Source organism: Phragmites australis, chromosome 22, assembly GCF_958298935.1.
Source record: "Phragmites australis chromosome 22, lpPhrAust1.1, whole genome shotgun sequence".
Lineage (NCBI taxonomy): Eukaryota > Viridiplantae > Streptophyta > Magnoliopsida > Poales > Poaceae > Phragmites > Phragmites australis.
The window spans coordinates 14,318,084-14,390,172 of record NC_084942.1 but is presented as its reverse complement, the minus strand read 5'-3'; the positions used below and the strand labels follow the sequence as shown (position 1 = coordinate 14,390,172).

Here is a 72,089-nt window from a genome sequence, read left to right as displayed (position 1 = left end):
GATCATTCTCATCATCACCAAGAGCTGGAAGGTTGCCATCTACAAGATGCTTTCACCAATCTCTTTGTCACCTGCACACTCAAAAGCAGAACTAGCACACATGGTCGATTAATCAAAAGTCACATCATAGGATTCTATGATGGTGTTAGTGTCAAGATTATAAACCCTATAAGAACGACCATGAAGAGAAACCCCAAGAAATTTCCATCTGAAAAGCGCAACTTGAACTTGTCAAATTGCCACACTTTAAGATGAAGCACCGACAGCCAAAAACTCTCAAGTGAGAAACCTTTGGCTTCCTCCTAAAGCGCAACTCATAAGAAGTCAAATTCAAGACCGAGCATAAAAAATCCAATTGGAGATATAGCAAGCGGTTCTAATAGCCTTAGCCCAAAACTTTCTAGGAGTCATATGCTCATCGAGCATCGTCCTAGCCACCTCCACCAAAGTGCTATTCTTTTTTTCAACCATGCCATTCTGCTGAGGAACGTGTGGGGCAGAAAATTGATGCTCAATGCCATGTTCCAGGCAGAAAGCATCAAAGAGATAATTCTTGAACTCGGTGCCATTATCACTGTGAATTGCTTTCAATGCACTGAGGAGTTCCTTGAACAATCTCAAAGCTATGCTCCGAAAGTGTGAGAACACTTCATCCTTTCTCACAAGAAAGAACACCCAAGAGTAGCGAGAGTAGTCATCAATAATAACAAGTACATACCACTTCTCACCCGCCAAACAAACCCGAGAAGGACCAATAGTGTCCATATGGAGAAGTTCTCCCGATGGTTCAGTCATCACTAGATTAACTGGTGGGTGAGAAGTGACAACCATCTTGCCACGTCGACAAGGAGCACAAAAGGTTCTTCTCAAACTTGAGCTTGTGTAATCCTCGGATCAAGCCTAGAGCACTCAAATGAGAAAGCAAATCAAAACTCATGTGCCCTAGTCTCTTATGTCACATCCAAAGCCCAGAAGAGGGTTGAGCAATTAAGCATCTAGAAGAACTAAAAGACTAAAAAAAATCAGCTTCAAAGACTCTCGAGAAATCCTACAAATCAAAGCACCTGAGGAATTAAGAACTTTAGAAGTATCACGCTTGAAGCGCACTTCCAAGTCCTCATCCAACAACTGAGATACAGAAAGCAAGTTATATTCCAAATGCTCCACCAAAACCACATCCTTGAGAGTGAAACTCTCACTCACTCTTACCATACCTTTGGCCTTCACTCTACCTTTTTTGTCATCCTCGAACGTGATGTACTCGTGTCGCTTCATCGGGGTGAGGCTGGAGAACCATGATGCATCTCCGGTCATACGGTGCGTACAACCGGAGTCAATAAGCTACTTGTTCTCCAGGCCTCCGCCTGCTACCTACATGTGAGAAGAATAATAGGTCGATGGCTCAGTGCTAGGGTTAGATAGAAACTCTTAGAAATCCAGTACTGGGTCATCTGACCTGAAGCAGTAAAAGCAAGTGCATGCAAATCAACATTAGTATGGCGAGAGTGAGTACCACGATGAGGAAGACGTGGACTGCCAATGCATTGTGACTCGAAGCCTCTGACATGTGAACCAAAACCATATGAATCATGGTGTGATCCATGCTGGGTACCACCTTTAGGACGAAACTAAAGAGCACCTGAAGCCTATGAGTAAGAGTGAGGAAAAGGCTCATATACACAAAAGGATGGGTTGTACATGTCCTGAGTACTCCACTCCCACCCATGCCACTCATCTCTCCTATGGCGAAAGAAAAAACCCAACAAGGTGACCCTCTTTCTGGTAGTAGGTGCAGTAGTAGCATCTCTTAAGAACTGGACTGCCGGCCACTCTAGACTCTTTCACATGGGCTTTAATTTTTGGCTGTGGAGCTTTCTTGGATTATGTAGTGAATTTCTTCTTTATGGGTTGTGGTGTAGGTTTTTTCTTTGTGGGTTGTGGTGGCGTGGGTTTCTTCTTTGTGGGTTGTGGTGTGGATTGATCTTGGATTTCTTGGCCTCAAGAATAATAGGTGTGGTGATAATAGTCTTACCATCCCCAATGATCTCCTACTAGCATGACTTCCTGGGTGAATGTGGTGGAAATATTTTGTTTCAGGCTACCGTAGCCTGCCCGTTCCCTAACAGTGGTACCAAAGCCATCTTGCGTAGTTTTTTTATCTGGATCGGTCACATATATGTGATATGTGGTAGTAATAGATTGGATCTATTATTTTAGTGATCGGTTCATGTGATGGATCAGTCGCTGTATGGTTTGGTGTAATTGGGATCGGATGAGGTGTGAGTCAATGGAACCATACGACCAAAAAGATTAGCTCGATCTTCCACTTGGCTGCGCGTGCGACTTGCCCCTACCGGCTGGAATCACTATCGGGACTGACAGCGTGCGCTGCTTAGTGGTCGGGAGAATAGCAAATCGAGGTTGTACGCGTTGTCGTTGTTTCCAGAAAACCTCACGTGATGATCAATATGATTGATCCAATGAAAATTGAGGCATTGTGAATGATTCGGAATTGGCTTGATATGGTCAACCTGATGAGATTTTTATAGCGATTTCATAGATACGATCTATGAATTTCTGAGAGGTTTTCAGGGCGTTGTCCTAAAACCCGTGGGGGGCGGCTTCCCCCTCGGCTCCCCACCCGCAGGTTGCAGGATCGTACAAGCCACCAGTGCAGCCAACGTAGCAGCAACAACAGTAGTCTTGCCCCAACTTTCAGTAGTAGTGACCCAACAACAACCAACCCCAGCAGCAGAATCGCACTGGTCAGGGATAGGGTAACATCAGCCCATGTTTCAGTTGTGGCAACTTCGGACACCTTGTCAACAAGTGTCCCAAGAAGCAGCAGGGCCAAGCACAAGCCCATGGCAACAACAATCGGCAGTAGCAGCCTCGACAGAATGCGATGCATGGTCGAGTCAATCACATTGTGGTGGAAGAAGCTCAGGATGCTCCCGATGTAGTGCTGGGTATGTTTTCTACAAACTCTCACCCTGCTACAGTTTTGTTCAATTCTAGAGCTTCGCATTCTTTCATATCATCTCAGTTTATGAATACATATAAATTGCCAAGAGCATTAATGAAAAATCGGGTGCTAGTTAGTTCTCCTAGAGGAGAAATAGAATCAAGGCATGTATGTCCTAAAATAAGTATATGCATAAGGGGGTAGACTTTCTTGCCAATCTCATCATTCTGGATTCCAAGGGAATTGATATCATATTGGGAATAGACTGGTTGACCAAGTACAATGGAATCATTGGATATTCTACAAAGTCAATATAGTTGACACAAACAGATGGAACAAAGGTGGAATTCCAAGCCACGATAGAGTCAGCTATCAACGCTAGTCTCAACAAGGCCAATGCAGTGGAAGATAGCAGAGTGGTCTCTGAATTTTCAGACATCTTCCCCGAGGATTTGCCAGGTATGCCACCTGATCATGAAATTGAGTTTGTCATTGAGTTAGTACCTGGAATGGCTCCTATATACAAGAGGCCATATAGAATGGATGACAATCAGTTGGCTGAGTTTAAGAAGCAAATCCAAGAGCTACTAAACAAAGGGTTTATCCACCCTAGTTCTTCGCCCTAGGGAGCCCCAGTTATCTTCATACTGAAGAAGGATGGAACCCGAATGATGTGTATAGATTATCGAGCCCTGAATGAAGTAACAATCAAGAACAAGTATCCTCTACCCTGCATTGAAGATCTATTTGACCAGTTGAAATGAGCATGTGTGTTCTCCAAGATCGATCTTCAGTCTGGGTATCATCAGCTAAAGATTTGTGCTTTGGATATTTCAAAGACAGCATTTGTTACTCGGTATGGTCTATACGAGTACACAATAATGTCTTTTGGGTTGACCAATGCCCCAGCTTACTTCATGTATCTGATGAACAAGGTCTTCATGGAGTATTTGGACAAGTTTGTCATGGTATTTATTGATGACATTCTGGTTTACTCCAAGAACAAAGAAGAGCACGGGGAACATCTAAGAATGGTATTGCAGAAACTCAGAGAAAACCACTTATATACTAAGGTGAGCAAATGTGAGTTCTAGTTGAAGGAAGTTTTCTTTTTTGGTCACATTATTTCAGCAGGAGGTGTGTCTGTGGACCCATCCAAAGTAAGGGATGTTCTAAACTGGAAACCACCATGGAATGTTTCGAAGATTTGTTGTTTCTTGGGTCTAGCAGGCAGGATACTATCATCGGTTTATAGAAGGTTTCTCCAAGATAACAAAGCCAATGATGAAACTGCTAGAAAAAAAGAGCAGAGTTCAAGTGGACCACCACTCGACAAGCCAATTTCAATGAGTTGAAGAAAAGATTGTCCTCAGCTCCAGTATTGATCAAGCCTAACACTCAAAAGCTGTTCTCTGTGTATTGTGATGCATATCGTCAAGGTTTGGGTGGTGTGCTCATGCAAGAAGGTCATGTTGTAGCATATGCATCTAGGCGGTTAAGGAAGTATGGAGAGAACTACCCGACACATGACTTGGAGCTAGCCACGGTAGTTCATGCACTCAAGATCTGGAGGCATTATCTGATAGGTCAAAGATGTGAGATCTATTCGGATCATAAGACCTTGAAGTATATCTTCTCTCAACCAGATCTTAACCTTAGACAACGCATATGGTTAGAGCTCATCAAGGATTACAACTTGGGAATCAACTATCACCCAGGAAAGGTAAATGTAGTGGCTGATGCCTTGAGCAGAAAATCTCAGGTCAATGCTATAACTCTTCAAGAGATGAGTCCCGAGCTACCCAAAGAGTTCGAGAAGTTGAATCTGGGAATGGTGTGTAACACCGAGATAGTTGCAATGGAAATAGACTCAACGCTTGGACAAGATATAAGGAAAGGTCAGCTGGAGGATGAAAATATTTTGGAAATCAAGCAGCTAATCAAAGTTGACAAAGCCCCAGATTTCATTGAAGATGAGAAAGGTACAGTGTGGTAAAAGTGCAAGATATCTGTTTCGGACATAAAGACTATTCGGGATACAATTTTAAAAGAAGCTTATGATTCGACATATTCCATTCACCTAGGGAGTACCAAGATATACTAGGATCTTAAAGATCAGTATTGGTGGTACGAAATGAAACGTGCAGTAGCAGAATACGTGACTTTGTGTGATATCTATCTGTTAGTACATATAGTCTGTTAGTACATATAGACACATATAGTTTTTACAAATCCGTCTGTGATATTATCACAAACGGTTTCTTGTAAGAATTGTTTATGTCTGTATGATAAACACATATGATTTTATGAAAATATGTCTATATTTAAAGACCCGCGAACTATTTCAAATCTTACTGCTCATCTCCCCTGGCTCTTTTGGCTTCTTGCACACACAACCACTTGCGGTTTTAGCTCCCCCCCCCCCACACACACAACCCTCAATATAAAGCGACGAGGAATATTTATCTTCCTTCCTCTCTCTACTCATTGCCATCTGAGTGTTCATCTTCCACACATCGCATCAGAAAAGCGAGATCTGGGCTTCAAATCCCCTTCACGACAATCAGGTGGTGGCAGGATGAGGTTGTACCTATGGCTACTTCCACAGGGCAGATCCTTAGCGTTAACTTCGGTCGGTTGGACATTGTGTTCTTCGTAGCTGTGAATGCCCACTCCATGGACCCTGTGTTTGCTATTAATCACGTTCACCATTTTGTTCTTCCAGATGGAAATTTCTCCATTGTTGTTCGTTACAATAGAGATATTTTCGTTAACTGCAAGGCTAATTTGAATGTGCATTTCTTGCTGAACCATAGTTGATGGTTTGGCAGTAATGCGGTCTAGTTCTAGCTCATGCATGAGATAGTCAAGATGGCGCTTAATCCGAATAATTGTGAGATGCTCATTGAAGATAACACTTAGGTTGATGCTGTGCTTAAACGCAGGAGGCTGAGATGATATCTATCATTTCATCCTTCTGGAAGACGGCGTCGCTATAATGTTTATTATCTCGTCCTTTTGGAATACAACATTGCTAATGATATATAGCTAGGGATTGTGTTAGCTAGTTAGGTTTATACATTCTGAACAATGAGTGATGTGCATCTGTATGATGTTCTTAACCTTTGTAATATGTAAATGTATGTGTTGAAGTTGAACAATGTGTGATCGATGTTATGAACAATGTGTGATTGATGTTTTGAACAATATGTCAATGTGTTGTTTAATTTGTGAATCATAAAGTATATATGTCATATCCTGAGGGTAGTCAAAAAATAAAATTACTAATAGAGGAAAAAAGGTCACACAGATGCTTTTTAAAAGAACTCCATTTGTGAAAATTAACACAGACAAGTTAAAAAAAATATATGTGACTCTTACTACTCACTAATGGGTTTCAACAAAACTCATATGCGTATAACTCTATTACAGACGGAGCTAAAATCATCTGTAACAAGATTAATTTCACAGACACTTTTATTGAGACAACTTATAACCGTCAGTGATAAGATTTAAAATCCATCTATAATAATCCTTTATAATATAGTGCCATGGCCTAGCCAGACAATTTGCTTCCTCCTCTGCTCTCCTTGTTCCAATCCCTATCCAATTCTAGGCTGCCATCAAATCCATCGCCACCCTAGGCTCCCGCCGCTGCGCTAGCGATGAGGACCACCACGGCCGCTGCACCTGCGCGCCTCGCCCTGCACTAGGCCAGATACAGGAGCCAGGAACCAGTGCTTGCTGCTTGCTTCCCTTCCTCTCCGTGGCGAACTTAAAGTCTCTCTCTCTCGCTAGTACTTGGAAACCGGTGATTTGGATTGGTCTTTCTTCGATCTAAATTGGATTGGATGAACATGAACCTCCTCTATTTTGGATATAACATGGATGGGAGTTAAACCCACCACAACAACGACAGGATGATCGCACTCAAGGCAAACCAGACAACCAAACAAGACTAACCCAATACAGACTTAGCTAATATAGGCAAAGCAAACATTAAGGTCTTGCACTCATGAAGACAAGGTTGGGCTGGCTTGGTCCTAGCCTAGCCTGGCTTAAGAGACTGGCCACCTAGCCAATCACACCCATAGAGTATATGGTAGTTGATCACAAATAATTTTAGAGATAAAATTATTTTTAGAGAGACTAATCCTATCCTATTATAACAGCCGGTTCTTTTCAGATCCTTACATATACTCTGACAATGTGTACAATTTCCTTTTATATTCTTTTATTTAGCAATCATGTTTACCCTCGCTCTTGACGGAAGCATTGATGTTCATTTGTGTAATTGTGTTCAAGTCATGGCCCCATAATTTGCCTGGCTACATTCACGAGTCTTGTACGTACTATTTGTTTCTGGCGTACCAAAATTCAGAGATGCTATGCGGAATTCATTCAAAAGAACAACAGGAAAGGATCTAACAATTCAATCAATATCTCAATCTTTCACAAAAGCTCGCTTTACTACAACAGCCTTTACATGTTAAACTCTGTTGCTCACAAACAGGGCCGGTTCTGACATCTCTTGACCCTAGGGGGAAACAAAAATTAGGGGCCCCTTTAAAAATAATATTTATATTTTAATTCAAAATTCAATATCTGTTACATTTAGAAGTTCACTACAAAGATAATTTTTTTATGACAATGGTAACATATTAAGAACTAAAAATTATAGAATTTGAGTACTGAGGACAACACTTTTTATTTTAGAGAATCGCAGCAGCCAAAGCCTAAAATGAGCTCATCATCCATTCATTCATTACCTACAAAAACAAAGAAACCATTTTTGTGTTCAAGTGCACGATGATCATTTAAAACAATTTCTTCTAGCATTTTTACATGCAAAGTCATTAATGATGGTATCAACATCAATCTCACCTAGTAAATTCTCAATACATATGTAGTCAAACTTTTTAACCTTTCTTGTGATATTGTTGGCCTCAAATAATTTTTTTAATAATTTCAGCTTTGAAAAGATTTTTTCAGCTGATGCTACAGTCATATACATAGTAAATAAGATTCGATGAGTAATAGAAACATTAGAATAACAATCTAATTTTTTAACAAACTCAAATATTTACATACCCTTCTTGTGACAAATGAAGCGCACAAGCAAGGGCATCATGCCCTTCTACTAGGGGGCATGTATTGGGCTATAATATCTCTTTTGTGCTCTTAGACCTATATATATACAGGACTATATACTACATACAAACCTAGGTCAGGACCCCTAAATTTCGGAGGTCCTAGGCGGTCGTCCCTGCTGCCCTTACTCAGTGCCGGCCCTCCTCGCAAAGGATAATGGAGTCTTTACATGCATGCAACGATCAAAGGACGTTCACAAGACCTTGAGTCTCTTGGGCAATGGCGGTGGGATGATCAGCACCCTCTTCTTCTTGGGCAACGCCGATGATACTATTGCGGCCTCCTCATTCTGCGGCAGCGTCAGCGTTAGCGCGTCGACCTTGGAGAACCACGGGAGCTTGAGCGCGGCGGCCGCCGTGAACCGCTTGTCAGGGTTGCACGCGAGGAGGCCGTTCAGGACCTCGAATCCCTCCTTGGACAGCCTCTTCTCTGGGAACAGCTCGCGCAGCCTGTTGCGCCGCTGCGCCTGCAGGGTCTGCATCTTGGCGGCGAGCGGCATGGACGTGAACCATGGCCACGCCTTGCTATTTGGCATCCCAAGTACGTCGAAGATCGCGTAGAGCTGCCCCACTTCGTCGTTGTTGCCCTCGAACAGCGGCCTCCCTTTGATGAGCTCCGCCATGACGCAGCCCAGCGACCAAGTGTCCACGAGCGCGTCGTAGTCGGTCTTCCCCAGCAGAACCTCGGGGGCCATGTAGGACAGCGTGCCGGCCTGCGTGTACGGCGGCGGCAAGGACATGGATATGGCGAGGCCAAGGTCGCAGATCTTGACGATCTGGTGGTCGTCTCCGACGAGGATGTTTGCGGGCTTGATGTCGCGGTGGACGATGTGGCGCTCGTGCAACTTCTGGCCTCCCGTCAGCAGCTGCCTCACGACAGCGCGCACCGTGGCCTCCGGCAGCGGCGGGCTCCCACGGCTCCGTCGCTCGCGCAGGTAGTCGTGGAGGCTGGGCCCGACGTACTCCATGACGAGGCAGAGGTCCGAAGTGGCGCGGTCGCGCGCGAGGCCGTGGTAGCCGACGAGGAAAGGCAGGCCTTTGCACGCGTCGAGGAAGCGCGCCTCCCGCAGGAGCTCCATTTTGCCGCCGTCGCTGGAGCGGAGGCGCTTGATGGCGACGGTCTCGCCGGTGACGCGGTGGTGCATCTTGACGACGACGGCGAAGCTGCCGGCGCCGAGGATGCAGGTCTCCTCGTAGTCCTCGATGCTGGCGATGGGGATGCGGCGCCTCTTGGGGATCGCTCCTGCGGTGGCGTGGTCGCCGACGGTGGCAGCGGCAGCTTGGTCCATCGCGATTGTAGAAGGGAGAGACGCCGATCGGACTGGTAGAGAGGCAGGGGAGCGGCGGAGGGAAGTAGGTGACGAGGGGAGGAATACCGGAAAGTGGCAACAACGATTATAGAGCAGTCTAACCAGAGGAAGACACATCGAGTCCAAATCGGAAATCCGTTCACAATTAGGACTTGAGGAGTTGGTGTCAGATTCAATTCGGACCTGCTCTGGATTGTTTGCTCTCTTGCCGGTGCCGGAGCCGCATCGCCGCCTTGTGTCCAATCCCGTCTACGAGCCATGGGCCAAGCCCGTGCCGGAGCCCGAGCCGCACGTGTTTGGCCGAGAGCTGCCTCCGCGTTCCCATCGTTCCAGCAAGCAATTGGGGATGACGTCCACGCGCGTTATAGGCTGTTCCAACCATGGCTGAGGCCAACTAAACCAGCAAGCATTCCGAAAGTGCATGTGAGCTTTCTAATCAAGAAAACTTTCTAATGTCGTGCAAACGTAGACTGTCGTCCCCCATGGTTCCTTTCTGTAGAAGGTTTAGGGTTTTATAGGTTTAGTACAGTCGAATCAATATTTTTTCACTCCATGATATTTGAAATTGAAATCAGGAACTTTACTCAAATTGATGCTCTTTTAATTCAAAAATTCAGTAGCTTTCAACTCGAATTCAAAAGGACTTCATACTTTTGCCACTTCACTCAAATTGATGCTCTTTGTACTTAAATGGCGGCGGTGGTGGAGAGTTGTTTGGTTGCGACAATGTCCTTATGGTCTCCTTCTAGTCACAGTGGAGGGGTCGGGAAGCAGGCCACGAGGAAAGGAATGGCTGGGTGAACGACATAGACTATCAAACTATATATGGGTATCAAATAGAGGAAGAGTCCCTAACACTACTTAAAAAACCCTAATCTATAATCGGCTATCACTAACCATTTAGCTGGAACCGGTAGTGATAAAATATCATTGTTGTCTCCTAGCCTCCAACAGCCAATTAATCATTAATAGCTGCTAGCCCTTTTCCATTCTCCTCATTCCATCGGCCATTATCATTCCTAGCTAGCTACACCATCATCGTCAAGGTCTCTCCTACTCTACTGCTGCCATCTCTAGCCTCTCCACGGTCACAACCGCCGACATCCCCTGATGAACCTAGCTTGGCCTTCTTCTCTGGTGACACTAGCTCCTTCTCTTCCAATGACAAGTACTCCTCTTCGCACGACGAAGACTGGAGGTACTTCATAGAGGGCACTCTACCATCGCGCTGTCCAGAGGTGAGGTTGGAATACAAGGTTGGCATGGAGGATGACAATTCCTCCGAGGGGGAGAAGGGCTAGGAGGAGGAGGAAGCATCCAGCTTCAAGGACTCCTCCACCGAGGAGGAGGAAGAGAAGTCGCAGTTGTCGTCAAACAACAACGAGGAGGAGGAGCCACCAGTGAAGAAGTCTAAACTAGTATAGGAGTAGGCTAGCATAGGCTAGCTTGGTAATCTTTTGCAATCCAAATATTAGTTTTTGTGTAATATGGACTTCTTTTATAATCAAGAGACCTTATATATTTCTTAGTGTACGTAAATTTTTTAGTGTAATTAGGAACTTATTTTGTAGTTACCTTCTTAGTCTAAATTTTGCAACTTCCAAATTTAGTGTTTTATTGTGCACTGCTTGCTCACTACCAGCTTATAGCATCAACCGAAAGTGTGATAAAGTGTATATCTTATCCGGTTTTAGCCACGAGCATGCATTGATGTACCACTATCGATTCGTATTATGAACCGGTAGCGATACCTTATCACTGACAATGCTAGCAAGATTGGGACTAATAGACGGTCGCCGATTGGCATTTCTATGGTAGTGGGGGCATCCATGACAGCGTAGATCTCTTCCCATCATGCTTTTATCTCGGTTCTAGACTTGATTGCTGGTCCATTCATGCATTGCATTTTTTTTCCAATCGGAGTATAATCACTACTTCACTAGGAGCGGTACAGTATTTTTGCTACGACCATAGGTACTGCATATGTCAAGTAGTATGCTAGTTGCATGACTAGTGCTATATTAACCATTTTATTAGGAATCACATTAAAAAAAAGGAGTATTTCGTACTAGTAAATGTCTATTGCATTGAAGGAATTATTTTTTTCTTATCAAAATTTGGTCTTTCAAAAGGGAATGGTAAAAACATAGGAATCACATTCCATGATACTATTGGATATGGATTAGTACATACACAACACAAAGTTCCAGTCTTCCAGAGATGAGGGAGAGAGGGAAAGCTGCTCTCGGTTTGTTGTGCTTGTACCTTTGGCCGGTCCGGCGACGACAGAGCAACACATCATCATTAGGGTTGACGAGAGGTGAAGCAGCGTTGTTGGTCTTGGGGCTCCAATTGCTTGGTGTCAATATTGTTGTTGCGGCCTATGGCAGCGAGTGGTGAATAGACGTGATTGGGTGCACTTGTGGCTCAAAAGTTGAGTCAAGTCGAGTGGGGAAGACAAGTGCAAGCATGTGGCGTGTTGCCTCCATGGGGAAGGAGGTGTGTGACGGTAGGGAGGTGAAACCTTCGTTGCTCCCTTTCTCTCCTCCGTGCGGGATGGTGAGGAGGTGCATGACTTGGGAACGATAGGCGTCAGGTGGTAGTGAGATGAACGAGAGGTGTCGGATGTGCTCCCTTTGGTGCACTATAGCAGAACACCCTATCAGTGACGGTTCAAAATCGCCAACAGTGATGGGTTTTGAACCACCATTGATTACTCGACACTGATAGTCTGTGACTATTAGTGCCAGGTCTAGAACCGGCACTAAAAATTAGCATCAGTGCCAGTTCATGGATACAACCGGCACTGAAGCGTATTCTAGGGCCAAAAAAAGTGGCGCCCGATGCAGCGTCCTCACCCACAATTTCACATCGTTCACTGTTATACTTTCACACAAGATCAAACATTCACATAATCATAAACGAAATTGCAAGAAGAAACAAGGGACCCTTATTGCAAAACAAAACACACATCACAAACAAGATCATGCCCATGATCATATTTCCCCATGATTCCATGATTTTACACCACAACACGAACATAATTCAATTCACTGTTGTTCTTTCACACAAGATTAATTTTCTCCTATCCAAACAATTGCAACACTTGCAAGCAGGACACAAAAACAAAGAGAAAGAATAATCAGAGAGCTTTGTCACTCGTCACTCGCTCTGCAGGAATCATCCTTCATTCACACACAAGAACAATCCGAGAGCTTTTTCACTGATTGTCTTGCGCTTCTCCTTCAGACCAAATGGCATTGTTTGGTGCCACAACGGCATCCCATGTTTGTGTTATCAAGTTGCCCATGGTGTGTTTGTTAAAATGCCTCAGAGATAATATCGTGTTTCTTTTGCAGTTCAATTAGTTAATTCACGTGCTGACCTTCAAATTATCTCGACAGGTCACATTGGTCATTGGATGATAAAATAGTTTTGGCATGCTTCTCTTTTATCTTCATCGGACTAAGGTGCCTTCATTCTAATCTTAATACAAGAGAAACTCCTAAAAATGCTATCGAGTTTCATGTGTCTTTGTAAGAAGGATAGTTTTCACTAAGTTACATAGTTTTGAACTTTATTATCATCCAATTTTGTTTCCTGTTAGTCCATCTTTAGTCTGTGTAGCAATTTATAGTTTTTGACTAACTCCAATGATCCATGGTCCACATGCAAAAATTATTCTATGCATTGCCTCTGGTCTATACACAAGTTTAGCCAAGCCCATTTATTGCAAAAACATGTTCTCATTTGACCCTCGTGGAGTTGAAGCAGATGTTCGTCGTGTTCAAAGGTTGTTATTTATCTATTCTAAGCTTTCTATCTTTTGTGCCCTTTGTACCATATTAATATATCTGGATTTGTCTTCTATCAGAAATTAACTCGTAAGTGCTGTTTTGCTTTCATTTGTCATGAAGCATTCTGGTTTCTGCCCACAGCAAATAGCTCTAAATACTGGAGATACTAGGGCATTTAAAAGAGTTACGAAACTCAAATAAGCAATAATATAGAGGAAGAGCCTAGGGCTTATTGTGATCATAGAGGAAGAGCCTAGGGCTTATTGTGATCCTTCGTGTTTGTTAATTTTAAACAGAAAATAAACATGCTTGATCAGATCTGACAACATGTTTGTTTCTTCTATATTAGTATAGACTCCAATGTCCAAATACTTGTGGTTTTGGGGTATGGTGGATGTGCTATTATTAGGTCAGTATAAACATTTTATGTTTTGAGATAATTCTTCATGAAGATCAAATTTGCTAACACTTTGGTTTTCAGCCATTTTTATTCCATTGCCCACTCTGAAGTAATTATGAAAATTTAATTAACAGGTTCCACGTATGCTTGTTTCTTAAGAAGTAATATATATATACAATGAATTATGTGTACGGCCACGACATCCTTTTCTTACTCTTCTGAAGTGGTAGCCTGGTAGGTTTTGTTTATCATATATCTATATCAGCGTTCTAGGTACATTTCTGGAGATGCTACTCCTAGCCTAGCCATTCTCCATCGACCATTGAGCTCTCCTCCCTCTCTCTCAACTCAAAACTGCAACTAAAATTCAGTTGTGTTCTTATTACAACTGTGCAATCTCTTATTACAACTGTGCAATCTCATAGAATTGTTATCTGGTATTTCACTTAATCAATTTTGTAACTGCAGACATTTTAGTGAGAGGAGAAAGGAATTAGAAGGGGACATCTCTGCACACCAAAACCCAGAGGTTCGTTTCTCTTACTTGATGGCATCTTTTTCTGAAATTAGGAACTACTCCCTCTGGTTGTAAATATAGGTCGTTTTAGCCTCCTCAACTATTCTCTAAATATAAGTCATTCTCGAACTTCTATGCACTTTTCTCTCTCTTGTTCTGGTCTTACCCTTGTTTAATAAATGCTACTACTCTCACAAATGAATGAGTTATCTTTTCCAATGCAGAATAAATGAAGGGCAACAAAGTCATTTGATCTATTTTTTTAATCTTTGTGCACAAGTCTAAAACGACTTACATTTACAATCGGAGGGAGTATTAGCATTAGAAGATAGCACTCAAAGGGGTTTCCCATCCAATGCTCACCAAAAGGAAATTATCCAATAGTTTGTTAAGATGATCGAGTAGAAATTCTTGAATCCTATATTTAAGGTATGTTCTGATGGAAATCACATGTCATGGAAAACTACAAAATTACATTTCGGAAGCAACTGCACCTCACACTATAAAAACAGTAGTCTTTTTTCAGATACAAAGTTGCAGTTCTTAGACAAGAAAAAGTAGCTTTCTCAATTGTTGCCTGTAGTTGTTTAGAAAGTTTGAAAGTCCCCATCTTACAATTGCAAGAGCACGGTCATGCTGATACTAGCTTTCAGGGTGTCAATGGTTGATAAATATAATAAGTTCTTCCGTTTTTCATTTGGAGCACATCTTCATATGCACGAACTCCATTCAACTAAACATGCTATAACATTGTGTGGATCTTGTACTTCGAGTTGAAGCACTTAATTTTTTATATAATTTAAAACATGCTGCAGATGATCAGACCATGGGGTCACCTGTGTTTCCTTTACTCAGAAAATGGATTGTGGTTGATTATACTACCATATGCTTTTCTGGTGGTTATTATTTGTGCCAGGTATTCAATTATGCCAACTCTGTGACCTACATGACGCTGCCACTCTTTGTTTATATTTGCATTGAACACATTTTTCTGACGAGGCCTCGGAGGCAATGACTGCATGGACATTCTTGGCTAATGACTGGAGTTGTAGCTGGCGGAGCATGGTATGTATAGCAAGGCCGTTCGTTTCATTACCAGCTATCGAAAGGCTTAATCTTTTGCAATTTTGATCTTACTGTAATCTTGCCAAATCAGTTGGATGGACAGCAGCTGAGAGGAGCTTGGACGTAGTACTTCTCCATGTATTTGTGGTACTTCCGCATTCGTTCATGCATTGGTGATTGCCTGCAGGAGAGGGTCAGATAATTAAAAAGGCACAAGTGACGAATTAATTAGATTTGCTTGTGATTTTTAGTTGATTGAACTTTTAGTTATTCCTGATAAATTAAAAGCTCTTTAGATTAGTGATCACACATTGATGGTTCTTGCAAGTTTCATTTTACTAGACCATTTATTGTCGGGAGTGAAATTGTTCTTGGAAGATTTCAGATTCCTTTCATATCGTCAGACCACGTATATTTTCCTGGCAGTATGAAGGCTCCATAGCAGAGCACATATTCTGCAAGAATTGGTCATTCCTAACTTTTTGGAGTACTATGCATATATTTTGTCAAATATATTTGACAAGTTTGCTTAATGATGAGCTTCAAGTGACCTTTGATTCAGTTGTTTTACACATAGCCTGGTTAATGGACAGCTTGTAAATCAGTTTCTTGATGTCCCTCAGAACCGATGAAACTTCAGATATTTGGTGCCCTGAATCTTCCCACAGTCCAACACTAACCTAGCTATGTCTCGACAAATATCTTGCAAACACCTTGGTTTGTAGCAAACACGAGTCTGACCCTGCATGCTTGTGCTTTTATTCCCATTGCATTCAGTGTGCAAACACTCCACTGCTCACTGATTTTAGAAATCTCAGTCCTAGCTAAGATTTCTGGTAAGGGAGATGTTAGCGTCCAGACGTTCGATCCATGGGATATCCCAATAGTCCATTGTAACATCTGAAAATAACGTTTGCAATATCTAAAGTCAACGTTTGCAATATAAAAAAAAAATACACAAAAATAGCTCGTTGTATACATCCTATTCCGAGAGAAAGATTCCTAGCGCAATATTCTGTCATGTTGCACGCAACATTTCATGCAAAACCTATGTGGTGTAGAATTGAGTTCAACATACCAAAATAACAATGGCAACAAATGTTCATAACGTCTAAAATATTAAATTTGCATGTCTGAAATATTATAGATATGAAAATATAGGAATTAACTTAAATGGATAATTTTTTCGGATCCAAATCTGTATATTAGAGATTTTGAGATGCGATATATGAAAATAACTATTACAATAAATTTTTATTACGTCTGAAATATTAAACTTAAACGTCTGAAACATTAGAGATGTGAGAACACAGATGTTAAAAATATAGGGCCCGAGTTACTGCATTATCGTTCTGGTAAACAGCAGGAAGTAGGTTCGGATCCTTTGTGGTCCACTGATCCTACCAACAGGTGCCAAGACAAAACATTGCAAACCATGCCTTATTCTCAATTAAAGTTATCTAGAGCTTAAACTTCAGACATGATTGGATCAAGTACCTGCGCAAACCAAGAAACAGGGAATAATATCTAGCAGTGAACTGAACTGAACTTTATGTCCTTGCATCTGAACTACTCAATACTCCCCACTAACCAAACATGTCTAGATCACAACAAAACTCCCTTTTGAGTAGAAAATTTGCATGAGGAAGGGATTGGATCAAGTATCATTTGTTTCATTAGGCGAAAAGTGGTGGATCACCAGGCAATACCGGCATAACAAGACTCAGAGGACGCCTCCATGGTGGTCATGGTGCTTGCGCTGCATGGGGCTATCGCGTAGCCCATGCCTTTCAGGCGACCTATTGGGGAACGGGTTGGCTACACTAGTCTAAAAAACAAAAAATTCTACCGTATTCACCCATAAAACCATATAAGTAGTAGATCATAGATCGTTACCACTTGACGCGCAGTGCAACGGATGAAAAGTTGGAGTAGACTAATATAACGTCGTGCGTGTCAAGCTCCTTGAGCAGTTTCTCGATCAGATCCACGACTAGCCTCACGTAAGTGGTCACACTCCTCGACCATCTTTGAGCAGGCGGTCATGCTCCTCGACTAGCTCCTAGTAGGTGGTCGTGCTTCTCGACCAATTCCGACCATGGGCACCATGTCCTCGACTAGCTTCGTGACCATATAGAGGAAGTAGTCAATCACATCGACCACGAACAAGAAGCTTTGACCACATCCTCGATCATAGTGAGGAAGTAGTTGAACCCATCCTACTGTCCTTGTCATCAATCAGTGCCGCATCAATTGCAGTAGTGCCTCCATGGTATTCACACGTACAGGGATTGAACGTTGTACGTCGGTGTGCTAGCACCGCGCGCTCGACTATGGTTTCATAGGGAGTTCAAGAAGAGGTGGCGGCTAGGGTTTTGATAGTGAAATCAACTCTTATGCCCATGCCCCCTACCTCCTCTTATAAAGAGTAGGTTAATGGGCTTTTAATCGCATTAAAGCTCATCATGACTCTAAACCCTAATGGACATTCAATCATATTAAATCCCATTCGCAGATCCAATCTACATACACGATGGCCTCTAGAGCATATCACTAACACGACTTGTCCAAGATTAGTTGTTGCTGCTGCCGCCAGACTCCTCCCCACGTCACGAATGAAAGGATTGAATGGCCCAAGAGGGGGGATGAATTGGACAATTAAAAAACTTATATCGAAAACTATAACAAATGCAGCCTAAGCCTGGAAGAAAGGAAATGCGGTTACACGAACAAGCTAGGAGAAGGCAACTAAACAAGCAAACAAAGACACTAAGAAAATACAGAATTTAAAGCTTGCAAGAATGTAAATGCTCAAATTAAATTATAGAATAGTGAAGAGATGGACAAGAGAACACCGAATTTTTTCCCGAAGTATCGAGGAGTTAGCACTCCCCCTTAGTCATCGTTGGAGCATCCACCAAGGATATCGGTCCCCCTTGAGTCACAAAGACTCAAGTGCTCCTCCATAATTGCCACTTCTCCATCTTCGGATTGGCGGGCATCAAACCAAGTACAAAGCTCTTCCCGGGACTCCCACAAGAACTCCAAAAGTTCACCGAGAACACCACCAATCACCAAGACCGGCTAGGTGTTACCAACCACCAAGAGTAACAAGCCAATAGCTTTATTTGACCAATATCAAACCTAGACTACAGTTAGATGCACATTTGCTACTCTCCAAGCACTAATAATGTCTTTAATCTTCAATTAGGGACTTAGAAATCAACTCAAGTGCTCTCTCTTGCTTCTTGATGACACACACAGTGTATGAGCTTCTCTGGGTCACTTCTACATCAAATAAAACCAAGTGGAGGGGTATTAATAGGTTAGAGATCCAAATTATAGTCGTTGCCTAACCACCAACTTTTTCTGTTAACATCGGATGATCCGGTGATTAACATCTCACTCGCACCGGACAATCCGGTGAGTACAGACCCGAGCCACACTGTGCCAGCTGTCATTAGCCGTTGATCCTCCGGTGTACTCATCCGGTGAACACTGAAGTCACACCGGACAATCCGGTCAGAAGAACCAGGCCAAAACATCAGTTGCAAACCTCTCTGCAAGAATTTTTGATGATCCCTCTATACATGCACCGGACCATCCAGTGAGTGAAGCCTCTTCGAAACCTCTCTACAACATTGCTCCGGTGTATTTGTCCGGTGAGCACAACGTAAATATCGGACTATCTAGTGAGTAGAGCTTCATTTTTCTGCACTTTGAATTTGCCTCTGCAAGAAATAGTCCGGTGATTCCCTCTTTCCATCACCAGATAATCTAGTGAGTTCAACTTGAATTTTCTTGGAAAATTTCACTTCGGTTGAAAAAGCTCTAGTGCTCTCACCAGTGTAACACTGAACTATCTGGTGAAACACTTCGAAAATTTTAGGACACGTGTCACCAAGAAAATGCTCTGGTGAGAAGACCTTGTTTACCACCGGACCATTTGGTGTACTCAATGTCTTCCTGAGTTGAGAAACAAAATTTATCTGGTGAGTTCACCTTTCACATGACCGGACTATCTGGTGAGGTAAACATCTCGGAGCTCCTCCAATTCAAACTTCTTTGAGCTCTAACTTCTCGACATCTCTATCATAGGCTTCTTTGAGCTATCTAGTGCTAGAATTTCACAAGTGTGTATCAAATCAAATCTAAACTCAACTAGGTCAAGCTATTACTCTTAGCTCCTCTTTATAGTACGGTCAAAAGACTAAGAAAAAAGACATATACTACTCTAAGTGTCATTTATCTTCTTTGTGACTTCTTAGAACGAGAAGATCCTTAATGTTGATGCACATCTCCTTTGATTGTACATATAATCAACTTAGGGACTAAGAATACCCAATCATCATTGTGAGCTAAAATTTTTATACACTTCAAAATAAATTTGTTAATCACAATGATATGGTTGTCCTTAATCACCGAAACACTTGCTAATTATCTAGGGGCTAGATGCTACAGTGACCAAAACCTCCTGACGCAAATCTCGAACCACATAGACGAAACGGACAGGCCCTGGCAGAGAGGGAGACCGAGGGGAGGGAGCAGCGAGGGCAGGATGAGCAACGAGGGTGTGGGAGAGAAGAGGGTGAGAGGAGGGAGCGAGGGTGCGATTGGGGATGGCTCGCCGCTTGCACGATCTGAACCAGCCTTGGGAGCGAAGGGCTTCGTGAGCGTCATTGCTGGGACAGGCCAGGTTCGTATTTTTGCATTCACCAGGACATACCGGAACAGTAGAAACAGGCAACCAAACAATATCCTTTTAAAGATTGTATGCATCCGTTAAGTCAGGATGGACCTGACAACCAATTATGCCCTTAAGTCCCTATCGCAAAGGGGACAACTATTTCTTTAGGATCTTCTACTTAGCCTAGTGCTAATGCAGTGGGTAGTAATTAATTGGGTCTTTCAACTTTATTTTTATTAAGATAAGAAAGGGGCATAACCCATTGCTCCAATCATCGTGTTCTCCTTCCGAACAATCACCCCGTCAATTAGGAAAACCCCAATCAATTAGTCTCGCATGATCAATTTCAAAAGTTCCAATGGATTAGTCCCGCACGGTAAGTTTGGAAACCCCATCAATTCCATGATCCTCCTTTCTCATCCTTCGCCCACAATTACCGCATATTCTTTCCAATGGCGTCCTCTTCCCATCTCTGCTCTTCACCACCATTCCTCTTCAGCCATCGCTCCAACTCCCTGCAATGACCACTTCTGCTCCTCCCATGGTCTAGCAACTCTAACTTGGACACACTGCGGTGACCTCCTGCGCCCCAACGTTGTGTTTGTCATGATTTAGATAGGATGATTTCTAGTGAAGAGAAAAGCACCAGGAAAATCCGGTTAGCGCTATTTTTGTACACACACAAAGGTCAAAGCAAATTGCCATCACAGAGATAAACATTTGATTGTGCAGGCTCAAGTCAAGGAGCACCCATATGGCTAGTGACGGAGCTAAAACACCCACTGTACGAGAATTCTAGATATACCTATGACACTAATCCGTATTGTTACCTATGAACTAATCTGTATTGAAATATGAGAATTTCGGATGGTCCTGTGACAAAAAAAAAAAACCCTAGCTTCGTCACTGACGATGGTATGAAGACAGTTTGTTCAGGTGGCAGTTTAACTGTGAGGCGCTCTTGCTTGGGACATCCTACGTTCAGGTCTTCATCCCATCACGGTGCCCCTCCAGCTTGCGTAATCCCCAGGTTATGTCCATGACAAAATAGCTGATTTACTTCATCCATGCGCTGTCTCGGACTGTTTCCTCTTCTTTGCCTGGGCTTCAAGGAGCGGAGCCTTTTTTTTATATATATTTCTTCTCTTAAAACTTGTTCTATTTTGAAGTACTTAAAATTAGACCTTGATAGTTGTTTTCTTACAAAATATATAATTTATAGCTATAAAGCTAATATAATGCGAAACCATTTAGAAATATGAATGTTTGCTCTATCGATTTGTTTTCGAGGAATTTGGTCTATCGATTGATTAGTTGTGTTCACTTTTTATGGGCCCATGTGAACAAAAGAAAAGACGGTAACCTAGCTGGCCCAGAGGAGAAAAGAAAATAGAAGCCCACGAAGCCCGGCCAGCCCAGCTACACTAGGCTAGTAGTATTAGTGCGCGGCCAGCCGCCAGAGGCGGGTCGGAGTTGAGTACCCGAGTTCCCCTCCACCTATCCCTCACCTCCCGATCGCCGCCGCCGCCTCCCCTAGGACCCCAGCCCGCCCTCCCTACCGAAGAAGCCATGGTGTCGGAGGCCAGCAAGAAGAAGGCCGCGCAGAAGAAGGCCGCCGCGGCCGCCAAGAGGGGAGGCAAGGCGGCGTCTGCCTCCTCCTCGTCGTCCTCGTCGGCCGCGGCCGAGAAGGCGGCGAACGGCGTGGCGGCGCTACAGCTCTCCGACCGCACCTGCACTGGGGTCCTCGCCTCCCACCCGCTTTCACGCGACATCCACGTGAGCATCCATCCCCTCCCGAACGAACCCTCATCCTCTTGTTCTCTCGTGATTCGTTTAAATCTAACCCTCTTATGAACTAACCAAGCAACGGCAAGACCTAGCGCTTTCTTCTTTCGCGCCGTCGCATGGTGGGCTGTGTTTTGTGCCTTCTGATATCATTAAGATCTTCACTCCGCCGAGATCTCTCCTGCGCGGTTGCGTTCCACGGCAAACGGATCTATCTGGAGCGGTGTTGATATGCGCAACAATTTGTCATTTAATCTTTGAGTTTGTTCGCATTAGATCGGGGTAGTAGGCGGCCCCGACCTAATTCCACTCCCTATCCCATTGATTGTTGTTTTCTGTGCATCGCGGCCCTCGCTAGAGGAATGATTGTGCAGCAATGAAATTTGATTACCATGTAGATACTAGTCACTTCGTTAGGCGGATATTCTTTGGAGGTGACTGCCATGCCATCCGTGTTCCATATAAAGTTTAAATTCGGTTTTTATGTGCATAGTTGTTATTCAAATACAGGTGGTGGCCACAAATACGAACATCCTTGAACCGATGCTTCTTTCCTGTCACTTATGTCTCAGCACTAATTTCCAATAAAGGAGGCAAAATAACCCACAGACCTCTTTTAAGCGAGATTTGTGCTTAAATTTTGAGTGCAACCTTTCCTCTTGGTCGATTCATTTATCAGCTTAACGTTGGTTAGTGATTGGTGATTTCCAAGTTCCCTAATCTATGATTTGAATGCTGCAGATAGAGTCCCTTTCGTTAACATTTCATGGGCATGACCTTATTGTGGATTCTGAGTTGGAACTGAACTACGGGAGGTATAAACATAATGCTATCATTCATTTCAATTCAGTTATGACCAAGTGTGTTGTTTGAGCATGTCAATAATGCTTTTTTTTTATATCAGGCGATACGGTTTGCTTGGTTTGAATGGCTGTGGAAAATCTACTCTTCTCACAGCAATAGGCTGCAGAGAACTTCCTATCCCTGAACACATGGACATTTACCATCTCAGCCATGAGATTGAGGCTTCAGACATGTCTGCACTACAAGCTGTTGTTAGCTGTGACGAAGAAAGAGTGAAGTTGGAAAATGAAGCTGAAATTTTGTCTGCACAGGTCAGCTCTCGGAAAGTCTCAATTGTTATCCTGCCTTGCTGCTGTTGCAAACTATAACTTGACGCAGGAGATGTCCTAACAGGCTAACATGGATCTTTTTGCTGATATTTTTAGGATGATGGTGGTGGTGAAGCTTTGGATCGTATATATGAGCGTCTAGATGCGATGGATGCATCAACTGCTGAAAAACGTGCTGCTGAGATTCTGTTTGGTTTAGGTTTTACCAAGCAAATGCAGGCAAAGAAAACTCGAGATTTTTCTGGTGGTTGGCGTATGAGGATTGCTTTGGCCAGAGCACTGTTCATGAATCCAACAATCCTTTTGCTTGATGAGCCCACAAACCATCTTGGTAAGTCTTGTAAAGTTGTAAGTAAATGGAAATTAAATTAGAAAATTAGGTTTTCAATGCATAGAAATGTGATCTTTGCCTGGTGACTTAGAACCCTGCTAATAGTCAAAATTTTATTTACACAACTTGCAGCTTCTGCATGCATCATATTCATATGTGGACTTCATATTGTATCCCATAAGACTAGTACAACTTTCTTTCCAATTTTGAGTAAATGAATTCTTCCAAAGATATTATATCTTGTGGATTTCTTTATACCTTTGTTTTCTGAAATACCTCCAAAGTTAATGCCTTAATTGGTTCCTGTCCAGCGTTACTGGTTTTTAGTCCTCCGATTTAGTTTCCTTGTGACTTGGTTGGCATTAGTAGGGTAGCATAGCAATTTGTAGAGGGATGGAACCAGTTATTTAACTCCCATGGACCTCTGGGATGACCTTTCAAGACTGTTTCTGATCTTGCTGCCCCCCTGGACTAATTCTGTACATCCACTTGCAGATCTTGAGGCGTGTGTCTGGTTGGAAGAAATGCTAAAGAAATTTGACCGTATACTTGTGGTCATATCACACTCTCAAGACTTTCTAAATGGAGTGTGCACTAACATCATCCATATGCAGAGCAAGAAGCTCAAGTTATACACTGGTAATTACGACCAGTATGTTCAAACCCGCTCTGAGCTTGAAGAGAATCAAATGAAGCAGTACAAATGGGAGCAGGAACAGATTTCTTCAATGAAGGAGTACATTGCAAGGTTTGGTCATGGTTCTGCAAAGCTCGCACGTCAGGCTCAGAGCAAAGAGAAAACTCTTGCCAAGATGGAGCGTGGTGGTCTCACTGAGAAGGTTGTTAGGGACAAAGTACTGGTGTTCCGCTTTACAGATGTTGGCAAACTTCCGCCACCTGTGCTGCAGTTTGTTGAAGTTAAGTTTGGGTATACACCAGATAATCTCATATACAAGAGTCTTGACTTTGGTGTTGATCTTGACTCTAGAATTGCACTGGTCGGTCCCAATGGGGCAGGGAAGAGCACTCTTCTGAAGCTCATGACAGGTGACCTGGCTCCACTAGACGGCATGGTCAGGCGCCACAATCACCTGCGCATTGCACAGTACCATCAACATCTTGCAGAGAAGCTGGAACTGGATATGTCGGCCCTGGCTTACATGATGAAGGAATACCCTGGAACAGAAGAAGAGAAGATGAGGGCTGCAGTCGGTAGGTTTGGCCTGACAGGGAAGGCGCAGGTGATGCCAATGAGGAATCTATCCGATGGGCAGAAGAGCCGTGTCATCTTCGCATGGCTGGCATATAGGCAGCCTCAACTGCTGCTGCTCGACGAGCCGACGAACCATCTGGATATCGAGACCATTGACTCCCTGGCGGAGGCGCTGAACGAATGGGATGGTGGTTTGGTCCTAGTGAGCCATGACTTTAGGCTGATAAACCAGGTGGCTCAAGAAATCTGGGTGTGTGAGAACCAGGCGGTAACCAGGTGGGAAGGTGATATCATGGAGTTCAAGGCACACTTGAAGAGCAAGGCTGGTCTATCTGATTAGAAGGGCTTGCTTGATTCTTTTCTCTTCGGAGATTTATAGCGAGCCCTGAGTTTTGTTTGTATCACGAAGTCCCCGGTTTTTCAGTAGCAGATTATCCTAATGATCATTATTGTATCGGATTCACTCTCCACTTGATGTTTCATCTGAACCAGAGTATTTATGATACTGGAAATATTTATCCGTATTTTTTGAAATGTTTGTTATAGTAAGTTTGGTAGAGTTGGGAAGCTAGTAAATTATTCTTATAAATGCACTCGGTTTATGGATTTGATCGTAGAGCAGTGATACAGCACGAAGACATACAAGAAACAAAGTTCGCCTCACCCTTGTCCCTCGCGCAACGTTTCTAAGGTGGTTTTAGCCATGGCTCACCTGGTAGTGGCGTCACATGTCATCTCCCAATTCTCCCTGTAACGGCCCAAATTTTGATTTTTCAAAAACTAATTGTGTGCAGCGGCATGTAGAAGTGTTCATCTACAAAACACGCGCCAAGAATGGAGAGTTCAAAGTCGCCTGCATCTACGACTCTGCTGGGAGGAGAGCAAACTTGGTAGCTGGGATTCAGGATGCTGCACACAAGTCATGTACCGAGTGCACGACATTCCTTCCAGGCGCACCAAGGACAAAGAGAAGAAGCACTCATAGGTAAGGTTTTTAGGATCGGGATTCTAAGTAGGATTGTTTTTTATCGTGCATGATCGGATCGTTGGATCACGATTCTATGAGATTTTTATTTTTAAAGTTTAATTTATTTTTATATTAAAAATATATTTAATAAGCATGAAAAATTATTAAATATAGGTTCTGAAGATAAAAGTAATAAAACATAATTATGTATATATCTTAGCGATTCTATAAAATTCTATAAAACTCTCATCTAGGATCGTAGGATCGGGATCCTATATTTAGTGGGATCAATGTCGTTTTGACTCTATAGTATTGTAGGGTCGTAAGATTCTAATATCAGTATCGAGATCTTAACAACCTTGCTAATAGACCCTTCCACTCATACATCTATGACTCTGTAATATGCAAATATTGCAAAAGGGCCCTCATAGGTCCTACAACTTATGGCATTTCTCACCTGTCAAGGCATTTCAAGAGCGCTGATCAAATGGACCTGTCGGCAAAGTACTACAGATCAGTTGGCCTCAATAGGAGTTGATTTGATACGGCCATGAGTGTCCACCAGTGGTAAGTCAGCGCAAGGAACTGTATGAGTACCAATGTGTTTCTTGAGTTGACTCAGATGGAAAATCGGGTGAATTCTGGGCATTGTCTGGCAACTGCAATTTATAGGAAACAACTCCAATCCTTTGAATTATCATAAACAGTCCATAATACTTGATTGTTAATACGGGAAAATGGCAATTTTGCACTTAGCCCCTGAACTTTTCTGTAATTACCAAAAAGCCCTTATCATTTTACACTTAGTCCCTACACTTTCTCATATTTCTAAATAGGTCCCTTTGTTTTTACAAAAGGTCCCTAGTCCCCTCTATTTTATTCAAAATAAGTCATTTTCTTTTTTAGATTTAACTCTAAACTTGGTTTTAGCATAGCTTTCTCATTTTAGCTCCGATTTAGACGATTTTTGCACTCTCGTGTTCGTAGCAGTGTGTACTATCTTTTAGTACCTCTTTCATAGATTTTAGCTATTATTTGGTGTACTATTCTTAGTTGGTTTTGTTGTGTGATTTCTTGTGTGTTCCGAGAGCAGAAGAGGCGCAGTTCGAGAATCTCCATGACCAAGTATTTGAAGAGTTTGAGCAACAAGTTGGAAGAGGCAAGTGTCCTTGAATATTTTGATCCTAGTTTTTCAAATGCGTTCTTTATTTCAAACATGCATGCTGTTAATCCTGTTTTTATTTACTTATAGTACCATGTCCCATATATTCCTTGTCACCTAATTGTCAGTAGTAAATTTTGTTGGGTAGCTTATGCTTAGCTTTGCATAAGGGTATGGATGGGTAATCAGTTAAACATGACTAATTAACTATGCAACTATGAGTTAGAAAATTTTGTTAATGGTATAGAAACATGAAACCTTAGGCCTTGAGCAAAGAGGTGTTGATGATGATCATAGTTATATTGTTGGCTTAGTTTTTGCTCAAGTAACCTAAGTAAGGACCGGTTCATGGAGCGACAACCCAATAAATATCGTACCAACCACGAGACCTGGTACATGACATGCTTGGCCTATTAATTAGTGGATTCCAATTTTGTGCATGCCAAACAGAAGAGTGAATGTGTGGGGACGGCTAAGGCTAGAACTATTTGGTTAGTGGTATGAGATATGTAGTGGAAGAGAAGGGTGAAAACTTACTGGAAACTACAAGGTGCAAAAGGGGGCTTCTGGGTGGCGTGAAAACTACTTTGACGGCGGTGAAACCTAGCAGGTGTGCACATACTGGATGAAACTTTGTAACGGCCTTGTAGTGACTTTTCGGGTGACACACCATTGGAGTGTGTTAAGTGTTTCGCGGACACAACAACAAGAAAAATCATGACTTATGCAGAAATATGGACAACCTCTGCAGAGCGTAAAATCTGATATATCAGCCGTGCTCACGGTCATGTGAGACTTAGATCCTCACATTATTAGTTGGTTCGATTAGTTGGTTTGGTTTGGATGGTTTGGGAACGTGAAGTGGTTTTCAGGTAGTTGGGAAATATGTGGAGATGTTTCTAGAGGATGGAAGTTTAGTGGTGATTCACCTAATTAAATATGATGCTTTTGTAATTCTTCATTAGCATAATTGGTATTTATGCAAATTTAACTTGATATAGCATGTTCCTTTATTTAAGCTTGCATGACATTTACTTCCCACACTTGTGGAGTACAATATGTACTCACACTTTCTATTTCCATCTAAATGTCCATCAAACGCAGCTCAGACAATAAAGGAGAACCAGACTACTACGTCGATGAAGATGAAGATTGCTGGGCTGGTAGACCCTCAGTCAATTGCCTGTGGAAGATGGAAGCTTCGTTGTGTTTAGTTTGTTTGCTTTATTTAAAGACTTTGAGGTCTATCTATTCTGTTTAAGTTAAACGTTGTAATAATGACACTTTGTGTGATACACTGATGTAGTCGTTGCATGTATGAAACATGATCATAGCATACATGTGGTTTGCATCTGGTTTTGTCCCTTTATAAAACCAGGTGTGACAGAGGTGGTATCAGAGCCGTGTTGACCATTGGACGCGATCCTAGTTAGAATGGTCGAGTCTTAAGGATTATTTTTGTTAACAAAACTTTTTTTGAAAACTCTGCCTTGGCTTTTCTGTGCTTTCCTTGGCTTAGTCTGTTTAAACCCTATTACTAACTCTCTCTGTCCTTTTCAAAATGTTGTAGATGGCCTGGACCCGTCAGACTACATGAAAGAGCACTGGTGGTCATCTCCCTGCTCGACTATTGACCCTGACTCGTGCTATGGCTTTTGCAAGACCGCAACCACCCTATGTTCCGCGTTGGAGCCGTGTCTACCATTCCGATAGACGCCGCGCAGGATGGTTCCTCGCCAAGTTTTGGGAGAGACTTCATAGTCCGGGATCAGAGAAGGCACCTGAGTACGCAGGAGTAAAGATCGAGAACGCCGATGCTTGTCCTGAGTGGAAAGTCAAAGTGGTGATCTACGGTTCACTACCAGAGCATGGAGCCTACAAAGTGACAAGCATCAACTACACCATCTCACCAAGAGCGAACTTCGAGGCTGGAATTTGTGACGCCGCACGCCAAGCCCTTCTAGTCCTCTACCACCGCTATAGCAATGACCTGATTTTCACTTAGTTCAACCACTACCCTCAGCACATTAGTGGCTTCACCGACATCACCGCTCTTCCCATCCTCGCATAAGGCACTACCAGGCTTGGAGAGCATACCACCCTGGCCTTGGAGCTGAGTAGTGAGCTGGATCGTACCACCGAGGAGTTGCAGTATGTTAGAGGAAAGCTAGCTCAAGCGCAGAGTGAGCTACGCAACAAGAAGCATCATCACCTGGACTGCTGGGAATCTTCTTCTTCTAACTTGGAGTCTGAGGAAGAGACTCCGCATTCCCCGCACCGTCTTCAAGCCCGTCGTTGCCCAGCACCAGCACCCTGAGGTTTCATCAAAGTTATGAGTTCTTTTAGGAGGATATCACTTTAGATGTTTTGAGTCGTTAGAATCATGTGTTTGTTAGTGAGTTGAGTTTGTGGTGTGCTATGTAATGATTTGGATCTTTGTTTGAGTGAGTGATGTATTGTGAAGAGCTTCTTCATGAATGCATCCTTATAATAATAGTAATATATTAGTTAGTTTGGGAGTCTATCTCTGTCTTTTTCTGTCTGTTCTTGCTTCTGTTGTTCTACCTATTTCCTTGTCTCCTCATCTCATGCATCTATGTCACATGGTGAACCCAAGGAACTGCGCCAACGCTAATGGCAATGCTTGTGATGGATAAGGAAATGACAATCCACCTCCACCGCCGCAGCCTTCCCTCGAGTAGCTTCTGGCAGTACAAACTTATATTCTACAAGGAGTGGCCCAGATAATGGCCCAAATACAGCAAAATCCCCTCACCGCTACCCCTGCACTGCCATAGCAACCCTGTGACAAGCTCGGAGAGTTCCAAAGGACTAACCACCTATCTTCTCTTATGCTGTTGAACCTATGGACATTGATGACTGGCTCAAGGTCATTGAGAAGAAGCTTTTAGTCACTCAGTGCAACACCAGGGAGAAGATTTTGTTCGCTTCACACCAGTTCATAGGACTTACCGTAGACTGGTGGATGCCTATGTCGCTGCTCATGAAGAACCTGACAGCATCAACTAGCAGGAGTTCAAGAATGCTTTTCCATGCTCATCATGTACCACAAGGAGCTATCAAGATCAAGAGAAAGGAATTCCTATCACTCAAGCAAGGAGGAATGACTGTGAGTGAGTATGTCACTAGATTTACTCAGCTGTCCCAGTATGCACCAGAAGATATGGATACCAATGAGAAGAAGCAAGATTGTTTCTTGGAAGGGCTGAATGATGGATTGTAGTATTCTCTGGCTTCTCATGATTTCAAAAAATTTCAAGCCCTTGTAGATTGGGCTCTTATCTTGGAGCACAAGAGAAACAAGATTGAGCGCAAGCGCAAGATGGACCTCCCAGGTCAGTCAAGCAACAACACTAGGCCCCATTATGACTCTTCTTAGTCTGGATCTATTAAGTGTTCTGGTCAGCAGTACAATCAACCTTGGACCCAGTCTACAAATCAGAGCTCATCCAGAAATACAGGACAGTACCAACGCTCCAACTTTCAAGCGCCCTGTCACGTCCCAAATTCCATAATCAACCGGCCCCACACCTCACTCACTCAAAGAGACAGCAGCCCCACCTGGTCTCTCTCCCCCTCACTCTCCCACCTAATCCCACCCGTGCTCAATCGGCCACAAGAGCAGCCCCCTCTCCCTCTCTCTCTCAAGCACTCTCTCCTTCTCCTCCAAAATCCCACCTCAAGAGAAGGAATCGAGGTGTGCATGTGGTGTCTACACGATCACTAGCTCGTAAGCTATCCATCCCTCCAATTTATTTTTGTTTTCCCGAAGGATTCGAGCCGATTTTGATGCATTTTGGTGTTCATGGTTGAAGCACAAGAAGCATCAGTGTTCTTCCTCTTCCCAAGCTTTCTTCCTTCAACCGACGGTCCCCAAGCTCGGCAAAGCATCTTGAGTGAGTCCCCTAGGCATCCATGGCAAGAATCCGTGTTTTGGTTGGATAGATTTCGAATTTGAAGTTAGGGTTGTGATGTTCATGAGTTCTTGAGTTTTGGAGCAAATTAGAGGATTGTGGATGAAATTGAGTTAGGAATCGAGTTGATAGATTAGTGAGTTCGTTCTAGACCCCCGTGAGCCATTGCAAAATCTTGCTCTTCAATTTGGAATCGAATTAACCAAAGTTTCCTCTTGAAATTTCTTTCTACGTAAGCTCTGGAGTGTCCGGAGAAATCTTCGGAGACTTTGCAAATCTCCGTAGAGTTCGGAGATCTCCGGAGACTCCGTAAGTCCAGAGAGTCCAGAGAAATTTCCAGAGTCTCCAGCCTTCTGTATTTCTCCGGCATTGTTAGTTCGCGAATTTCGTGTTCTTCCTTATGTCTTATCCATTTAAATTGTTGTTATGAATATTGTAGCATATATTGTTGCACTTCATTCATGCTCATCATTGCACGCGTTCTTGTTTAGTGAGCGAAGAACTAGCGCATGATCCGGCCGTGGTTGAAGACGACACCAACCTTCCCGAGTTCTTTCAGTGTTGTGCGAGGAGTATCGGGCGATCACCTGAGCAGCAAGGCAAGAATCTAAGCATACTCTACCTACTACTTTGGATCTTGTATGATATAATTTGATAAATTATACCGTATGTATGTTTGCATAATTAAAGTTCTAGAGTCCGGTGATATGGGTATAACCTATGTTGATTTACATTGCCTCTAGCTTGAATTATTGTTGATCCATGTCCTTGTACCCTAGGTTTAATACTATATTGTCTAACTTAAAAGTGATGTGAGATGCTTAGCAATGCATTAGGTCATAGGTAGAAGTCAAGCGGTAAAATGTTTCATCGTTCGCGAGCATAGGCTTTAATTACTGTCAAAAATTATAATATTGTTGGGTTGATGATGTTAGTTGGATGAGTTGTGAGTATGAGGCGAGATGTGAGCGGTGTTAGGGGTATCTTCTGCCCCAGAGGAGTTCCTCGGGGTAGTTCAGGAGAGGATCCCGGATGCCGTAGATCGCTTGCATCGTTTAAGGCCGTCCATCGATGCATTTGGCTTTAGCACTTTTTCGTACTTACCACATATCGCATATGGGAACGATAAGCCAAGTACTGTAAGTTACCACGTCCATTTGACTCATGCGCCCAGGATGTGAGCAAGGGCTTGTAGAGGTACCTGAGATCCGCCAGTAAGACATTGGATGCTTGGGGTCTTAGGTGGCCTCCACATTCATCGGGCATGGGCACAAAGGTTCGGGGTGGGTACGTAAAAGGCTGATATGTGAATCATCACTTGCAGCCGATGGGTTATGTGGCCGGTGGTCTCGTGTCATGTGGGTCCAGGAGTACTCCCCTGCAGGGTGTAAAATCAATTCGAATTGCCGCACTCTCGGTTATCGAGCAAGCTTCTGTTCATTTGCATCAGTCATAGAGTCACGAATATGGGATGATATGTGGTGGTTTGGTATGTTGGGACATGGCGGTTATGGTTCTGCCTTACACTTATATTTATATTGGTTCCAGTTACATTTAGGTTCTAGATGTTGTCTACAGAGTTTTAGTTTAGGCACTCTAGAGTAGATGCTCACATGTTTATGTCAAAAGGTTACATTTTGCATATGTAAATTACTTAACCTTGTGGCCTTTTTCCTTGCTAATGGCTCAATGCATAATCCTTGGAGTCGGTCTATTTATACGTGACCTATATGGATTAAGTCTTGCGAGTACCTTCGTACTCAGCTGCTCTACAGATTTTGCAGGTGAGGAGGAGTCGTGTTTGGCTACTTAATGTTCACTGATGTCGGTGGCGAGCCAAAGTAATGCATCCTACTCTCTTGTGGCGTGCTTTTGGGTGGAGCCTAAGGGCATATGGCTCTGCTAGTTTTTGTGTTTATAGGTTTTGTTCCGCTGCATAATTTATCTTTTGATGTAAACTGTTGTATACCAGGTTGCTTAAGAACTTGTCATGTAACTTTAATTACTTGTTCTTTCTTAAGCTATGTTGTGATGCTAAATGTTGGAAGGCATGTGTTCTGATCTTGGGCACAAAGCACGTGCCGAGACTACCGGAGCGGTATTCGGGTTAATCATTGAAGTCGTGATTAAGTAAATGATCGACTTAATGATTAATTTGAATACTGTTTGGATGGTTCCTCACACGCCCCGCATTTCAAGTCAGATCTCTCAAAGGAACAATAACACTGAAAACAACACTTAAGCCTCCGCCAAAGGAAAACCTTGTTTGCATTGTGAAGTAGAGGGATATTTTGCTTTCCAATGCCCTCAGAAGCGTCCAAATCAGCCACCCGCCTAAGGAGCAAACCAACAGAACCACAATGGGAATCAGCCCCAGAATCAAGCAAAGCGGAATGTTGCTAGAGGCCTTGTGAACCATGTGGCAATTGATGAAGCTCAAGATGCCTCAGGTGTTACAATCGGTATGTTTCTTATCAACTCCATCCCCGCTACAGTTTTATTTGATTATGCAGCATCACATTCTTTTATATCAACAAAGTATGTGGCAAGATACAGTTTACCTATATCTCTTATGAAGCATAGAATGATTGTTAGCTCCTCAGGTGGAGTAATGAAAGCAAGACATGTATGCCCTATCCTTAGTATTAAGATAAGGGGGGTAAGATTTTCTTGCAAACCTTATCAGTTTGGAATCCAAATGGATAGATATCATACTAGGAATGGATTGGTTAACCAAATTCAATAGAATTATTGACTGTGCAAGAAGAGATGTTCGTCTGTCTGCTGAAGAAGGAAAAGAAGTGGAATACGTTGTAGAAGTATCGCCAATGGCTAGAGGGACAATCAATCATGCTGATGGAACCCCAATCAAGAGCATTCAAGTCATATGCAAATACCAGGAGGCTGGAGTATTCGGGTTGACTCGGAGTATCTGGGTTTCGGAGCCTCCGAGCCAACCTCCAAAAGAGGGTTCTCTGTTAGCCATTTTTGATTTAACTCAGAACTTCCGGGTTGGTCCGGACTATCTGGAGTAGAAGCAATGCTCCTGATTGAGTTGCAGTTTGGATTGCCTCAAGTAGAAAGTTATTTGGAAGAGGGGCAGGAGGAGCTGCGAGTAGGTGATATTGTTCTACTCAAAGAGTATCATGATCGAATATCCATACGAGCGGCTAAGTACCAATAAGCGCTACGTAGATATCATAGCCAGAAAAATTTTCTAAGAAACTCACTGCTGGGGATCTTATCCTATGCAAGGTGCAAAAACAGGCTTAGCGCCACAAGTTATCACCTAAATAGGAAGGACCCTACATAGTAGTCGAAGTCACTCGATATGGATCAGTGCGGTTATCTACCTCAAATAGTTAAGTGCTCGAAAACTCATGGAATATCGACCAACTCTAACAGTTTCATTCATAAATAAGTTAACAAGAAGGTAAGGCGATTACATTCGATCAAACTAACTAGTCTATTACATACTTTTTCTGGTCCTTTCGACCTGTGTGGCTAGTGCAAAGTTGACAGAAAAGATTCTCCTAGCTCTTACACATAGTGGAGGTCCTACTTGCCCTTGAACGAGTCGAGGAGCCTCTTCTGCTCCTCCTTAGGGCTGCAGCCGATCACCCTAGGAATCGACCGTCGGTCAGCATAAGGACCAGGGAGAATGGCCGAGGTGAAGACCCCTGCCTGTGCTAGAGCTGTTGACTGGCGTCGGTGATGCCGAAGGACCTTCATGGAATGTGGAGATGATCTGGTGGTTGTCGATGGAGATGACGATTGTGCTTTCTTCATCACCAGAGGCTCAGGGGCTTCATTACCAAAGACCTCGTTGGTGACCTGGTCGATGATCTCATCGAGATCACTACCGTCTTCATCTCCCTCTCATGAAGCTTGAATCGTCAGCTCATGCGCCACTCGCTCTGCGGCATCGGTGTCGAGGAAGTGCCGGAGGTAAAGGGTGAAGGGTCGACGACCTTCAACGGACATTCTATTCCCTATCCTATTAGACCTCTCACATGATTCCTCTTCGTCGGAGGAAACAATGATGACTCCCAGCGGAACCATGGTGAGAGGCCTTGTGGTGAGAGTCCTACTTCTTCGGTTTCTGGATATTGCTCGAGGGACGCCGATGGAGTGGAGGCTATGTTTTCAAGTTCTACAAGTGCTACTGAGCAATGTGCAGGGAAGAGTGGAAGGAGATTGGGGTGAAAATGAACAGCTTCAGGTCCCCTTATTTATAGTCATGGCAACGGGTTGAATGGAAAAGTTTGGAGCCGTCAAGATTCGATAACGACGATTGAAATTCTGAGGTCACCTTAGGTGCGTGACATTCAAAGTTGATGCGTCGTGTGGAAGTCGAGACATCACCAAGGCATTATGGCGCGCCCAGTCTCCATGTAGAGGGATTCTGCGTCATTATGGTAAGTCAAATCAAAAGTTGTGGTGAAAACGAGCACGACCAGGAGTGGGTTTTTAATGTTCATCTACCCGATTGTTCAAGTTCATTCAATGACCATTACATAATTATAGCCATACGCTCATAGGTGTATGCCTTCGAGTATGTGGTCAGGAATAATGAGTCAATGCTTATACTCTACTTTCTACTCGATCTAGGTATTGAGCGAAGAGTGAGGGGCCACGTCGGATATTTTTTGATGCTACAACTCTACTCTCTGTCTTGATTATCACATCAAAAAGAGAATCAGTGGCTACATCACATACTTTCAATGCTGCGGCTTTACTCTCCATTCAATCCAGTCATCAAGCAAAGAGTTGGGGGCTACATATATTTTTGATGGTACAGTGGATAGAACCAACAGAGGTATATGTTGGGTTGATGACGAACAAAGGCATAATGCCATAAGAGATTGCCAGACATTTCACGCCTAACGGCCCACAAAGTTCCAGTCGGTCTTATGTGTGTTCTCTACTGAGTTCATGTTCGCATGCTAGTTAAATATGCAAGTTGGTGAAAGTTTGCAAAAAATCATCATGCTATTTCTTTTTCTAGTTTTGTACTAGTCTTTTTATTATTCTTTTGGTTACTTCGAGTAGTTACTCGTGGTCTGATGCATCTAATAATATGTCTAGTTGAGCTTTTAGGTATCAACGGATTTTCAATCAGGAAGTTTCGAGGATTAGTATAACACATACTAATTAGTATTGCATCTACTTATGCTAACTCTATTTCATCAACAAGCGAATAGTGACAAAAGCATAATAGACAAGCCAAATAACAGTAGAGATACAAACATCTCCAAACCATGGATAGAGATTCCAATGTTTCGAGTCAAGAACCATAGAAAATCAGCTAGAAAAACTACCCTCACTTTCGTCATCAGGTAGCCTGAGCGCTAAGGACTCGACAAAGGTTGGAATCAGCGGCTTGACATTTTGAATGATATTTGCTGCCTCCTATTCAGGGCACTCGAACCCCTCTATCACCACCGAAGTGTCAACTGTGGGGATGCTGCTCTTAAGGAGACCAAGCATTGTTTTGGCACTGATGGAAGCCAATTGGTTCATACGGTCGAGGGTCTGGTCTCTTAGCTTTTAAAGTGTTATGATCGTAGTGTCCCGTTCGGTGGCCACAGTGTCGTGATCAGCTTTTGCTTTCTTTAAAGCACCTCTGAGGTCTTCCATATACTTGTCCTCCTTCTTTATAACTTTCATTGCCTCATCAAGAATATCTCTTTTGTCTTCTAAGAACGATTCGAGAGCTGGGCAAGCAAACAAAACTGTTAAATCAAGTTAAATGCATAGTTTACTCTTTACTAATCCAAAAATCATGAAACTAATTTTGTTAGTCTTCTTACATGATCCTATGTCTTTTAAAAATACATGAACTCATGAATTAGTTATTGTAACATGCAGGATTATGTAAATGTGTTGCGACTAGCTTAATTCATAACTGACCCATCACACCTCTAAAATTAGTGAAACCACTTTTATTAGTTTATTTATACTATGATTTATGTAGGAAAAATAATAGTAGACATTAAAAAGTTAATTACAATGCTATTTCTTAACATATTCACTTTATGCTTGTGAACTTTGTAAAAATCATAGAGAAATTAATAAAACTCTAAATGAAGTGAAATTAATTTTAAAGATCCTCTTAAAATATGTCCTACACAAGAAAAATATATGTTTGCATGTCAAGCTTTTTCTTAACATGAGTTAATAACTGAGCCGCACGCTTCAACTTTTTTCATTTTTTTCAAACTTCCTCCCTATAGAATATGATGCAACCAACATTATTTTTGAAAAACTTTTTCACATAAGGTCTTAGAATTGTGTCTAGTTTTTTTATGATGTTTTTGAATTTTTTTTATTTTTTTCAAATTTTATGAATTCAAATTCGATTACCGTTCGGTTTCTGGAACCGGACCGGAGCGGTAAGCTCGGTAACCGCGAATTTTGACCGGTTACCATCGATAAATTGAACCTTGCACCAAGCTCAATCACACTTGAGATTGGGTTTCCACTCTTGATTTCTTCCCTTCCGGAAGTGAAATCGAAGCCTTTACAAACTTCCCGCGGCACACCACAATCTTGGGTGCTCGCTGGCGATGCCTAACCTCCTAGGAGCTCTAAGGTCCAAGAGTAACAAATGCTTCGCGAACTTGTCGCTGATGAACTCGAGTGCTCAAGAATAGAGTTTAGCTCACTTGCCGTTAACCTTTCAATCTCTCAACCCAACTCACTTTTCTTCTCAAATCACACACTAGATTGGAGTGGGGAGGAGTTCTTTTGACTCTAGAATATTTTTCTTTCATTTCCAAGAAGCAGAAACAAAGAATGGGGGTGAGGGGGTATTTATACCTAACTCTCAAAAACTAACCGTTACACAGCTTTTGTACTGTCCTGGAGTATCCGGGTCAACCCGGAGTCTCCGGGTTGGCACTAGAACACGTAACCGAGAGCCCTGGCTGGAGCACAACTCGGAGGGTCCGAAACTCGGAATCACCTGGTCAACCCAGAGTATCCGGGTGAAACACTTAGATCCTAAAAGACCACTTGGCTCGGAACCTCACCCAGACAACCCAGAGTATCCGAGTTCAGCACAGTTGGTCCTTTGAAAAATGGCGATAAATTTTGATCCTGAAATCCGATTTTAACGATTTTGGACTCTATGAAAATCTTATTCAGATGGCTACACATCCTAACTGAATTCATGATCTCAAACACTTTGTATCAAACTAGGAAAACTCCGAAACCAAATTAGGACACTTCCACACTTTTCGCACCAAGCTCCTTAAGCCAACTCTCACTTTGGGCTGGTTAGAAAACTCTTGAGCACTGAGACACGACAAATAGCTCACGTTGCATCCCTCTTAATAGTGCAGCATACCTATACTCAGTTTCAAAGATAAAACACATTTGAATCACATTGAGCCTTTGAATACCTTCAATCACCGCTTCTTTCCTTCAAACTTAGAGGGTTACTAACTTTTATATCATCGTCACTCCATCTCTTCTTGATTCTTCATGTGATTGATGTGAAACACCAGTAGCTTCACATGACCTCACACGGTATAGGCATCATGCCTTCACTCGCTCTTCACCACCACCTTGGTCCTTCGGCGCCAAGCCATTTACTTTCCATTCACCACCGAATGGTCTATCGCAGCTGAGTCTTGCTTGTCCTTCACCGTCTTGCCATATAAAACCACTTTGTATTCAACATCTTCAATAAATTCACTTTATCATATATGGAGTCCAATCTTATTCTTCACTATTGGCATATAGAATATCTCAACTCAACTCATGTCTTCTTATGGATCCTAACCCCCACTCAGTCTCAAGCACAAAGCATATGGATTAGTTCATAAAAGTCAATTGATAACTTTTATACCTTAAGTTACTTGATCTTCATAAGTAACTTATTAGCCTTTATACATATTGTCAATCTTATTGAACGTCTCCTCATGAGCATCACCTAGCATCACTAAGAGCCCATTCATCTTGATACACTTTCAATTTCCCCATTTACCTAGAGCTCATACATATCTCTCCTCCATTTATCACCTATGGAACAACCTACAACAATTTTCAATAACTTTGTTAGCACATAGGTATTGTCATTAATTACCAAAACCACATATAAGGGCTAGATGCACTTTGAATCTCCTCCATTTTGGTAATTGATGACAATCTCACTAGATGATTCTATTTAAAAAATTTAAAGTTTCAAGTATGCATATAATCCGAAGATGGATGTATACAAAGAACAAGTTTTAGAAATATCAAACATCACAAAGATATTTGAGGTTACCAAAACTAGTTTTACTAGCATCAAACACCACAAACGTTCTGATGCTAGTAGAACTAAACATGTATAAAGCAAACTCCCCCACAATCTATGCATGTGTGAATAAATCTTGAATATCACTGCATATATTGTTTATCTCAAATTTCATATAGAGTTTCTTTTATACATATGAAGCAAGCATGACTAAGTATATATCAAGATAAAAAATGAATATGCTCATGCAAAGTACAACTTTTTCAAAAAGGTTTCATGGATTTGCTTTTGAATCTACCCCAATTAACATCCACATTACAAGCACAAGGGATTACAAATTCTCCCCCATAAGTAAAGTCCTCTTACAAAATATAACATCTAGTCCAAATTCTCTCTCAATTGACATCAATACCAAAATAGAATCATCAAAACTAATTCTCCCTCAATTGACGTCAAATTGGTAAGAATTATGGAGGACATACCAAAAGAGAAATTTTCTTCAAAACACGCTAGCTCTATTCCACAAAAGAAATCATCGAAAGCTAGTGCAAGACCATGTATAGTGTAAGCTCCTCATGATATGTGTATTTCTCATAATTTGAGTTAAACCAAATACACTTATCCAATTATGGCTCATGTGAGGAAATCAAGTTATACAATAGGTCAAAGGAGTTTAAAGAGATGCCAAATGAGATTTTAAAAAGAAATACCAATTTAAACTTCAAAATATATCAATTAGATACCTACAAAAGATACCAATTGAAAATCAAAGCATAAAAACAAAGAACTAGGCTCAAAATTGAACATAGCAAAATAGTTAATATTATAACGAATATCTTGTAAGCATAAGAACTGTTTATTGCTTTGACTTTAGTATTCCATGTTGCCTCAACAATCTCCATGAACCTAGGATGATCAATACAGTAATTTTCAAAACAAAAAATCTGACCTGTAGGAATTTTGATGCAATCTGCACAGTACAGGGAATGTGATATGAAGTTGTTTTTGGCCATAGGAAGAAGTAACATGTTTGGATAAGTGGTTATCCAATTTACAGATGTAAAACAACAATCTAGTTGTTTTAGCCTTAGGAAGAAGTACAGGCTGATGCCGCTCATGGCCTAGCTCGGCCCCCTCTGCCCGATTACCGCTTTCTTTCACTGCCGCTCGAGACCCGCACGCCAGGAGCTCTTTCAACCTCCGATTGATCCCCATTTTATGCATTATTGCCGATCAGGCAACGGATCCCTCCGCCAATCTCACCCCGGAGTTAAGAAAGGAAATTGCCCGAGCAATCAAGGTGGACTCGAATTTATGCAGTAATCAATTACACGCTTAACACAGATGCAAATCATCAAAACTGACACGGATCCTTCATGCGCCATTGTGGAACCCTAGGGAGCTCATGCAAGACCCTTCCTCCCCTCCTCACCCTATAAAAGGCACCTAGACCCCTCCCTTTGTGAGCACTAGAGCCTCCACAACAGATTACACGTTGCCTTGCTGCCAAACCGCCGCCACGAGCACCTCTGCAATGAGGACCGAAGCATTCCTCTGTCGTTCACCATCGTCATGCCTCTCTGAGCCACCTCGACGCTTGGAACCTCACCAACAAATTCGCCGCACCCCTTTGTGCTAATCTGTCACTCATTAGAGAAAATAGAGCCCTCTAGCGCGATTCCGACAACACACCGATGAGTCTCCACCGCAACCCAAACTTCACTGTCGTGGAAGACTGCTAGAGCCGAACCAAGTAAATATCTTTCGTCCGACCTAGATTCCGCGGTGAAGATTAGATGTGGCGTTCCTCTTGATTGTAAGTTAATTGCAACGTCCTGTCTAGTTTTTGTGATCACGATTAGAAGATCCATACCCTTTCTCCCTAATAGATATCAGCCATCCAATTCAAAATGAGCGTCTTAGATTTAAATGTGTAAACCCAATCAGCTAGCCTAGTCATCGCCATCTCACCGCCACAAAAGACGCCACCTAAGCCCTAAATCTAGCATAGCAACCTAGTCAACAGTACAGTCAACAGCTCGATCAGCAAACCCTTTTTTTTAAATCATCAGCAGACGTCATGCTTATGCAATAAATACTTTTCAATGGTAAAACAAATCTATTAATTCCTTAAATAGAGTTTTCAGTAGTAAATTAATTCAGTTTAATATGAAATATGCTAAATAGATTTCTAATGCCTTAATTAGAGTTTTACGATGCAAAATAATTATAAATAAAGCCTATTGATTTATGTTAATCTATTTTAATTCTTTTAATGCTCTTTTAATTCCCATTAATCCATGTTAATTTGTGTTAATGCATAGTAATTCATGTCTAACTTTGGATAATTCATAATAATTTCCACTAATGTTTTATAACTCTTAATAATTCCGAATAAATCATGGTGACCCCTAATCAATCCTAATACATTCCCAATAACTCTAAATAATTGAAGAAAAATCCTAGAACATACCAGAAAGCTCCAGAAAAATCACATATCACTATGGAAACTCCTAGAAACTTCCACATTCTGGAGAAAGAATTTGGAAGCTTCCAGAATCAAAAGTTGAAGAACCAGTTGAGCACTAAGATGAAGTCAAGTTGTCCTTGAACATTTTGCTCCTGTATTTTTAAATGTTTTGTTTGTAAAACTACATGCTAATAATCTTGCTAGGAATCCTAAAAATAGGATCTACCTTAGAATTCCATATTTTCCATGTTGCCTTGGTTTGATGGGTTTATGGAAAGAGTAGATATGTGTAGCCTCACTTTGGGAGTCTTTGGTAATATAATTGCTCAACGAAATGTGATAATGGTACTATGCAACTTGAGACAAAATGGGTGGCAATGTTTTTAGCAACATGGACCAAGGATTTGAGCAAGAGGATTGTGCAGGTTGCATGGTGCGGGTTGGTGGTAGTTTTGCTCAAATCGTTCAAGGACCGGTTCATGGTGCGATCGACCGAGCTTTACAATACAACCACAAGCCAAGTTATGGGTGTGGCCTGATCGATTAATCAGTTTCCTCCCAGCATATTGTAGACCAGATGGTAGCATGGGGAACAGAATGGTGTGATTCCCTAGATCTGTATGGCGCAAGAGGGGACTTCCGTAGTTGATGTGTAATTCACGCGACGTTGAAACCTAGTGGGTAGACACATGTTGGGAGGGGCTTTGTAAATGCTTTGCAATGGATTCCTAGTGTACACCTCAGAAGTATGTAAGAGTTATCCATCAAGCAATGTATACTCGGCAAAACAGGAAAACACGTCTTGTGGGTAAAGTATGCAACCTATACAGAGTGCAAAACTGATTAATTAGTCATGCTCACGGTCAAGAGCGGCGAAGAATGCCAACATGATTAGAAATAACTTGGTGGTTTAGTTTGGTCGATCACTATGATGGGAACTATGGTTGAGTTGGTTGTATAGTTGGTTAACCATGGTGGTAAGAACCATGATTGAGGTGGTTGGAACCTTTAGTTCGATTAGGTGGTTGGAACCTGAGGTTAAATCAAGATTGTTGTAATCTTAAGGTTATTGATTAATTACTTTTTATTTAATTTAATTACTTGCATTTAAATTGTTGTTGTTGAATAAATGTTGCTTTTATGCAAATAAGCCCTTGTTAGCTTCATTCTTGGTATATGCCTTCATATGTATTTTTATCACAACTTGCAGAGTACGACATGTACTCACACTTATTATAAACACTGCTCAGTCGGGGAAGATACTGAGGATTTCATGGAAGATGGCACATTCTAGGGTGTGTTCCTCGTCGATTTCCTATGGAGTCGCCTAGAAGACATGAAGACCACGCTTAGTTTTTGTTGCTGCTTTATTTGGTGTTGAACCTTGGTGATCCCTTTTGTAAGAACAAATACATTTTAAGTAAATGATATTGTTTTTTTATCATCAATGAAGTCACCATGTATTGAGATTGATTTATGGCTCAATATACATTAAGGGATCAGGCTTTCCTTAGACCAGTCCCGACAGAGATGGTATAAGAGCTAGATTAGCCTAGAATGAACCCTAGATAGTCCAGCCATCCCCTAAAAATAGAAAACTCTAAATTGTAATAAGATGTGCTTTGAAGACTTTCCTTCTATACCTTTTTCCCTTCTCTCTTCACTAATCCCTCTATATCTTAAACTTATAGATGAATTTTAGCGAAGTGCACCACCTCATAGTACACCCCAAATAGCCCATCCTCTTAAGAGTCTAGGTTGTCCCTTGAGCCAATAAACATTTAATGTCGCTTTAGTTCACTAGTTCTTTGGTTTTATTGGTTCTTCCTTGTTTGTGAGTGGTTGTTGTGAACTAATAAAGAGTAGAAAATGTTATGCCAACCCAAGTTAATGCTTAAGTCATGCCTAACTGGTGATCCAAGCCTAGATGATGAATGCTAGGCGCAACCCTGGAAACAACAACAACTATACCCCACCTCCGCCTCTGCCACGACCCCCGATGACCATGGAACAACTCATGATGGCTCAGACGCAAATCCTTCAAGGTCTGGCCTAGACAATGGCTAGTATGCAGCAGGCTACCCAAACTCAGCCCTAAGCCCTACCTCCTCCCCCACAAGGGTAGTCCAAGTTTGGAGAGTTCATGAGAATGAAACCACCAAACTTCTCCCATACTATAGAACCGCTCACCACCGATGACTGGCTTAAGACCGTGGAGAAGAAGCTCATGATCGCGCAGTGCAATTATTGTGAGAAGGTCTCATATGCTGCGCACCAGCTCACTAGATTTGTAGCGAATTGGTGGGATATGTACTGCAACACTCATGAAGATATCGAGTCCACCTGGGCGGAATTCATAGAGGCCTTCCGTCACAATCACGTGCCCACGGGAGCCATAGCCATGATGAAAAAGGAATTCATATAGCTTGAACTAGGGGACCATGATGGTGAGCAAACATGTGAACAAATTCACCTAGCTCATGTATGCTTCAAAAGATGTGGACACTAACAAAAATAAGCAGGAGTGCTTATTGGATGGGCTTTCTTATGGAATGTAGGCACAACTAAGCACCCATGATTTTCTGGATTTCCAGCATCTCGTGAACAAGGCCTTGGTTCGGGAGGATAAGTGTCGCATGCTAGATGATAACCGCAAGAGAAAGATGGTCACACAAGGATCGTACTCTGGGAGTAGCTCTCACCCCCCATCATATGGCCGAGCAAGATCAATAGTATTAGGCCCCCAGCCAATACAAGCCTCGAGCACCTTCCCCGAGCCCTACTTATCAGCCATCACATTTGAGTAGCAACACCCCAACCCCAGCTAGCAGCAACAACCCCCAAGCTACTGTTGGAAATCAATGCTTCAACTGCCATGAAGGACACTCCGCCAACCAGTGTCCCAAGAAATGACAAGCCCTAACTCCAGTTCACTTCAACCTGGACACTCGAACCAAGACTCCTATAGCAGCTCCAGGATGGAACCAGTACCAAATGCTAGCCTTGACAAACCGAGGCCAACATAACAACAAAAGGGCACGTTTCAACCACGTCATCGTAGAAGAGGCTCAGAATGCACCAGACATTGTGCTTGGTATGTTCCTAGTTAATTCCACCCCTGCCTCTATCTTATTTGAATCTGGAGCCTCACAATCCTTTATTTTCTCCAAGCTCGTTGCAAAACATAGCATGTCAATCGCCACCCTAAAACGCAACCTGATAGTAAGCTCACCCAAAGGAGAAATTAGAGCTAACCTCAAATGCCCTAAGGTAAACCTTAATTTAAGGGGTAGACTTTTCAATAAAACTAATAGTCCTAATGTCTGATGGTACAGACATCATTTTTAAAGTGGGTTGGCTAGCCAAGAACAATGGAGCGATAGAGTGTGCCCGAAGAGCAATCACTCTAACAAATGAATGAGTCAAATACTATTCATAGCTGATACCTAAGAGCAAAAGGTGAAGTAGCTTGCCAATTGGAATTGCAACCCAAGCACGCCAATGTACGTGATGTCGTCACATCCCTCAGTTGAAGAAGTGACTACAAGAACAACTACTTAGAAGCAGAAGCTACAGATAAACGTGACGAAGATCCAAAGATGGAATATCCTTAGATGTTCGCTGACCAGCCCAAATCTGGAGGAAAACATTCATTTAAGGGGTAGGTTTTGCAACAACCCAATTTTTTATTTTCAAGAATTTAATTGCATAGAGAAAATAAATAAAATAAATCCTAGAAAATCCTAAAACATACCCGAAAGCTCCAGAACAATCTCATATCGCTCCAAAAACTCCTAGAAACTTCCAGAAAATTCATATCCTCTTAGATTCCTCATTTCTTCATCTTTTTCCTGACTTAATCTTTAGAAAGCCCATATTTGCCCGTTCTAACTCCGATCTGGTAGATTTGCTCACCGAAACTCCTTGAAAATCATAATCCACTTAAATAAGCTGATTTGAATTTTATTTGGTTCTTATTGGTTTGTGGTGTCTGTTTGCCTTGTTTTATTTTCACGATTAGACACCCACGTTTTGGAGAAAGAATTTGGAAGCTTCCGGAATCAAAAGTTTGAAGAACCCATTGAGCACCAAGAGTAATGCAAGTTGTCTTTAAACATTTGGCTCCTATATTTTTAAATGTTTTGTTTATAAATTTACATGGTAATAATCTTGCTTGGAATCTCAAAAATATTATCTACCTTAGAATTCCATATTTTCCTTGTCACTTGGTTTGATGGGTTTACGAAAAGAGTAGATATGTGTAGCCTCGCTTTGGGAGTCTTTGGTAAATATAATTGCTCAACGAAATGTGACAATGATACTATGCAACTTGGGACAAAATGGGTGGCAAAGTTTTTAGCAATATGAACTAGGGATTTAAGCAAGAGGATGGTGCGGGTTGTATGGTGCAGGTTGATGGTTATCTTAGCTCAAATCATTTAAGAATCGATTCATGGTGCGAGTTGACTAAACCTTAGTACAACTATAAACCAAGTTATGGACGTGAACTGACTGATGCAATCATTCAACGGCACACCAGCATGTTCGTTCAGGAATCCAAACATGATATCAGTTCATCCATTTCCATCCAACAAGATTCATTAGCATTTTTGCATCCATCAGCACCAGCAACAGCAGAGGGATGTAGGAAAGAGATTAAAAAAACAAATTAAGCTCCAAATGGTTGATAATCACCACCACTCTTATACTACACACGCTCAAATGTTTCAGAACTACCCAAAATGGGCAGTAAGATAAGGTGCTGGATACATAATTCTGTAACACATGTTCCAGAAATGAGCTGCACCAAGTACGAGGACAATCTGGACTCTTTTCTGGAATGCGGAACAAGCTGAACTCGGGAACATAACATCAGATCACAATAACCCACAAACTATGCGTGTTACAATCAAAAAATGAGCAGTAAGATAATGTGCTGGATACATAAATCTGTAACACGTGTTCCAGAAATGAGCTGCAACAAGTACAAGGACAATCTGGACTCTTTTCTGGAATGCGGAACAAGCTGAACTCGGGAACATAACATCAGATCACAATAACCCACAAATTATCCGTGTTAAAATCAAAACCCTAAGAACTGCTGCGCCCCATCATCATCTAGATAACCATGTCCATAATTTCTTCTCATGGAGACCAAAACAGATCAACACAAGGAACCACATCTTTGTATCTACAATCAGAATTCATGATTAGCACAAGAATACAACTCTCGTCTTGAATTTAGTTCCTACATCCAGCAGCCCATTTTCTCCATCACAAGTGATATGCTTGATGGGATAGTACAGGGTTAGTACATGGCAGCATACACATACAATTTACAATTTTACACTGCTACAATTTTTTTTTACATTTTACAACACAGAGGACGTCACATATCCACCCCCAACATCAGCAAACCTCTCAATAGAGAGGTTTAGTGTTAGTTTGCTCGATTTGCAAAAGACATAAGGAACCAAAAGGAAAGCTTCTGTAGGGTGAAGACCGCCCCACTCCCTTGTGTTTGTAACAGAAGCCTTCAGTTGTAGGCTGTTTTCAGTGTTTGCACTACTAATTGCTTTTATTTCGTAGAGGAAATTCCAGTTCAGATTGCCAGTCCTAAGGCAAACCACTGAAAATGCATGCCCAAAGGGCATCACGTTCTTGTTCAGGACAAGGAATAGGTGGTCATCCTCTGCTAGAAGAACTAGAAAAGGAACTGACATTTCCAGATTTACTTCGAAGTGCTGACCATACATGAACCGCAGGCCTTCAGCATTATGGTCTATAAAGAAATGTCCTGACCACCATCCTGTGAATCCTCTGTACCCGCAACCAGGAATAGGACACACTGAAGGAGCAAAAAGGCAAGATTCTTCATGAGCATCTCTGAGCGAATAGCTAACCAACTTGCTACAACCCCAATTGGCATACGAGCATGAGGACTTGACTGACTCAACAATCTTCTCCAGTGCAATGTTCCGTGCAAAGTTGGCATCATGAGAACAAATGTGACACTTATTGCTCAGCCTGGACCAGCAGGAAAAGCATGCTACATGGCCATTTTGGCACTGAAAAATACAGAAATAAGCTGCAATCATTTAAGGGCGGTCTAAAAGTATGCATCTTGTAACAAAAATTGGTCTGCTTTATTAGGAGCATGCATCCAGTATGGACCAACTTTTAGTTATGAATGAACATTGTAACTTGTGAATGTCGAGAAACGGATGATAGATGACTCATGAACTATTTTATTTGCATCTGGGAGAACTAGAAAGAGCAGAACGGTACAAATCACTGTGCAGACTGCAGACTTGAGCTTGTCCTTTTTCTGTTTCACCCAATTGTAGTCAAGTTTGGTAAAAAATTCACTAGTCCCCACCGGCCACAACAACAGTACGTAGTGAGAACATGCCCATCATATAGCCACCTAAACAAGATTTTTTATCAGAGTTATTCCATAAGTCTGCAGGCCAAGTACAAAGGAAAGATTCCGACAAGTTTGTAAACCATATCTAAAGGGGCATATCCACTGCAACACAAAACTGGGTTTTAACAGATACTTTGCAACAGGAAGTTGTATGGGTTGTAGTCGTAGCTTTTGGCAGAAGATATCTGTACGTGGAGGTTACTAGGTTACGGATTTATCTAATAGCAGAAACCCTATTTTCCTACTTTTTGCGCATGCACCCTCTCCCAAATGGCCGCAACCATCGCTCCCTCGTGGATTCTTCTCATGGCAGACATGTTTCCAACGCTAGCACCCATACCCTGCGCCCTGATCTCGCATATGCTACCACATACAGATACCCAAAATGCCAAAGCAATCTTCATCACCATGCCCCATTCCTATCCATCTTCCATCGGAACAAAGGAAGACTACAAACTACCAGCCCTACGACAACTACTGCGGTGACAACAGCATGATGTACAGCACACAAAGCATCTCTCTCCCTCTATCTAAATGCAAAATTCCCGAAATTAGTATTGGTCACAGGTAGGGGAAACAGGACTGCTTGTTTTCATTCCAAGCAATTTAGGAAACGGTGCAGTTCCCCATGGTAGAAACATTGTTTGCAGATTCATATTAGTCACGGTTCGATACTAATTACTTTCCTACAATACATGCCAAGAGGACATCACATCTTCATAACCTTCTACTCTTGGGTAGCATCAATGTTAATTGTGAACTATATAACTCATGCTGTAGCATATCGATAAGTTTATTTCCTCCATTAACACTGACCAGAAATAATTAGTATCTTGAAAGTTTGTGGGCATTTGTAAGTATTCAGTACTTCTGTTAATAGGCAGTGGTCATGTCATGGTGGGCCAAACATACAGCTGTTGACGTGGCTAGGAGGAGCCAGCACACATCAAGCCAAGGTTGTTGCAGCTTGCAAAGTTAGTTTCAGGTTGTTTCAAGGATAAGGCTAGGCATTATCAAGTTGTTAGCTTAGAGATTCAGTTTGTTAAGTGTTTTGTTGTAGCTGCCCTTAATCTATAAAAGGGAGAGGCAGCCCATGAATAAAGCAAGCAGAGAATTACCTAAATTCCCTTCCCTTCTTCTCCCTACCTCACCGGTGCAGTAGCTGACCATGGCTCCTAAGCCGTGCTGTCGAGGTCCAGGGCCACGGCCTCCAATTCATCACGACTACTCCCTACAATCCGTTTCCTCCTCTAACACAAGGCCTGTGACATCTTTGGCATCAGAGATCAGCGCTCAACACCCACCCACCACACCCATGTGGACCGAGACGAGCGACGAGCTATAGCTGCAACGCGAAGAGATCGTCAAGACGCGGTCCAACATGCTCGACTTCGTGCGGTGTAGGCTGAAAGAGGTGCAGCAATAGCAGAACGCTCACCACATCGTAATCGGTCGCCTAGAAACTGGTGACGATTAGATCGAGCAAGACGTATTGGACACAGCTGCAAACGCCACCACAAAGGACACACCCCGCCTTCTCGGCAAGCCGTCGCCGAAAACCATCTCCACCGACTCCAGTGCATCGGGCAACGGTGTGGCACCCTCCAGCCATGGCGGCATCCCACGCTTCCACAAACTCAACTTCCCAGTCTTTGACGGGAAGGACGATCCGCTTCGGTGACTACACCGTTGTGAGCAATACTTCCGCGACCGACGCACACCAAAGAACGAGAAGGTATGGCTCGCATCCTTCAACATGGATGGTCTGACAATCTTGTGGTATTACAAGCTTGAGCGGGAGTACGGGACACCGACTTGACCGGACTTCATCGACCTCATCCACACGTGCTTCGAGCCACCGGTGTGTAGCAACCCTTTTGGGGAATTGATGTCGTTCAAGTGCACCGGGCGGGAGTACGGGACACCGACTTGGCCGGACTTCGTTGACCTCATCCACACGTGCTTCGAGCCACCGGTGTGTAGCAACCCTTTTTGGGGAATTGATGTCGTTCAAGTGCACCGGAACCATAACAAGTTCTGCGAGCAATTCCTGGCTCGGCTGCCACACGAGGGACCACTGACCGAGGCGCAGCAGGTGAACATCTTCACAGCTAGGCTGCCAGAACCGCTGCAGATCGACACGGAGCTCCTGGCATCGTCCACCTAGAACGGGCCATGACCTTGGCCCGCTCTTACGAAAGGAGGTCGAACTACATCATCCCACCTGCAGCTCGCACAGCCGAAGCAAGATCGGCGAGTGCGCTGTTGAGCTCTAGATCGCCTGACGACTACTCGACAACTCCTGCTGCATCAAGCACCCGAGAGCTCCCACATCAAGTACTGTCTCTAACGGAAATGGCGACACATAGAGCTCAAGGTCTCTCTTTTAACTGTGAAGAGAAGTTTCATCACGACCACAAATGAAAGGAACTCTTCGTCCTGGAAGTCAACCTATTCATGGCAGACGATGAGGAACTAGTGAACAGCGACAGCGGGGAGGACCCGAGCATCTCTGTCTGCGCTCACGGACATCAAGCCACGCGCGGCCCAGAACATTTGCGTTGCAGCGCGCATCAACAGCGTTGACTTCATCGCGGACCAGGTGGCCAGCGTCACCGGCATCGTACTATAGGGTTGTTCCTGCATCTCGATCACCGTGGCCAATGGCACGGTAGTTGACGCAGAAATGCCACATACCATCACGCTTCTTGATGAGGATCACCAGCAACGAGAATGCAGACGAACTACGACGTATTGTACCCTGCCGAAGCATCTCAGTCCACAATCCGCCTCTACCGCTATTTGCAGCTCCAAAAGGATGAATTGGAGAAGCAATGCACTGAGATGCTTCGGCAGGGTACAATACGTCGTAGTTCGTCTGCATTCTCGTCGCTGGTGATCCTCATCAAGAAGCGTGATGGTATGTGGCATTTCTGCATCAACTACCACGCCCTCAACGCCTGCACCATCGAAGACAAGTTCCCGATTCCGATCGTCGATGAGCTACTCGATGAATTACGCGACGCCCAATTCTTCACAAAACTCGACCTACATTCGAGCTACCACCAAGTTTTGATGCATCCAGACGACATCGAGAAGACTGCATTCCGAACGCATCAAGGGCTCTTCGAGTTCCTTATGATGTCAATTCGGGCTCACGAATGCACCAGCAACATTTTAAGTGCTGAACGACATCCTCAAGCTGTTTTTGCACTTGTTTGTCCTCGTATTCTTCGATGACATACTTGTGCGCACCGTGCTCCAAACTCTACGACAGCACCGTTGTTTTCTTATACGAAGCAAGTGCTCCTTCGGCGAAGACTCAATGGCGTATCTGAGGCATATTGTTTCCCTAGTAGGCATTTCGATGGATGCAAAAAAGGTAGCCAACTATGCTAGACTTAGCAATCAAGTAATTTTAGGTCTCACTTCATCCGTTGAAAAATCAACAAGATAAAGTTTACCGTTCAACTTACCGGTGAAAGCTATTGAGACATCATTCCTTCTAGAGACGGCCACACCCTTATTAGTAAAAAGATAATTGTAACCTATCTCACAAAGTTGTGATACGGATAACAAATTATAACTAAGAGATTTTACTAACAAGACATTTGAGATAGAATGATCATTGAAAATAGCTGATGAGAACATCTTCTTCTCTCCAGTCATATGATTTGTGCACCCACTATTTAGCATCCAACTTGATCCACCGGAAGAGTATGCCTACAAAACAATTTTAACCCCTTGTTTTAGATACTTAAATTTGTTTGGGTCCTTTCATGTTAGTCACAAGCACTTTCAGTACTCACACATTCCTTTTCACCACTCTACCTTTTCTACGGCCACCAACATATAGAGCAACCACTTTACCACAATGGTTCTTCTTGAGCATATAAGATGCATAAAATGTGGATTGAGGTGCATGGCATTTGGATTGTTTGGCTTGTGTAGTGAGACCATTTTGTTTGTCTCCTTTGATGAACTTGACGCGCTCCTTATCATTGATCACCACACGCTCACTTGGCTTACTTGTATACATATCAAATCCAAGACCTCTCTTTTGGCTATTATCCTTGGTCTCAATGGTCTTGTATAGTGTATCTTTGGATTTGTATGTCTTAATGCACCCATACTTAACCAAGGCGTTTAGCCTCTCATTTTCTTTTTACAATGCTTGCAAAGATTGAATATTAGTAGCACAAACATTTATATCAATATTGTAACAACAAGAGCAACTATTACTAGTGGAAGCACTAAAGAGTAAGGTTGCATCATTAGGGGTGGGAGTGCAATTCTTAAGAGCATCAAATTGCACTTCAAGAGTTTATGAGATTCATCCAAACATTTGAAATTCTTTTGAAATGTAACATTCCTACTCTCAAAACTAGCAAAGGATTTATTGGCCAAGCTTAGTTGCTTGGTCATATCTTCAACTTTTTCCCTCTTCTTTAGCAAGAAGCTCCTCGAGTTCAAAGTTTCTCTCTTTTTTAAGGATGAGCAAGTCATCTTGCTTCTCAAGGATCTCATCTTGACTCTCTATTGTTTTCATTAGTTCTGTTATTTTAGACATGGTATTTTTACTAAAACCTTTAAGCATGCTTTCACAATCACTATCACTACCTAGAAGCTTAGATTGCGATTTTACCTTGCGCTCTTTTACCATGAGACACTTGGGAGTGTCGTCGTCGTCGCTCATATCACCAAAAAGTGACTTTGTTGGTGTAGAAGAGCGAATGACGATGGTGACGACTCCTTCATCATCAGAGTCGGAGTCGTAGTCGGAATCCCACTCCTCACCGATGTGAGCTTGACCTGAGTACTTCTTGCGGGTGTTGTACTTGCCCTTTTTGAAAGTCTTGTTCTTCTTCTCATATTTGTTCTTACTCTTCTTCTTGTTTGGACAATCGACGATGAAGTGACCAACTTTATCACACTCATAGCAAGCTCTCATGGATGTTCTTCTCCTGAACATGTCTCTCTTATACTTGCTATAGCCACCCTTCTTCATGAATTTTTTAAATTTTCTAACAAAGAAGGCTATCTCTTCATCATCCGAGCTTTTCTCTTCACTTGAGCTTGATTCTGCAACTTGCTTGCTCTTGCTTGCCTTGAATGCTACTTCTTTGTTCTTAGAGGTGGAGCTTTGCTTAACAAGATTTTTTATTTCATTTGCTTCCTCCTCCATAAGCTCTTGAGCAAGAATCCTCCCAAGTACATCACTTGGTGTGAGCCTCTTGTAATCCCTTCTCTCTCGGCTGAGTGTGACCAAGTTAGGGTTCCTTGGTGCAAAAGCTATAAACGATCTTCTCACCACCTTATGATCATCAAGCTCTTCACTTCCAAGCTCTCTAATTTTGTTCACTAGCACCATCATCCGGTCATTCAAACAATCTTCCAAATATTTGGATCAAGAGAAATTAAATGCAATTTAATTTTATACCTCCAAGCGGCATAATATGTACCATCAAAATACGATGCATACCCGGATGGCATAGATATATAAGAATTAGATGCATTCAATTTATCATAATTGAACTCAATTGCTACTCCTTTTCCTTTACCGTTGCCCAATGTCGAATTGTCATCCTTCGGACTCTTCGAGCTCTTTTCCCCAGATGCCGACATCTTCAAATCCTCTAAACGGTGAAGCCTTGAAGGAGGTTAGGCTTTGATACCAATTGAATGTACGAGATGTCGCCTAAAAGGGGGTAAATAGGCGATTCCTGAAATTTAAAAACTTCGCAGCGGATTAAAACGTCCGGATACTCCGAGTTATACAGACCCGGATACTCCGAGTGAACCCGGATACTCCGGCCTGATCAGGAAATCAAGGAAATCAAAAAACTAAGAACTTTTAAGCAAACCTAATTTAGTCTATGAATTACCACAAGTTCTAATATATGTCTAAAGACCTATTGATCAACAACCTGCAACAAAACACTCACAAGCAAGTAGATCGAGGCAAATCGCCCAAAATCAACTAGAACAAGAAAGTGTGCAAAAAGTAAAGGAGACAAGAATTTGTATCCCGAAGTTCGGCCACTTCACAAAGAAGTGCCTACGTCTCCGTTGAGGAACTCACAAAGAGCCGAGTCTCTTTTAACCTTTTCCTCACCCAAGCGACCACTAAGATTAAATTAGGGTTGCTTACTCAAATCATTGGGGCAATACAAACTTTTCGGGACACTCCACAAGCTTGGGTGCTCTCTAGGCAACGTCTAACCGTCTAAGAGCTCAAGGCTCCAAGAGTAAAGAATGCGGATCAACGGCTTGGCGATGAACTCAAGTGCTCAAGATTGGATTTAAGCTCACTAGCTCTTTAATCTCACTCTCTCAACCCTACTCTCCAAATCTTCAAAGATTTAAGACTTTAGAGGAGTTAGGAGGGCTATTGGATGGCTATAAATGAGTTTGTCCATAAGTTGTTCAGCACCAAATGAAGGATGGGGTGAGAGGGTATTTATACCCTTCCCCTCAAAAACTAGCCGTTACTGTACTTTTTAAACTGACCAGGAGTATCCGGGCCAACGCAGAGACTTCGGGTTGGCACGCAACACACAGTCACAAGCCTATCCTGAACCCTACCCGGAGGTTCCGGTTGAACACAGAACCCGGAGTATCCGGATCAACCCGGAGACTCCGGGTTAAACATTTAGGTGCAAACCGAGACTCCACCAAAGAGAAGTCCAGAGACTCCGGTCACGAGTATCCGGGCCAACCCGGAAACTCCGGGTTAAAACAATATACCTATCCCAAGAGCTCGGCTCGGAGCTCTACCCGGAGACTCTGAGCTGCTGTCCAGAATCCAGAGTATCCGGTCTAACCCAGAGACTTCGGGTTCAGACAAGCCAGAACTTTCTCGGTGTCCGTGGATTATTATGTCTCTTAATATTTGGTTCTATAAGGTATCATGAGCATTGAGACACCATCAAAACTATCAATACGCGTCCCTCTTGATAGAACGGCATTCCTAAACTCAAATTCGGAAATAAAGCAAATTAAAACCTATTGAGTAACTACATGCCTCTTCTCTTTTCTTTTGAGGGACATCATCGTCGTTTAACTTCTCCATCGGGACTAAAACATGTTCATAACATGATAGGTTGGCAACTTCTCACACTTATCCTATACGGTTGCCACACGGCCGTGACATGAACATACTTTCCATAATGTCTTATCTACCATTGTACTCCCTCCAGTCACAAATAAGTGTCGTTTTAGGTTACATGCAGTCAACCGTTCTAAACTTTGGTTACAAATTGCTATGTTTTATAAATATATTATAACAAAAAAGTAGTAGTCAAAGTTGTGTTTTGGGAACCACATCGATGTCCAAAACGACACTTATTTGTGACTGGAGAGAGTATTAGATTGTATGGTTAGTTGTTCGATAGATACTTGTTTGTTCACAAACATAGCTTAAAGATGGTATTATTAATGCAAAGTCAAAACCTGACTCGCTCAAAACATATATGCAACCGATGTATGGTTTTATTAATGGCATAACTCAAAATAGGACACTGCTTAGTCACCCGGATCGCGAAACGATATCGTGACCTTCGTTCCTAGTTCCTCATTCCGGTTTGCACGACGGGGTCGACCAGGGTTGCCATCCCAATCGATGATTGGGCCACGCCCTAGCACTAGGACGTCACCGGCCTTTTGGCGCCTAGCTCGTGCTAGTCCTGGTCCTGCTTTGCACCACACGATGCCCAAATCTGGCACGGACAACGTACACCACTCGCCGCTCCATGCTCGTGGCTTGGGAGCCGCCTCTAGAGATTGGAGCTGCTACGCTAGGGTTAAGAAGGGAACAGGAGCATAGGACTAGAGGAGAAGAAGCCGATCTAAGCTGGTCTTTTGAGTTGTTAGAGGTTACACAATATTGGGACTTGCACTTGTTGGGCAAGGGAAGAGTGCTCGGCTGCATTGGTGGCCTGAATTGGGGTAGGAAACGAAGTAGGTCCAATTTACAGAATACATATGTATTATACCTAGTATAAATACACACAATCAAGTACTCATCATGGGTCACGGACCAAAATTTATTGGGCTCGGGTTCCAAATCTCAAATTAGCATTCCATAAGAGGTATATACCATATGTGGCATCTCGCGCTCCTCAATCCCGTCCCTCGACCCCATCGAACCGGGAGCTTGATGACTAAGGGCCATTGAAGCTTACCAGAATTCATTTCAAGGACGATTTTATGTACCGTAAATGGTAAAATAAGTTGCAATACAATTAATCAAGAGCTTTGTGAGCAACAACAGATCTTTTTTTCGTAGAAACTTGGATGACCACCATATTATGCTATTACAGCAATATCACTAACTCTAGATTAGGATACGCATGCATCAAAACATACTTCATAACGTCATTGTACAGTCTATTTTTTTTAATAAGAAGCTACAACAAGGACATCAAATCCTTTATTTAAGAAACTTCAGAAATTAAAGATCCCCTTGAAGAATAAGATATTTCTTTGGCTTGTGAATAAGAATACAGTTCTAACAATGATAATCTATTGGGAAGAGGTCAAAGAGGATGGCTACGTAAAAACACTCCTGCATGTGTGGTGCACCAGAAAATGTAAATCTTCTTCTACTTCAATGCCCTTGTAGCACATTTCACAAGAAATATTTGAACTTAAAATTTCTGACTTATCCGAAGCCTGCCAGCAAAATGTAATGCATTCCGCATTCAGGTCTCTCATCTCGCCAAAGATATGGAATCTCGAGAATTATCTCTATCAATTAGGTCCACAAACTGAAGGAAAAATATAACCACTAACGCATCCATTCAAACCAAGACACAACCACATGGCACTACACCAACAAGGAATTTATCCCTTAGTCTAATCGAAGGGGAGTTACCTGGTAGAGGGGCGGTCGGAGAGGCTCGAAGCAGATGGAGCAGTCGAGCACGTCCGGGTCGATCCGCACGCTGATGCCCTCATCAGCCTCCCCACCGCCGGTCTCCACCACCTTCCGGCCGCTCCCCTCGGCCCTCTCCTCCCCTACTGTTGCGCTTCCATCTGGCTCGCCGCCCCCGACCGCCAAATTCCGGGCCTTCGGGGGGGCTCCGCCGGGAGGGCCGTCTTCGCGCTTTCTCTTGTCGCCTCCGGAAGCAGCGGCGGGAGGGTCCTCCTCGGCGTCGTCGAAAGAGAACTTGGCCATGAATTTCTAATGAACTGCCGTTGCAGAAGGGTGGGTGTGGCAAGGGGGGTTGGTTGGGGACTTGGGGTGGGGTGGGTGGGGAGGAGAGGGAGGATGCGGAGACGCCGGTGTCCGTGCGGGGCAGTGTCACGATCCAGAGATACTGAACAACAAAGCATACTAATTTGGTAGCAATTTAGTGTCACAATTTAGATTTTGTTTGGCAGCAATTTAGTGTCACAATTTAGATTTTGTTTGGCAGGAATCTACATCCTGGATTTTTTATAGATCATACCTAGGTCTAAGAAATTTAGATAAAAAATTGTAAATAGACCCAAAGTATTTGATTAAATCATTTGTTTTTATTTTAATAAAAAATAAATATTTAAATTATTTTATTTTATTATAAAATTTTCAGATCTATTATAAATATAAGATCTAAAGAGCTTCTTAGAATATTAGACTTAGAGAGTTAAAAAACAACTACATCTACTACTACTGCTTTACTCTAGAACCAAGGTTCATAAGCTTTTATAGATAAAGGCGATACATGACTAAACATAACGAAAGTAAATATTGTGCTTAGTCTGAAATTAAACAGAAAATGACATTAGGCTCTAAACGGAAAAATCAAGTAGAGCCATTAAATGATGATCTGACGTTCCTGGACTGGCCTCTACTTTAGAAGGGAGTCGACACTAGATACCCGACGAGTGATGACTGACTTTTGCACTCTGGTTACTGAACTTAACTGAATTTTTCTGAATGAGCTGTGTTTCTTACACTGCCCCCTCCTTAACATCTTTGTCATCAAGGACGGAAGCTAGGAAAGACAGGCTAGATGAATTCATCATCCTCCCATATAACTTCACTTTCTAGTAAATTAATTCATCCAATGGATTAACCACTGCACCACATGCTCGTTGTTTCGGTAAATTACCCTTCTCTCCAGGATAGATGCAGGTGCCACCATGTTATTACCTTTGATGTCAATGAGTTGTTTCGGTAAATTACCCTTCTCTCCAGGATAGATGCGGGTGCCACCTTGTTGTTACCTTTGATGTCAATGAGTGGAAATTTAGGGCTAGGCACTGTTGGCCCAAGGTGCTTCTTCAGTTAACCGACGTAGAATCCTGTGACAGCAAGGGCTAGTAAGGTCATCTTCAACGAGACGGTTTCCATCTTGTAAAACACTGTAGCAACATGTTTTCTGACATTTTGCCGATCGGAGTTAATGGAAGGACTCTCCAACAGAAGCTGTATCGCATGCTACAGCAATACCGAAGGATGCCGACGCCGGCAAATTTGCGAGAAGAAAAAGATTATGTATCACTGTAGCACGTGGATGACTGTGGGCCTAGAGAGAGAGGGAGAGAAATGGAAGGTAAGTTATAGGATAACTGTTGGAGATGAAAAAAATAGAGGATATTGTAATAGTGTTAGGGGATGCTATAATAGTGTTATAGGAAATGAATTTTTAAAATTTCTGTTGAAGATGGCCTAAGCTACAGCTTCCATCCTTTCCAAGACTCTAAGATAATCTTCAATCATATTCCCTTCATTTTATTTACTTTCTAAATTTTTTTCTCGTTCTCATTCCTTTTATTTTCTCACATCTCTAACAGCTTCTTTTCTAGGGATCGTGAAAGAAAGGAGAGAGAATCCCATTCTGAAGAGAATGATCTTAGGAATCTCTTCGTAACAGGAACCGTAACGAGAACTGTGAAGGACAATCGTTAAAATACTAAAGAAAAAAATTTCTTCGTAACAAAATTTTCATCCAAAAAAATTGTTGGCCATGATATAAGGTGGTGGCGTTTTTTTTTTATTCCTCAGATCTAGGGGACAAGTTGTAGTATCTGAACGAACGCCCGAACACAACGCACACTACACACACCAACACACCCCTAGAGCGCACGCTAGAACTAGAACCTATACCAACCCACGTCTAACAGAGATTCACGAAGATTCCAGCTCCACTAGCGACGGGCGCGTCGCCTCCCCTTGTGGTCCATAGACACCTGAGGATACCTGCAAATTTATTTTTGGAATAAATCCCGGTGAGACACCCGAGTCCGATCCCAGGGATCGAACTCGGACGGAGAGCGCTCCACCGGAGCAAGCTTTCACCGGGCTACGAGCCCGTTCTCGGTGGTGGCGTTTGGTTTACCGTATCAAGGTTAGATAGGATTGCCCCATCCAAGTTTTTGATCGTACATGTTAGTTTGATTCGTAGGACACGACCCTCAAAGCAAACGGAATATTCCTTTGTATCCTCAACAAGCTTATCTTGCAAAAAGATCCGGATGAAGCTATCTGCGTTCCTCCGCTCGCGTTCCTGGCTCGTGTTTTTTTCATTTAACTCTTAATTTTATCTAAAAGTAGAAGAGTGGTTTAAAAATTTTAAATATTTTTTATAAACTAGAGCTCACATCAGCCCATTTTAATTAGTTTAATCTAAAAATCTTGTGCCAATATTTAATTAAAACTCTAAAAAAATCTACTTTTATAACTTCTAGCAATTTTTAATTCCTCGAATAAATTTATAAAAATCTAGAAAAAATCACTAATATTCTTCTCACGTGATGTACTAATTTATAAAAATATTTTCAAACCTAGATTATTTTATGAAAAAGTGAGTCCTCTGTAAAGCTCTATTTATATACATTTTTAGTATTTCATGTGATATTCTCTTTTTAATTCAATTTAAATTCAAACAAATTTAAACATGCACAAATTCATCCAAATTCACCTTTAAGACCATTATAACTAATTCAGCTCATCCAATCTATCCAACCAGACAGAAAACCGACTTATCCTATCACTCTAATCCCACCAACCAAACTTCGAATCCTCTTCGCATTCCTATATAGCTTCTGCTTCAGTGTGATTATTCCACTATACTCGGTAGAACCTGACTGTTGTTCTTCCGGTCTGACATGTTACCACATCTAAGATCCGAATAGGTCTCCCCTCATACTTAAGATCTTGCTGTAGATCTATGATTTTCAGGGAATATGTTCCTATAGAACTCTCAGGCATTTCTTTAATTATGACAAATAAAACACATTATGCACATCGGACATTTTTTCTGAAAGTGCGAACTTGTACACCACTATTCCAATCTTATCGAGTATCTCGTAAGGTCCCACATATCTAGGTGCTAGCTTTCCATAAACTTTAAATCTTCGGGTGCCTCTTATTGAGGATACTTTGAGGTAGACGTAGTCTCCAACTTTGAATGTCAAGTCTCTCTTCCAGTTATCTGCATAACATTTCTGTCTGCTATGAGCTGCTCTCAGATTTTCTCTTATCTTAGCAACTCTTTCTTCTGCGTCTTTTATTAATGCAGGTCCAAAGAGTATTCGCTCTCCTACTTCTAACTATAGTAGAGGTGTTCTACATTTCCCTTCCATATAATGTCTCAAAAGGTTACATCTTCAAACTAGCTTGGAAGCCATTGTTGTATGAGAACTCCGTAAATGATAGACTTTTCTCACAGTCTTTTCCATAGGTTATCACATAAGCTCTCAGAAGATCTTCTAAGATCTGGTTTACTCTTTTCGTTTGACCATCAGCCTGTGGGTGGTGAGCAGAACTAAAATCCAGTGTAGTTCCTAATGCGGTATGTAGACTTTTCCAAAATCTTGATGTGAACTGGGGTCCTCTGTCAGCGACGATTCTGCTTGGATTCCGTGCAGCCTCAAAATATTGTCAATATACAAGTCTACCAATTTGTCCTCTCTATAGGTTATTTTAACCAGTATGAAGTGGGCTAATGGAGTCGTTACCCTTCTGAGTTCTCGGTGACCCGACTATGAAATCCATACCAATTTCATCCCACTTACATGTTGGGATCTGTAATGACTGCAGCAATCCTGCTAGCCTTTGATGATCTACTTTGATCCTTTGACATATGTCACATCGAGCGACAAACCCTGCTATATCAACTTTCATTCTGGTCCACTAGTATTTGGTCCTCAGGTCCGTGAACATCTTGGTACATCCATGATGAATGGAGTAGGGGGAGTTGTGGGCTTACTCCAGAATTAACTCCCTAAAATTTTCCTGATCTCGCACGCATAACTGATCCTTGTACCACATAGTTCCTTGGAAATCTATTTTGAACCCTGATTCCATGTCTAATCCAAGATTTTTCTTGACTTCTAGAATCTCCTCATCTTCTGACTGGGCTTCACGAATTTTATCCTCCAGTGTTGGATGTAACACTAGTGTATGAACTTGCCCTTGTGTTATGTGCAGATTCAATTGTTACATTTTTTAGAGAAGTTATGGTCTTAACTTTGGTACCTGAAGACTACTGCAGTAAACTTTTTTGCTCAAGGCATCAGCCACAACATTAGTTTTGCCTGGGCAATATTGGATACTTAGATTGTAATCCTTTATCAACTCTAACCATCTTTGCCACAGATTTAACTCTGACTGAGTGAAAATATACTTCAGGCTCTTCTGATCAGTATAAATCTTGCACTTATTTTCAAGAAGGTAGTGTCTCCATATCTTAAGTGCATGTACAACTGCTGCCAACTCCAGATCATGGGTTGGGTAATTTTCTTCATGCAGCTTCAGTTGTCTGGATGCATAAGCTACAACCTTGCCTTCTTTCATCAATACACAACCTAAACCTTGACGTGAGGTGTCATAATAGATCACGAAGTCTTTCTGGATATCTGGCAACTTTAACACTGGGGCGGGAGTCAGTCTCTTCTTGAGTTCTTGGAAACTTTTCTCACGGGCTTCATCCCATTCAAACTTGATATCTTTTTGGAGAAGCTTAGTCATTGGCTTAGCCAATTTTGAAAATCCTTAAATAAACTTGCGGTAATATCTTGCCAGTCCAAGGAAGCTTCTGATTTCCGTGATATTGATTGGCTGAATCCAATCAACCACTGCTTCAACTTTTGAAGGGTCCACTGACACACCTTCATTTGTTAGAATATGTCCAAGAAATACCACTTCTTGAAGCCAAAACTCACACTTGTTGAATTTGGCATAGAGCTGGTGTGCTCTTAGCCTTTCCATAACCACTCTCAGATGTTCTTCGTGCTCTACGGCACTCCTTAAGTAGATAAGAATATCATTAATAAACACTATCACAGATTGGTCTAGTTCCTCCATGAACATCATGAACATCTTGTTCATCAGATTCATAAAGTATGATGGGGCATTTATCAATCAAAATGACATGACTGTGAACTCATATAATCCATACCTTGTTTTAAAGACGATCTTCTAAATGTCATTTTTCCTAATCTTCAATTGGTAGTATCCAGACCTCAAATCTATCTTAGAAAAGTACTTGGCTCCTCTTAACTAATCGAATAGATCACCAATTATGGGTAATGGGTACTTATTCTTGATGGTCATCTCATTCAAGGAGTAGTAATCAACACACATCATTTGACTCCTATCTTTCTTCTCTACAAATAGAACTGGTGATCCCCATGATGAAGAACTAGGTCTGATGAAACCACTTGCTTTTAATTCTCTAATTTGCTCCTTCAATAATTTCAGTTCATTGACTGCCATCCTATAAGGTCACTTGGTAATCGAGGCTATTCCGGGTAAGAGATCAATAACAAACTCTATGTCACGGTCCGACAGCATACCAGGTAACTTCTCTGAAAATACATCCGGTACTCACATATCACTTTCACATCCTCTATTGACTGGATAGATAAGTTGGATGCCATTGTGTCAGACTTGGGTCCTTTAGGCTCAAACTCTATTTTGATTCCTTTGTGATTGACCAAGGTAACTCTTCTACTAGCACAAGCTATATTGCCTTCGTGCTTGGTTAACCAATCCATCTCCAGGATAACATCTATTGCTTTTGAATTTAGAATAACTAGATTTGCTAGAAACTGTACCCCACTTAAATGGAGTTTAACCGAGGGCATCCTAAACAACACAAGATATTCTCTGCAGGGGATCGAACTAGCTTATGATTCTTAATAACAACTATTGGAAACTTATGAAGTGCAGCAAACTTTGAAGAAATAAACGAATGCGAAGCTCCAGAATCAAATAAGATTGTTGCAAGGGTTGAATTGACGAGGAACTTACCGAGTATGACTTCTGGTGCTTTCTACACTTCTTGCTCGTCAATATGGTTCACATGACATTGTCCATAGTTTCATTACTGTCCAGCTGACCGGTTCCCTCATCGTCCTGCTCCTACTGCTGGGGCTCTGGAGGCTAAACGAGTTAGGGCATTGTTCTTATTGGCACTGGGGCAATCCTTCATGTAGTGACTTGGCTGATGACAGATGTATCATGTTTTCTGCATAACTGATGGCGTTGGGGTGCTTCTCTGCTGGGATTGCCCTGCACTGGAATTACGGGGAGCAGATGTTATTGTGCGGGATGTGGATCCCAGAGTCTGATATTGCATAATCTGTTGTTGTCGGTATTGAGATTTCTGTCAGTGGCTCTAGCTATTCCCTTGGGGTCTACTGCCATGCTGCCTTTGGTTAGAGAACTTTCTCTTCCTTTCTACATTTATGGGTGCACGTGCCTCTTCTAGAAGGATGGTCCTATTCATCAAAGTGTTGAAGTTAGAGTAGATGACATGCACAAGCTGGACATACATGCTGCACTGCAGTCCTTTCTTGAAACGATCATGCTTTTTCTTGTTTGTTGACACGTCTACCGGGTCATAGCAGGAAAGACGGATGAACTTTCAGATGTACTAGTTTACTGTCATTGATCCTTACTTTAGGCTACGGAATTCATCAGCCTTCATTTTCATAGTCCCTTCTGGCACATGGTACTTCTGAAACTCTTCACAAAATTCCTCCCAAGTGATGGCATCGGCATCTACTGATGCCTCACAGTAATTCTCCCACTATTCTGCTGCTCATCCAGTAAGTTGATGGTTTACTAGATTCACCATTTCTTGACTCCCATAGTTGATGACCTTGAGCTTTTTGGTAATGGCCCTTAGCCAGTCATCAGCCTCTAAGGGGTCTTTGGTATTGTCAAAAGTCTGAGGTCTATAACTTTGGTTGTTATTTCCTACTTGTGCTATGGCCTCTAGTAGGCGGGTTTGGTTGGCCCTCACCGCCACTAGGTCATTTTCCGTTGGTGGGGTAGTAGAGTTCCTTGATTGCTGTAGTGGCTTTGGTGGACTTCCTCCTCCATTGGTTCTCGGCTGACTTGGGAGTTACCAACCCTGCCTCTGCTTCTACCTTGGCCTGTAACAACGCTCCCTCTAGATCCTATCGCACTTTTGGTTTCAGATCCACCCTCAGTGGCCATAACGACGAGAGCCCCCTAGCGTTGTTACCAAAGGCACATTTGTTCTCTATAGATAAGAGAGAAAGCAAGAGCTGAGATGCAGCTAAAAGATGAGGGTAAGCAAGATAAAATCAAGGACAATCTTTGTCAATCACGCAATCAAGAGCCAACAAGAATCAATATCAAACATAAGCACCAATAATATGTATTAAACAAACCTAGGACTATCTCTGTTAGGTCACTAGTGCAAAAGTTTTTGTTCTACAAACGACAAAAGCATGCTCACCGAGCATTTGACTACAGGGTTATCTACAACAAAAGCTACAAAAGGATCTACTCCTACTGCTAACTAGCCACGGTGCGTCGTACTCACGCGTCATCTGCAGGCCTCTCAGCGGCGTTGCCAGCTGCTGACTCAGCAGGTGAGAGGGTCTTGCTGGTGTCGAGGTGGAAGTGGGGTCGAAGATCCTGTCTTCGCTGTTGTCGTTGTCGTGGTCACTAACGAGCTCGGGCTCGCTAGGGTCCTCCTCCTCCGAGTCGTCGGTGGGTATCACCATGTCTCCATCCTAAATAGGCTCAGCGGGCACTAATCCTCCACTAGCCGCTGGAACTGGTGAGGGGCCAATCCTACCGTTTACTATAGCTACTGCTATATGTGCTGGTAGGAGGGGTACACCTAAAAGGACGATGTGTTGGGTCTGACTCGCGGGTAAACTGAAATTGTTCTCCCTATAGTTGTTCTGACTCGGGAGCCATTCATGGCATTCTATCTGTTAAGATCCCAGTGATGCGCCCTTACTGCCCTCTGACATCCTTCACGGTTCCTTACTGCAGTGTCTTCAGCGGCTGCGGCTTGGACTCTTGTTTGATCCAGCATCATACGTAGGGCTCTCTCCTGTGTCTCTAACTCCTCTCTGCCCTCTGGCAACTATCCTGGAACAGCTGGTAGGTCTCATTTTGCATGTGCTTCAAGGCGTGGAGGTACTATGCCATGATGGCCATGGTGGTGTCGTCCTCTTCTTCCTCCTATCCTACATCCTCCATGATAGTTAGGCATGCACACCAAGCAGCTCTCTAGCCAGCGGTAGCTGGAAGGTGCCTCATGGGAGTGTGTTCCACCTCCCAAACATGTCTCCCGCACAGGTGTTGAAGTGCTTCGTAGGCTACCAGCTGGTACGCGTCAGGGTATAGTACACCAATGGTGCAGACGTGCCATGGTCACTGTCGGTGACATGGGAACCGGGGGTCCCCGAGTCCCGAGGCCAGGACAGCGGAGTGCCACGTGGCGCCCTCCCTCGGGGATTATCTCCCCGAGGTCCGAGAAATTCAAGTTCCGGGAGAGGGTGCTCGGGGCCATGAACAGTGGTCCCCGAGTACCCGAGGATCCGAGAAGATCGAGTTCCGGGAGAGGGAGCTCGGGGCCATGAACATTGGTCCCCGAGTACCCGAGTTCCCCGAGGGCCCGAGAAGTACAAATTCCAGGAGAGGGCGCTCGGGGCTATGAACAATGGCCCCCGAGTACCCGAGTTCCCCGAGGACCCGAGAAGACAGTTCCGGGAGAGGGCGCTCGGGGCCATGAACAGTGGTTCCCGAGTACCCGAGTTCCCTGAGGATCAAGAAAAGACATATCCGAGAGAGAGTGTGCAAGGGGCTGTGGACGGTAGTTCCCGAGCACTCTAAGTTCCCCGAGGACTTGAGAAGTCCCTTGCTGGTGGACCCCACAAGGGCTCAGCGGTGAGATGTCAATAGGTGAGAGGCCCGATGCTGTATTTAAGAGGGCGCGTGGCCTGTCATTTCCAACCACTCCCCCCCACACCTACTGTCAGCCCCTGCCACTATCTGGCAGGGAGGCGTGGGGACATTTAATGCGGCAGGTCCCATCGCGCATCATCCAGCGCGCCTCAGGATAACGTCGCAGGGCTCGAGGCATATCGCCTGCCTTCCTGCTGTGTTAGGATTGCTCTGACCGGGCAGGCACGCGGGGTTGCTCGGTGGCTGCCCGGTGGGCCCTCCCTATTACGTCCGCTGGAAAGCGGCGTGATGACGACAGGACCGGACGAGGGCGTGTTTTCAACCCTCCTCTTAACATCAAGCTACAGCCCATGATGGTTGCTTTCCATTTATGGTACATTGGAATTTGTGCCATCCTTTCGGGGCACGCTAGGCCACCCCGACAGGGTATAAAAAGGGGGGGCTCCCCGGAGAAGGTGGAGAACTTCAAGAGGTTCAAAAGGTCGAGCAGAGCTCGCTGGAGATCGACTAAGTCTCACGAGTTGAAGAACACCGAGGCAAACTAGAGAAGAACAAGACACACGAAGCCCTAGACTTAGACAAAAATCCTTGTAACACAACAGATCCTCAAAGAGGCATTCTCAGAGTATTTATAGCATACACACAGGAGTAGGGTATTACACTCCATGCGGTCCGAACCTGTCTAAAATCCCCTGAGCATTTATTTCCTCCAGCATCCGAACATCAATCCCACCTTCATCTCATTTACTCACATTTATTTCACGTACGAGGTAGATTCAGAATCATCCCCTGGCCGAATCTCAAAGGGGGTCCCTCCAGATCCCCACTCGTGGAGTTCATCCTCCGACAGTCACCAACTGGGGTATCTTGGACAATCGAAGATCTACAGCAAAACCTGGCATTTCTGGGATCCATTCTCGTCGTACTCACACTGGGTGTACTCTGGGCGTCGGGTATATCGCAGGCGACTACAAGCTTCCCACAATAACTTGCGAAAGCCCTTCACTCGTAGATATCGCACTGTGTTCCAGTCCTCGTCTTCCATCTCCTAGGGAAAAGAGAGAGCTAGAGAGAAAGGAGAGAGCGGGAGAAGTGGAGGTCGGTCGGGCCGCGTGGGGATATTTGGTTGTTGCAATGGCAAGCGACGCGGTGTCGTGCTGGAGGAGGAAGGAGAAGGTGCGGGTGAGCGGCGGATGCGCGACACGCGTACGACGCAGATTACGCACGGGCGGGCATGGGCGGTAGGCTGGCACACACGAGAGCGGGCCGTGAACGAGGGAGCTGGGCTGCGTGAGGTTGCGGTGGCTTGCGCGCTTGGGGGAAGGGTGAAAAGAGGCCGGGCCAGCTGGTAGGGCCGCGCGAGGGGTAAAGGAACCAGCTTGGGGAAGAAAAGAAAAAAGGAAAAGAAATTTGGTTTTGGAATTACATTCAAATGAGAGATTTAAATTTGAATTTAACTTTGGATTAGGATAATTTCAAATAAATATATTTGAATTATTATTTGAACTTGAATCTCGAGCTTCCTGAGATGATTTGAGTCAAGGGATTTGAATTTGAATTAGATTTAAGTTGAATAGAATCTAAGAGTAGATTTAAATTTGAGAGACATTCAATTCAAATCTCCACACAAAGAACCATAAAGATCAAACCAAAGCATATGAACCAATTTAAAGCAAGAATTAATTCAAAAATTATCTTGGTGCTATTTAGAATACTTAGCCCAAATAATATATTTGAATATATACTTACGAGTATATATACATTTCAAATATATATATTTGTTGGTTTTATATTGGTTTAAATAATTAGATTTTTTATTTGGAGTGAATTTTGAATTAATTTACATGCTAAAATTCAGGATGTTACAGGTACCTAGTTTAATCTTGGGGGATTAAGCATTGTATAATGGGTGAAAATGTGCAGATTGACTTTTTGGAGTATTCCTAGTTTTTGATCCAATGTGGTTGATATCATAAATTCAGTAGGGATGTGTAGCCCTTTGAATAAACTTTTTGTAGAGTCCTGGATCACCAAAATCGGACATCAGGATGAAACGTTATCGATATTTTTCGGAGAATCAGTTGTGCTAATTTCAGATGTTCCGATGTATCGGAAGTTCTGATATGTTGGAACCTCTGAGTTTTAGAAACTCGTGGCTCTCAGGTTTGAGTTGTTTTTTGGATCGAATGTCCTGATCTATACATCGGATGTTTCGGTGTGTTGTCTTTACCAGATTTAACTGTTGGGATTCGAAGGATTAGATGTTCCGATCTGAGGATCAGAAGTTCCGATAAGTGCAGAGTTTGTCCAACGACTAGTTTTGATAGTTGGGGTATGAATAACCCTTTGCCTCCTTACGTGGGGGCAAGTTTTTAGAATGGTTTGAAGGTGTTTTTTCTGATGTTTGCAAGGGTTTGAGATGTGTTAGAACTTAGTGTTCCACTTTTGAGTGCTCATTTTCTCTCTCTAGGGATTGCTTTATGATATATAAGACCTTTGTAGCTTAGTGAGTAGAGAGAGATGTATGAGTAGTGTGCTACTTTGTTAGCTCACGGTTGGCTCATTAAGTTACGTGTGTTTGAGAACTCAACGTTGATCGTGCGTAAATTCGGGAGTTTGTTACTCTTGGAAACCACCTTCTTCTAGATGGCTTGGTGGTAGATTACCGGTGATCTCCTTAAGTGAAGATTGTGAGGAAGCCCGGGAAGTGGTAGCAGAACTCACCATCTCCGAAGTAGAGGAAGAGTTGACCATAGTGGAGACGATGGGTGCATGTGTGCAACCTCATGAGAAAAAGGGTTGAAAGAGATCCGACTTAAGTGTGATCGAGCTTCCTCAACGGAGACATAAGATATTGGTAGATATCCAGACTTTGGTAAAAATCATTTATCTCCGTATTTCCTTTCTCTTGTGCATTACATTGATTTATTGTTTATATGCTTATTTGTATGCGCATTGAGTTAATTTCATGAGATTCAATCTAGTTGTTTTTAAATATATTAGAACATCCGATGAATAGTTCAGAACATTTGATAAACAGTACCATCATCCGATGAATAGTATTAGAATATCTGATAAATAGTATTGGAACATTTGATTAGTAGGTTCGGACCTTCTAATTAGAGTTTTTTTTTGCATCTTGCTAGATTCGAATAATCTTTGTTATTCTAGGGTTGTAACCTTTACATTTGTTTAGGGTGATTGTGGACTAATTCAGTATAGCTGTCAAGGGTAAATCCCTGATAGTGATTCTGGGGTATGTCTGACGGTGGGTGCGTGAACTGTGTCTATGTGTAGATGAAGGATTCGGGGACACCAGGAGTTATACAGGTTCGGGTCTCCTGGAGGATAACAACCATATGTCCTATGTTTTGTGTTATAGTAGATCTCACTTGGTTACAACGGTGTTCTAGCAGCTTGCTAGAATTGATCTATCTCGTCACAGACGGGGTCCTCATCCCTTTATATAGTAGGGAGAGGGAGAACTTACATGCGGGCCCTACACAAATGGCCTCTGCTTACTCTAATATCTAACTCAAATCATCATTACGGAGTAGCAGGCATGCAACTTGCTCTGACAGCATTGTATATCATGCTGTTGTGCATCGTCTTTGCTTAGCCCGTAGAGCCTTATCTTGCTGCATTTAATGTGACGGGACGGAATTGTGCCCTTCTGCACCGTCCCCGTCCACTTGCCTCTCTGCGTCGTTCCCGTCCACTTGCCTCTCAATGCCGTCCCCATCCACTTGCCTCTTTGTGCCATCTCCATCCAATTGCCCTGCCGGATGGCTGACAACATCCCATCTGTCGTGCAGCGCTGCGCGGCCTGTAGAGTCTCACTCCGTAGCCTTTAATGCTACGCGATGGGATAACGCCCCTGCACCGCCTACAACCTTATCCGTCGAGGTTGATGCCTGGTGAAGAGAAGCATTCGGGCGAGTGTCCAATCCAATCCCGCGACCAGGGGGGCTGGTCGTGGGTTTGTGTGAAGGCGTAGCGAGATTGATCGCTGGAGGCCTTGTATTGGTTGGGGTAGCTCATCGATCGGTTAGAGTTTTTAGGAGATGTTCCCCTGGTTGTTTGCACCCTTCGTAGGGCCTGTTAGCCAGGGTGCCCCTTTACTTGATACACTAACAGTAACCCACAAGCTCCCTCGTGATTGCAGTTCAGCCTGATCCTACCACTTGGGTCCTAGGTCAAACGTTGTTCGCCCCAGGAGTGGTTATTGACGTCGTCCGTCCTCAAAGTTCAACTTTTGACTTCCGCATCACGGCGGGAGGTTTCAAGTGTCCTGGGGGAGAAGAAAGGGGGAGGCACATTTATCGCCGTTAGACCTGAAGGACTCTTGGCTCTTTCTGCATGCCCCCTCGGGTTTCGAGCGGTTTGAATGCTGTGTTGGTTGGGATGCCATTGTAGTCTTTTTAAAGGACGGGTATTTGAGGGTCCTTCAAGTCCTCCTTTTGCATTCTTTCTTTCCTTCAAGCTCTTTTATGCGCAGAGTCCAGTTTCTTTATCCCGTCTCATGCTCGGCTCCGTAGTGTAGACAGACCCAGAGGTCATGGTGCACTCTCCTCCCTTCTCACTGGAGAGGTTGACGATTTTGGATGAACCAGCATAGGGAGATTTACTTCCCACCCAGGATTCGCCTGCCGTGGTGCTTCCGGACGAGGCTTCTATCGCAGTCGTGATCACAAGATCGAAGCTGGTACTTGCTCGAATGGAGCCCATGATCAACAAGCTTACGCCATTCAATAGAAAGTCATCCTCTGTAGGGTCGTCCCACTCTCCTGCCTGGTCGGATCCCCTGGCTAATGTCATTGATATTTTTGATGACGAGGAGGGGATTGATTGAAGCCTTCTGGAGAAGGAGATATATGAAGAGGAAGAGGTAGAGAAGCAGAAGGGAGGTGTTCGAGGCATGCTGGAGTCGGTCAACAACTCCAGTAGGGCCTTTGCTTCGGCCGCACATCCTGGCCCTTACGCTGGTTGCCATCCGATCCCCGGAGTGGTGAGCTGCCGTCCCAGGGAGGAGTATAAGAGGTTCCTTGACTCGTTCAGGGGTAGATAGAGGCGAGTGTTCGGCGGTATTTATATGCCAACCTCGTGTTGGTCACTAGAACTAGGGAGGACAGGGCATGTAAGTATTGGGATAGCTAGCCCGAGTGGGTGTAACTAGTCGGCTTGTAACCTATCCTCCTCATGAATGGAATTCACTAGGATCATATAGTGTATGTCTTCGTTTCGGCCCCCTCCCTGACCCTTGGCGATGGTTGGAGGATAAAAACGGAGTTCCATGGTTTCTCGGATGGATTAGTCTATACCATTGCTTGGAGTTTTTCAGAAAAACTTTCCCGGTGTTGATGCAAAGAATTGGCTTAGCTTGTCCCATCCTGCCTGCTAGTGGGGCTTTTGGTGGGTAGAACGGCCATAGCTCGATAAGTCCATCGGTGGTGACCAGTGCTTGACTCGAGTGAGGAATTGTGGCCCGGTCGTCGTATTTTCAGCCGCCCACACCCTTGTTATCGCGTGAGCATACGGGATGGGGCTTCGCCCTGTTCGGGAGTCTGTGGCAGTTTTGTTGTTTGTCGCCCTGGTCACCAGGTTTGGTAGTGGTCATCAAGCGTGGTCAGGCGCTGTGGTCGGAGGACCAATTTGCAGGGAGTCCTTTTTTGGTCGGGAGGTCCTGCAACACAGGGAGTCCGATTTTTTAATTTGAGAACTTACAGGTCATATTCCATGCTCGTCCCGAAGGTCCTACAAAATAAAGAAAACATGCCCATTTTTTAGCGACCCTACACATAGAACTTGAGCAACAGGGCAATGTTCTAGGAGCTGTGTAATTCACGACAGTCCTCCATAGCTAACTTAACCGCATCAGGTCCGGTGACATCGACCACCTTGTAGGGTCCCTCCCATCTGGGGGAGAGTTTATTCTGACCAGCCTTATTTCGAATTTGCCTAAGGGCGAGGTCGCCTACGACCAGTATTCGTTGTCGTACCCTTCGGTCATGGTAGCGTCTGAGGCTCTGCTAATACCGGACGGCTCGAATCAGAGTAGGACCGCAGAACTCTTCGATTAGGTTTATGCCGTCCTCTCGTCGCGCCACTTGGTCGTTGTCCGAGTAGTTGCTGACTCGGGGTGACTTGTAACACCCAGTTTTAAAGGAACAAAATTAGGCACAATACATGTATACCAGGATCAATTTTCATACATGCGTTTATATCATCAGTGTATCATTATAGTGTCAAATTACAATAACAATAATAACTATTACAAAAGGACCCGATGGTCTAAAAGAAAACACAGCGGAACAAAAAGGTCTTCAGCGTCAGCGGGGCTTCCATCTTTCACAGGCGTCAA

General features: G+C 43.1%; 4 protein-coding genes across 4 annotated transcripts; 1 reads left to right on the top strand and 3 right to left on the bottom strand.

The window, feature by feature from the left end:
• Positions 1–8,309: 8,309 nt before the first annotated feature.
• On the bottom strand, positions 8,310–9,404 carry LOC133904525 (putative cyclin-dependent kinase F-2). The gene has a single exon (XM_062346022.1). It carries the CDS (start codon positions 9,402–9,404, stop codon positions 8,310–8,312), a length of 1,095 nt encoding a protein of 364 aa, XP_062202006.1.
• Positions 9,405–21,345: 11,941 nt separating this feature from the next.
• Positions 21,346–24,887, top strand: LOC133904433 (ABC transporter F family member 1). Its single transcript, XM_062345940.1, has 5 exons — positions 21,346–21,667; positions 22,418–22,491; positions 22,581–22,791; positions 22,906–23,140; positions 23,636–24,887. The coding sequence occupies exons 1-5, from the start codon at positions 21,461–21,463 to the stop codon at positions 24,691–24,693; spliced, it is 1,785 nt and encodes a 594-aa protein (XP_062201924.1). The 5' UTR covers positions 21,346–21,460; the 3' UTR covers positions 24,694–24,887.
• A 21,437-nt stretch (positions 24,888–46,324) lies between these two features.
• Positions 46,325–56,826, bottom strand: LOC133904820 (E3 ubiquitin-protein ligase SINA-like 10). The gene is made up of 2 exons (XM_062346395.1): positions 56,435–56,826; positions 46,325–47,200 (listed from the first exon to the last, which is right to left on the bottom strand). Exons 1-2 carry the CDS (start codon positions 56,735–56,737, stop codon positions 46,505–46,507), a joined length of 999 nt encoding a protein of 332 aa, XP_062202379.1. The 5' UTR covers positions 56,738–56,826; the 3' UTR covers positions 46,325–46,504.
• Positions 47,212–53,193, bottom strand: LOC133904821 (uncharacterized). Its single transcript, XM_062346397.1, has 2 exons — positions 52,205–53,193; positions 47,212–47,559 (listed from the first exon to the last, which is right to left on the bottom strand). The coding sequence occupies exons 1-2, from the start codon at positions 52,931–52,933 to the stop codon at positions 47,548–47,550; spliced, it is 741 nt and encodes a 246-aa protein (XP_062202381.1). The 5' UTR covers positions 52,934–53,193; the 3' UTR covers positions 47,212–47,547.
• Positions 56,827–72,089: the final 15,263 nt, after the last annotated feature.

Bases quoted from the DNA above. Each gene is read 5' to 3' on its own strand.
- LOC133904525 (XM_062346022.1), bottom strand. From the start codon at position 9,404: ATGGACCAAGCTGCCGCTGCCACCGTCGGCGACCACGCCACCGCAGGA.
- LOC133904820 (XM_062346395.1), bottom strand. From the start codon at position 56,737: ATGGCCAAGTTCTCTTTCGACGACGCCGAGGAGGACCCTCCCGCCGCT. The intron at 47,201-56,434 runs GTAACTCCCCTT...TGTATTTTTCAG, and splicing joins TCCGACCGCCCCTCTACCAG to TGCCAAAATGGCCATGTAGC.
- LOC133904433 (XM_062345940.1), top strand. From the start codon at position 21,461: ATGGTGTCGGAGGCCAGCAAGAAGAAGGCCGCGCAGAAGAAGGCCGCC. The intron at 21,668-22,417 runs GTGAGCATCCAT...TGAATGCTGCAG, and splicing joins CGCTTTCACGCGACATCCAC to ATAGAGTCCCTTTCGTTAAC. The intron at 22,792-22,905 runs GTCAGCTCTCGG...TGATATTTTTAG, and splicing joins CTGAAATTTTGTCTGCACAG to GATGATGGTGGTGGTGAAGC.
- LOC133904821 (XM_062346397.1), bottom strand. From the start codon at position 52,933: ATGATGGTGCTAGTGAACAAAATTAGAGAGCTTGGAAGTGAAGAGCTT.